General features: G+C 42.2%; 1 protein-coding gene across 1 annotated transcript; it reads left to right on the top strand.

The window, feature by feature from the left end:
• The first annotated feature begins 13,471 nt into the window (after nt 1-13,471).
• On the top strand, nt 13,472-53,338 carry EGLN1 (egl-9 family hypoxia inducible factor 1). The gene is made up of 5 exons (XM_072141158.1): nt 13,472-14,783; nt 16,154-16,273; nt 26,698-26,834; nt 38,354-38,421; nt 53,025-53,338. Exons 1-5 carry the CDS (start codon nt 13,929-13,931, stop codon nt 53,096-53,098), a joined length of 1,254 nt encoding a protein of 417 aa, XP_071997259.1. The 5' UTR covers nt 13,472-13,928; the 3' UTR covers nt 53,099-53,338.
• Nucleotides 53,339-72,016: the final 18,678 nt, after the last annotated feature.

Genomic DNA, 72,016 nt, shown 5'->3' with positions numbered 1-72,016 from the left:
TGGATATTCTAATCAATATCCCAAGCCATTGTCCGCCGGCTCTCCCTGCCATGACAACCCGTCCGCATTCCCATGTTCACTGCCCTTCTTGTGTTGAATGGTAAAGTCATATTGCTGTAGGCCTAGACTCCATCTCAGCAGCTTTCCGTTATCCCCAGATACCCGGTGAAGCCAACTGAGAGGGTTGTGGTCCGTTACCACGGTGAACTTTCGGCCATATAAGTAGGGCTGTAGTTTCTGTAGGGCCCACACAATGGCAAGGCATTCTTTTTCTATGGTGGCATAGGCCACCTCCCTGGGTAAGAGTTTCCTGCTTAGGTATAGGATGGGGTGCTCATCTCCCTCTGGGTTGACCTGGCTGAGTACCGCACCCAAGCCATAGGCGCTGGCGTCAGTCTGGACTACGAACTTGCGGCTGAAAACTGGACTCTGTAAGACTGGAGAGCTAGTCAGAGCCAATTTCAGAGCCGCCATGGACCGCTCACAATCGGCAGTCCAGCTGACTACCTGTGGTAGTTTCTTCTTTGTGAGGTCTGTGAGGGGCTTGGCCAGGGTACTGTAGTTAGGGACAAACTTACAGTAGTACCCAGCTGTTCCTAGAAATGACATCACCTGTTTCTTCGTTTTGGGGGTAGGCCAATTTGCAATGGCCTCTACTTTCCCTGGCTCGGGCTTAAGTGTCCCCCCACCTACCAGGTGTCCTAGGTATTGCACCTCAGACATGCCTATCTGACACTTCCCAGGCTTGATGGTGAGACCGGCTTCCCGGAGGCGCTTGAGCACCTGTGACAGGTGTTTCAAGTGCTCCTCCCAAGTCTGGCTAAACACTGCAATATCATCCAGGTATGCCACAGCAAACCCTTCAGACTTACTTAGCAGTTTGTTCACCAAGCGCTGGAATGTGGCAGGGGCATTCTTCATGCCAAAGGGCATGACTTTAAACTCATATAGTCCAAAGGGGGTGATGAAGGCGGACTTTTCCTGCGCCTCCACTGTCATGGGAATCTGCCAATACCCCCTACTTAAATCCATGATGGTGATATACTGGGCGCTGGCGAGTTGATCCAAAAGTGTCAAAAGCATTGGGTAAGCGTCAAAAACTGTGATGCTGTTCAGCTTCCTGTAGTCCACACAGAAGCGTGTGGTCTTGTCCTTTTTGGGGACAAGCACCACAGGTGATGCCCACGCACTTTTAGACTCTTGGATCACCCCCAGTCCCAGCATTTCCTCCACCTCCCTCTTAATGACAGCCCTTACTTCTGTAGAAACCCGATAGGCACCCTGTCTGACTGGTGGGTGTTCCCCCGTGTCTACATGATGAGAGGCTAGTGGGGTTTTTCCTGGTTTACCGGTGAAAATGTCAAGGTATGGGTTGAGTGTCTCTCTCAGCTGGGATTTCTGAGATCCAGACAGCTGGGCGCTGACAATGGCATCCTCAATGGACCCTCCCTCCTGTGCGGATGCCACTAAGTCAGGCAAGGCCTCCCTTTCTCCCTCCTCTGGTATACTGCAAACTGGAAGGACGCACTTATCCCTATCATGATGAGCCTTGATCATGTTCACATGAAAAACCTTGCGCTTCTTGCGAACATGGTCGATCGTGACTACATAGTTCACGTCATTTAGGCGTTGATGAATGGGATACGGGCCTTCCCACGCAGCTTGGAGTTTGTTTTGGGTAGTGGGGATCAGGACCCACACCTTCTGGCCCACTTCATACGCCTCTCCCTGGCGTTCCTGTCATACCACCGTTTCTGGTCGGCCTGGGCTTGAGTCAGGTTCTCCTGCACCATCCCTGTCAATGCCTGCAGTCTGTCCCTGAACTTCAGAACATAGTCAACTACAGAGACCTCTGGTGACCCTAATTCTTCCTCCCATGACTCCTTCATGAGATCTAGTGGGCCCCGTACCTTCCTGCCATAGAGAAGCTCAAAGGGAGAAAATCCAGTCGATGCCTGCGGTACCTCTCTGTAAGCGAATAGCAGGTGTGGTAGATAACGATCCCAGTCCTTCCCATGGGTATCCGCAAACGTCCGGAGCATCTGTTTGAGGGTCCCATTGGTCTGCGGGTGATAAGGACTGGCTACCAAGTGCTGCACCTGTATTTTCTTACAGAGGCACTGCATAAGGCAAGACATAAAACTGGGTCCCCTGATCTGTGAGCATCTCTCTGGGGAACCCTACACGAGAGAATATAGTGAGGAGCGCATCTGCCACCTTGTCAGCCCAGATGGATGACAATGCCACGGCCTCTGGGTAACGTGTGGCATAATCCACAACCGTCAGGATGAAGCGTTTACCTGAGCTGCTGGTGACATTCACAGGGCCTACAATGTCAACAGCAATTCTCTGGAAAGGCTCCTCAATTATGGGTAAAGGGATGAGGAGTGCTCACTGGACCTGGCCGGCCTTCCCCACCCTTTGACATACTATACAGGAACGGCAATATTCCGCCACATCATTCCCCATATTGGGCCAATAGAAATTCAGCTTCAGTCGAATTTTGGTTTTACTTATCCCCAGATGGCCTGCTAGTGGTATCTCGTGGGCAACTCTCAAAAGCTGCTCCCGGAAAGGGCGAGGTACCACCAGTTGCCTATCAAGGGATACATCCTGCTGGGGGTCAGTGTGAAGGCTCTGTCTATATAGCCTACCCTGGTCCGATGTAATACATTCCTTGTCCCCCTCCTCAGGGGTCTGACCAGCCCTCTCACGTAGCTTGTGTAGACTCTCATCTGAGTGCAGGGCGTCCAGAAACTGGTGATGCTCTGACTCTGTACTGGTTAATAGTTTAACCCCTTGACTGGTCTCAGCCACTGGTGACAGGCTGTCAGTCTGCTCCTGTTCCTCTGTAACCCGGACAGCAGGAGGTTCAGGACTCAGGCAGCGGTGAGCTTCCTGAAGACTCCGACTGCGAGTTACAGCGGACACGGACACACCACACTCCAGCTTTTGGCGCAGAGCTGTGGGTGTTAACATACTACCACTCTTAGCCACATTATTAACACAGTTAAACTCTACATCATTACTATGTTCACATTCAAGGTCTATGGCATTAAAAGCTAGGTTAGAAACAGGTAAATGGTTACTACACATTTAAACAATATCACAGGATGCATCATCGTCACAGTCTCCAGTAGGCATAGTCCCAACAATATCAGATGTTAACTCACGTGGGGCACCAGGGATGCCTGTGTCCTCATCGGCATCCTGGATTACATATCTAGAGACCAGACGCTCCAGGTCGGTCCCCAGCAACACATTGGTGGGAATTTTATCCGTTACACCCACGTCTGTCACCCCTTCCCCGCCCCCCAATCCAGGTACACCCGGGCCATGGGCAATGCAGGGGTGAGACCTCCAACTCCAGCAACTGTAAGAGTCCGTCCTGGGATGAGATCCTCCGGCTTGACAAGTGAGGGGTGCACAAGGGTCATCTCTGCACCAGTGTCCCTCAACCCCATTGTGACATTGTCACCCACAGTAACCTCCTGTAGGTTGTCACCAACCCCCCGCTTACTCCCCCCCACAAACAAAACAGATGGTGAAGACGATGTTGGTTTGGGCAAAGGGGTGGTCTTCCTCTTCTCTGGGCATGTAATGCTGATGTGCCCCGATCGGTTGCAAACAAAATACCTGCATTGGTCTCCCGCTGGCTTAAATGACGAAGAAGGGGATGCCCCAGAAGCTTTGTGGGAAACTGTAGAAGAGTTAACAGGGGGCTTACCCCCCTTCCATCCTGCAGCTGCAGGTTTCCGTGCCTCGGGCACTCTGCTGGCAGCAAACTCATCTGCCAGCTGGGCAGCCTTTTCCAAGGATTTTGGCTCCCGTTCTCGTATGAACTGTCGCACCTCCGCTGTACAGGTGTGAATAAATTGGTCCATGGCGATCAGGTCATCCATCTCCTCTAGAGTGGTCACACCCCATCCTCTGGACCATTGTTTCACCAGGTTTAGCAGTTTCCTGGCAAACTCGGCATAGCTATCCGTATCTGTCCGCCTGACAGTACGGAAACGCTCCCTGTATACCTCTGGAGTGAGGTTAAAACGCTGTATCAGAGCCCTTTTGATAGCCTCATAATCGTGCTCCACAGAGGCAGGTAAGGCTACAAACGCCTCCAGTGCTTTGCCTTTAAGTCTAGGGGTAAGGTATCGGGCCCATTCAGCAGGCGGCAGTTGAAATTGCCTGCAGACCCTCTCAAATCCTTGCAAAAAGACATCCAGGTCCCCATCATTCTCCAGGACAGGAAAACGATCCAGGCGGGGCCTAAAAGAAACACTGTCCATGGACTCACTCTGTGCTGATGGTGAAGCTCTTTGCTGTTGTTGGAGCTGTATCTGGGCCATCTGCAGCTCATGCTCCTGCTACGCTTGGCGTTGTTGTGCTGCTTCTCGGGCAGCCTGTCTCTCCAGTTGTTGCATATACAGCTGCATCCTAAGGCTAGGATCACAGTCACCGATCTGCTGGAGAATTAGAGAAAAAGAAGTGTCCATACCGCTGGCGCCGCCATGCCCAGCCGGTTGCTGCAGGACATCTCCTATCGGTTCCTCTGAGGCTGGAGGTCCCTGGTCCGGTTCTGCAGAAGGATGGGACTGCAAATCAAACGCCACCAGCGTTTGAATTATCTCCGCCTTGTTCTGGCCCTTTGTTATTAGCCCTCTCTCCGCACAGAGAGTCAGCAGATCAGCCTTGGATCTGTTTCTGTATACCTCTGCCATCTTAGCAGTGGTCTCAAGTTAGCAAACAAAAGATAGAAAAGAAAAGAGGGGGAGGGAAACTGTTTTGCACGTATGTATATTGACTGACAAGTTTTGAGTGCACTTGAGTCTCTTGCTTGTGGACTGTAGTATTAGGAATACTTCAGCCCTTAAGTGAAAGGGTTAATTGCTTAAACCAAACACTTAAAGCCTTAACAGTGTAATAAAAAATTATACACTATCCCACCGCTATGCCACCAATCTGTCACGAACCCGACTCACCGGAGTTCACACACTGGGATAACTACTCTATGGAGTCCCAGAATTTAGCCCTTAAGCTCCGCCCACTTCCACAAAATGGCGTCCTTACGCTAAATTTACTCCACAGAATCCGCACTTCCACCACCCACGAGTTACTTATGCAAAGAAGGCTGTAGGCACCTCAACCACACAGACAATGCACCCTGATGATAACTCAGCACATGCACTCACTACTTACACTATATTACAATGATAAATTCACACAGAACATGCAATCGCTTACTACATGGACTATGCTAATAATGACCTCTGGTAACGTGATTCCCTTTAGAGACTCAGATTCTTTAAGGCTACAAGCAGAGGCTTATTAAAAAGTTTTACATAAAAATGCAGTACACTCAAAGAATTAAATTGTCAGATAAAATGAAAAAAGGATTAAAACAATACACATACAATACTTACAAACAGTTATGGAAGAAGAAACAAAAAATTCTTGCTAGTGGAATAGGAAGAAATTCTTTGGCCCGAGGACAGGGCATAAGCATCGATCCAGCCTTCTATTGTCATAGAATCCTCAGTCTGAACACTACTATGTGGCTGCTTCATTAATTTAAGCCCAGGTGATTTTTTGACCCCCACCCCTGGCTTTGATGTGACTGTGAGGGGGATTTTTCTATCCCCCTCCCACCAGTGAGCTACTTTTTGGGTCTGGGTTTTTATCAGAACCCCATAACTTTTGATTGGGAGATGGCACAATTGTGCCATGGCTTCCAACCAAACCGGCATGTTATTCCCATTAACCCCATACCAAACTCGGGGTGTCTTAGCCTAATATCAGGGGTGTTCTGCTATTGGCTGCCTTCCATTGCAGCTAATGTTCTGATTTTCGGTCCAGAAGTGTGTCTAGACCCCATAACTGTCCTGTGTAACTTGGGACCTATAATTATGAATTATGTCCCAGTTATGGACAGCTATGATATTCCCCTTTGTCTGAATTTGGAGGGAAAAACATGCAGTCTGTGGCTTCTTTTCATCCCCCACTCGCTAGACTACTCTGGCCGAAAGGTGTTAATTTTACCACTTAGAAGACCATGCTTCTCTGATCAAACATAGACTCCCTGGGGTTTTATAACCACCCTGCCAGGCTCATCTTCTGGCTGGTCTTAAACAAATGGAGCCTAATGATTTATAACAGGCAGAATGAAACACAAAGAAAGAAAAAAAATATATATATATAACAAACTGTGGAGGAGTAATATTATTATCACACATACGATATAATATCTGGCTACGTTTTTGGGGGACATTCAGTCCCCTTGCATTGAAAGAGTAGCATGTAATGGGAGCCATTGAGGGGGTACAAGGTTAAGGGGGCAGACACAAAAGGGGTCATTAAGGCTAGGGATGGTTAACAAACGAATGGCAACCCGAATTGAACATATGCACTCATAATCATGAACATAAACAAAGGAGACTATCAGGCAGTTTCAAGATTCAATGCAATCAAATGCCCTCAGGATGCGGGGCCGGCCCCTGGGGGTCTCCTCTCCTTCCCCGGCGGCCTCCGGAACGTCCACGAGGGTTTCTCTGGGGACGAGGGGGTAGGACCCCTCTCCTCCCTGGTGGGAGGGCTGGAAGGGATGGCCAATCTTGGATGACGATTGGGGCAACTCTAGGTCCCTAGAGAGAACTGGTAAATCACCCGGATGACAAAGAGAGAAGGTTCTTCCCGCTCGACGGATTTGCAGGCGGAATGGAAAGCCACATGAGTACTGTAGTTGACGCTCCTGGAGAATTGCCAGGAGTGGCCGTAGGGCCCTGCGTTTTTGGAGTTGGATAGGATGTCCCTGAAAGTTCGGTGGGCCTTTTTCTCTCACCGCCCGCATGATGTTGTCTTTCAGGTGGTACCTGTGTACTCTACAGATCACATCTCTGGGTCTCTCGTCAGGTGGCTTAAGGACAAGGGACCTATGCGCCCGATCAAGTTCCAGCTTCATGTCCGGGGGGACCCCCAGAGCCTCATTAAACAATTGCTTGAGGGTAAGGTCTAGTTGTCGGGGTTCAACGGATTCAGGAAGCCCTCTTACTTTTATATTATTCCTCCTCCCCTGATTTTCGGTATCATCAATGGCATCAGTCAGGTGTTGAAGTTGCAAAGAATGAGTGGCCAGAAGCTCCCCATGGCGGTCAAAGTGGCGGATTGGGGAAAATAATCGCAAAAGCTAGCAATAAGCTAGCATTTGCGATTATTTCAGGGCCTCTGCGCACCGCAGATAAATATCCCCCATAGACTCACAGTCATATACACAAATACATGCTCACATACACTCAGTCATGGACACAAATACATGCTCACATACACTCACAGTCATATACACAAATACATGCTCATACAGACTCGCAGTCATGTACACTCGGTCATGTACAAAATACATGCTCATATACACTCACAGTCCTGTACACAAATACATGCTCATATACACTCACAGTCCTGTACACAAATACATGCTGATATACACTCAGTCATGTACACAAATACATTCTCATATACACTCACAGTCATGTACACAAATACATGCTCATGTACACTCACAGTCATGTACACAAGTACATGCTGATATACACTCACAGTCATGTACACAAATACATGCTGAAATACACTCAGTCATGTACACAAATACATGCTCATATAGACTCACAGTCAAACACAAATACATGCTCATACACACTCAGTCATGTACACAAATACATACTCATATACACTCACAGTCACGTACACAAATACATGCTCATATACACTCACAGTCATGTACACAAATACATGCTGATATACACTCAGTTATTTACACAAATACATACTTATATACACTTACAGTCATGTACACAAATACATACTCATATACACTCACAGTCATGTACACAAATACATGCTCATATAGACTCACAGTCAAACACAAATACATGCTCATACACACTCAGTCATGTACACAAATACATGCTTATATACACTCAGTCATGGACACAAATACATGCTCACATACACTCACAGTCCTGTACACAAATACATGCTGATATACACTCAGTCATGTACACAAATACATTCTCATATACACTCACAGTCATGTAGACAAATACATGTTCATATACACTCACAGTCATGTACACAAGTACATGCTGATATACACTTACAGTCATGTACACAAATACATGCTCATATACACTCACAGTCATGTACACAAATACATGCTCATATACACTCACAGTCATGTACACAAATACATGCTCATATAGACTCAGTCATGTACACAAATACATACTCATATACACTCACAGTCATGCACACAAATACATGCTCATATACACTCACAGTCATGTACACAAATACATGCTGATATACACTCAGTCATGTACACAAATACATGCTCATATAGACTCACAGTCAAACACAAATACATGCTCATACACACCCAGTCATGTACACAAATACATACTCATATACACTCACAGTCATGTACACAAATACATGCTCATATACACTCACAGTCATGTACACAAATACATGCTGATATACACTCACTGTCATGTACACAAATACATACTTATATACACTTACAGTCATGTACACAAATACATGCTCATATACACTCACTGTCATGTACACAAATACATGCTCATATAGACTCACAGTCAAACACAAATACATGCTCATACACACTCAGTCATGTACACAAATACATGCATATATACACTCAGTCATGGACACAAATACATGCTCACATACACTCACAGTCATGTACACAAGTACATGCTGATATACACTCACAGTCATGTACACAAATACATGCTGAAATACACTCAGTCATGTACACAAATACATGCTCATATAGACTCACAGTCAAACACAAATACATGCTCATACACACCCAGTCATGTACACAAATACATGCTCATATACACTCACAGTCATGTACACAAATACATGCTCATATAGACTCACAGTCAAACACAAATACATGCTCATACACACTCAGTCATGTACACAAATACATGCTTATATACACTCAGTCATGGACACAAATACATGCTCACATACACTCACAGTCATATACACAAATACATGCTCATATACACTCAGTCATGTACACAAATACATGCTCATATACACCCAGTCATGTACACAAATACATGCTCATATAGACTCACAGTCAAACACAAATACATGCTCATACACACTCAGTCATGTACACAAATACATACTCATATACACTCACAGTCATGTACACAAATACATGCTGATATACACTCACAGTCATGTACACAAATACATGTTCATATACACTCACAGTCATGTACACAAATACATGTTCATATACACTCACAGTCATGTACACAAATACATGTTCATATACACTCGGTCATGGACACAAATACATGCTCATATAGACTCACAGTCAAACCCAAATACATGCTCATACACACTCAGTCATGTACACAAATACATACTCATATACACTCACAGTCATGTACACAAATACATGCTGATATACACTCACAGTCATGTACACAAATACATGTTCATATACACTCACAGTCATGTACACAAATACATGTTCATATACACTCACAGTCATGTACACAAATACATGTTCATATACACTCGGTCATGGACACAAATACATGCTCATATACACTCACAGTCATGTACACAAATACATGCTCATACACACTCAGTCATGTACACCAATACATACTCATATACACTCACAGTCATGTACATAAGTACATGCTCATATACACTCACAGTCATGTACACAAATACATGTTCATATACACTCACAGTCATGTACACAAATACATGTTCATATATACTCGGTCATGGACACAAATACATGCTCATATACACTCACAGTCATGTTCACAAATACATGTTCATATACACTCGGTCAAATACACAAATACATGCTCATGTACACTCACAGTCATGTACACAAATATATGCTGATATACACTTAGTCATGTACACAAATACATGCTCATATACACTCAGTCATATACACAAATACATGCTCATATACACTCACAGTCATGTACACAAATACATACTCATATAGACTCGCAATCATGTACACAAGTACATGCTCATATACACTCACAGTCATATACACAAATACAATCTGCAGTAACTCTGCAGTAATTTTGTGCATTCACATGGAGGGGAAGGGCGGCTTTCAACTGAGTATGAACAGGGGCAGAATAAGTGGAAGCCGGGTCGGACTGCGTGACCAAGGGACCACCAATGAAATGGATTTTGGGGGCTCACCAACTGCTACATGGGAATATTCAATGTTCCATATAAACCTGCGTATAAACCATGTTTTTCAGCACAAATAATGTGCTGATAAAACCCTAACTCGGCTTATACACAAGTCTATAAAAACAAACCTGTGTCCTCACCTTCCCACACACCCCGGCAGGTCCTCCATCAATGCTCCACTTTCGGGGCTCCATGTCTCTGCACGGTGGCTCACTCTCGTCATGACGTCAATTGCTTTCTGACAGTTGCCCGGGTGACCTGGAGCTGAACCATCGAAGAAAAGAAGAGGGCCTGCCGGGGGCGTTACATTTTTTTTTTTCTTATGGGCTGGGCATTCCTTGGGGAGGGTCTACAGACTATATACTGTGGGCATGAGGTATAGGCCATATACTGGGGGCAGGGGATACAGGTTAAATACTGTGTACAGGGGCTATGGGTTATATACTGAGGGGCAGGGGCTGCAGACTATATACGGAGGGCAGGGATTACAGGCTATATGCTGGGGGAATAGGCTGCTGGCTATATATTGGGGGCAGGGGCTGCAGGCTATATACTGGGGGAAGGGGCTACAAACTATATACTGGGGGGCAGAGGCTATATACTGGGGGGCAGGGGCTGCTGTCTATATACTGAGGGGCAGGGGCTGCTGGCTACATACTAGGGGCAGGGGCTGCAGGCTATATACTCGGGACAGAGGCTGCAGGCTGTACACTAGAGACAGGAGCTGCGGGCTATATACTGGGGGCAGGGGGTACAGGCTATACCCTGGGGGGCAGGGGCTACAGGCTATACACTCGGGGGTAGGGGCTGCAGGCTATATACTGGGGGAAGGGGCTACAGGCTATATACTGGGGGCAGGGGCTGCTGGCTATATACTGGGGGGATAGGGGCTGCTGGCTATATAATAGGGGGATAGGGGCTGCTGGCTATATAATAGGGGCAGGGGATGCAGGCTATATACTGGGGACAGGGGCTTCAGGCTGTATACTAGAGGCAGGTACTGCAGGATTTATACTGGGGACAGGGGATACAGGCTATATACTGGGGGGCAGGTCTACAGGCTATATATTGGGGCATGGGCTGCAGACTATATACTGGGGCAGGGGTATAGGCTATATACTGGGGGGGCAGTGGATTCTGGCTATATACTAGAATCTTGGCTATATACTAGGGGCAGGAGGTACAGGCTATATACTGAGGGCAGGGGCTACAGCCTATATACTGGGGCAGGGGCTGCTGGCTGTATACTGGGGGCAGGAGCTATTGGAAATATACTGGTGGCATGAGCTGGCTATCTATATAGTGGGAACAAGGGGCTCATACTCGGAGCATGAGCTGGCAGGCTATATGCTAGGCTTATAGGTTTTTCCAGTTTTTTATGCTAAAATTAGGTTATACTCGGGTCAGCTTATACTTGAGTATATACAGCACATTTTTAGACCACACTGAAAAATTGTGTGTCCCCTCCCATCCCCCTTCTTATTGTGGTCCTTCTCTTCTCCTCCCTTGTACATACCACTCTTATTGTGGATCCCCTTTTATTCCCCCCCCCCTCATTTTGTAGGCCCTTATCTCCCACTCTCTTACTGTGACCCCCTGGTATCTCCCCCTCATTTTCTGACCTGCTCTCATTGTGGGCCTCCTCATCTTCTTTGCCGCCTGCCATCCCCTTTTCTTAAAGGAAACCTACCACTTGTAGTGGCAGGTTTCCGATGGAAATACCGGGCACCAGCTCAGGGTGAGCTGGTGCCGGAGCTTATTTTAGTTAGTGTTTTAAACCGCGGTATCGCGGTTTAAAACACTTTTTAAACGTTATAGCCGGCGCAGGCAGGTACGCGCTCGGCGCTTACCGTGCGCGCGGCTACATAGGAAGTGAATGAGAGCCGCGCGCATGGTAAGCGCCGAGCGCGTACCTGCCTGCGCCGGCTATAAAGTTTAAAAAGTGTTTTAAACCGCGATACCGCGGTTTAAAACACTAACTAAAATAAGCTCTGGCACCAGCTCACCCTGAGCTGGTGCCCGGTATTGCCATCCGAAACCTGCCACTACAAGTGGTAGGTTTCCTTTAATGTTTCCCCTTGTATCCCCCCTCACCTCCCCCTCTTTTTGTAACCCACTCTCATCTGCCCCTATCTTGTTCCCTCCCTCCATCTTCTGTTCCCCCTCTCATTTGTGGTTTTCTCATCTCGCTCTCATTTTGTAGCCCCCTTGTATCTCCTACTCTTATTATGGGCCCACAGGTATATCCCCCTCTTATTGTGGTCCTGCTGATCTTCTGAACCCCCTTTAACCCCTCTCATTTATTGCTCCTCTCTCCTCTTAATGTTTTCCCATTGTATTTGCCCCTCTTATAATGGTATCTCCCTCTCTCATCTCCCCCTCTTTTTCTGACCAACTGTCAACTCACCTCTCATTGTGGGCCCCCCATCTTGATGGCTCCCCATTGTCTGGGCCCCCTCTCATTTTCCCGCTTTTTTGTGGCCAGCAGCAGAGAGGTATAATGATGATGCGGAGAGCTCATGGCTCTCCACATCATCATTGCTTTCTACTCTATCGGGGCGAGGTCAGTGTGGTGAGGGGGCGGTGGCAACAGGTGTCAGGCACACCGGCGGGTCAGTCCGACGCTGAGTGGAATGTTTTTGTCCTCATATTTGCCCTAGATGACACCTCAAAAACCCGCTAGCAGCCTGGTCTGTACAGTATAAAGGAGGCCCTGTCTGGCTCCTGCTATCACACAGGGCTTTAACTTCGGACAGGAAAAGGTCAGATGACCTTCTACAGTCAGTACATTGGCTGATAGCTAAAATGATCCTAAGGGGGTAATACAAAACCTGTTCAGGGGAGAGTAGAGAGCAGCTGGCAAGAACTTCTGCTGGGTAATAGAGTAGGTCACAGGCCTCCTCGATCATCTAGGCTGCCATTCTGCCACCTCCATCAGGCCTCTGATATCTGACGCCTGAATCAAAAAGTCCTAAAAAAGTCTCAAAATGCATAAAAAGTGCCAGCACATACACCAGTAGGGGACTGAGGTAACTATGCAAAAGTCCCGAATCATGAATTTGACTAGCAGTAGTTTACGCCAGATTAATGAAGAGGTGGAAATATGACATACAAGCCATGTATTTCCGAAACTGTAAAAGCCCCGCCCACATCTGGAGGCAGGAAATGAGGAGGAAAAAAGAAAAGCTCTCTTTGACACTCTTCCACTGTCTTACACAACCTGGAAATGCAATGATCACGTTGTACGAGACTGGGTGTGCGTGGCCAAGTCACATGATTGTGACGTCAGTGAAGGTCCTTCTAGTGGAGAGGAAGGAAGACGAGGACTTCTATTGCGTTTCATGCTATATTTCCTGGGTTTTTTGGCTAATCGCCAAGAACTGCTGTGTATAGCTGTGCAAAGTCAGCATAAGCCCAGCGCTTCTCCTCCATACTCACTTGGTCTCGGAAATCATTGCTAGACCGGCATAGGAGCAGGTTTCGGGCATGACTAGTGGGTGCATGTTTGACAGGTAAACACACGTGTTTTTGGCTCGGCATGCTGATGGACCTTGGTCTGGCCTGACGTGTCTGCGTGCGTTCTAGATTTCCGCTTTCTGACTGGCTTGAGAGGATCCGAGCCTCAGACGCAAATCGGAAGGAGAGGAGTCGACATTATGGCCGGCGGTGGTGGCCTGGGCTGCGAGGGTAGCAGCCAGAGTGACCATCAGTATTGTGAACTGTGCGGCAAAATGGAGAATCTAATGCGTTGTGGACGTTGTCGCAGTTCATTCTACTGCAGTAAAGAGCATCAGAGACAGGACTGGAAGAAGCACAAACTGTTGTGCAAGGGAACAGCTCAAGGGACTGAGTCAAAGGCTGCTGGAGAAGGAGCTGAACCAACAAAGCCTACTCCACCAGCGCAGAACCATTCCAATGCTAGGTCCACACTACCTAAATCAGGTAACGAAACTCTAGTAAAGCAGACTGAGCCTCAGAAAGCTGAACCTTCTAAAAACAACCTTCCCAGAGAAGCTTCCATGTCCTGTCCAAATTCAAAGCAGCGAGAGGTGGTTGTCGGTGGGGCCACACTGAGGGAGATCAACGAAGAGGACTATACGCAGAAGTCGGGTGAAGCGTGTGGTAATGTCGCCAGTAGGCGAGGAGAAGGTGGACTGGAAAGGCCAAACGGGCACAACAAACCCCTCTTACAAAAGCTGGCTCTGGAATATATCATCCCGTGCATGAACAAGCACGGCATCTGTGTACTGGATGACTTTCTTGGCCAGGAGATTGGTGAAAGGATTGTTGGTGAGGTGAAAGCCTTGCATAGTACGGGGCGCTTTACTGATGGACAGCTAGTGAGCCAGAAGAGTGACTCCTCCAAGGACATCCGCGGGGATCAGATCACCTGGGTGGAGGGCAAGGAGCCAGGATGTAAGGCAATTGGGCACTTGATGAACAATATGGATGACCTTATACGTCATTGTGGTAGCAAGTTGGGCAATTTCAGAATCAATGGAAGAACTAAGGTGGGTGGCATCTACACTTCAAGGCACTTTACAACTTTATTTTAGGCTACTTTTAAATCTGTTTTAGTTTTTCTATTATGTGACGGTAACAGACAAATGTAAGTAATAGACATTTGCAATGTCTGACACGCCATTTACACCCTTTACGTCAGGTTTATGTGATGTGCAATGTTTCACTAAACAAAATCTGTTTTGTAAATTCTCTTCTCAGGCAGTATATCGTCTTAAAATATGATCCAATAAAAACTGCAAAAAAAATTAAAAATTCTTAACACTTTGAGGACCTAGCTTAAATTTGACCCGGCCTGATTTTTTTTTCAGATCTGCTATGTGTCACTATATCCGATTATAATTTTAACTTGCCAAGGTGATTTTCAGAATAAATATATATATTATTTTTTTTTTTTTTTTTTTTTTTGTGACCTGTTTCACTTAACCTAAGTGGTATATTTTGGTTGAAATTTTTGCCTTTATTTATGAAAAAATGTAAAATTTAGTGAAACTTTCTAGTGATTTTTCAGAATTTTAACTCTATGCTCTTCACACAGTTAGTCCCAAATATGTTACTAACTAACATTAACCATATGTCTGCCTTATGTTGACTTTTTTTTTTTTTTTTTTTTTACATTCTAACATTCAACAAACTTCGCAATTTTCACGAAAATTTTAGATTAAATTATTTTAGAGGCCTATTCATATTTAAATGGATTTTAAAATTTCTATTAGAAACTCACCACAAAGTACCACATTTTTACATTTCACCCCTCAAAATATCCAATACAGCCCTTGTTAAGGTTATGAACCGTTTAAGCATCGAACATGAAATAAAACAAAATGGTTTATTAAGCCCATTAAATTTACATGTTCATGCAGGGAAAAAAATGAGAAAACACTTCTCAGCTTTTTTGCAGTTTCTCTCGATTATGATAATACCCCACATATGGATGTAAACCACTTTATGGGCCAATAAACGCATATAAAGAAATGTAAACGCACAACGGCCGTCTCTCTCAACTTTTTTTGTTACTCACTGCCTCCCCCCCCACACACAATCAAGCTGTTTATCTTTGTATGTTTCAATAAACTTCATCTAAGGAATTTGCAAAAATGCACCTAAAACGTCCCAAAAAAATAAAACTCAAAAAGAAGAGAAAAAAACTGATCAGAATAATGATACATGCCCAATATCAGTTTGTGGGATTTGGCGTACCCCATGTACTCTGCACAGCACATTATAATTAGTTTAATGGGGGAAAAATCTGATGGCTGGTTCCCTATAATTTTTTATTGGTATTTTATTGTTTACGTTGGATTTCTCTTGTATTGAGCTAGTTTAACCCTAATTTTCTCAAATTTTTTTCTATTAACAGGCAATGGTCGCCTGTTACCCTGGTAAAGGAACAGGCTATGTACGGCATGTTGACAACCCAAATTCCGATGGAAGATGTGTTACTTGCATATATTATTTGAATAAGGACTGGGATGCCAAGGTATTTTAAATATATATTTAGAATGAGATTTTCTGACTAGCATTGTGAAAAAACAACAATGATGTACTGCTGCTCCACTATTCGGTGTGTAGTTGTGGCAGACGTACCTATGTGATCATTCAGTCTAAACAAAGAAAATGTTTCAGCTCTCAGTAATGGTAAATGTGTTATACAGTAACAGGAAAGATAGAAAAATGCAGACTAGCTTTAGCCTCCGTGTGTCAATAAGATTATGGTACTCATGGCTTGGTGTGTAATGCCGCCAGCCAGTCTTAAAAGAACCACCTCTTAGGTCATGTGAGTCGATCACAAAGGGTAGCAACTCTTACCTTGCCGTTAAAGGTGATACATACTCATAAGTCCAAATACACACAGAACGTGGTAATGTCAGAAATATGACATCTAATTCAGAGTTTTAGTTGTACATCCAATATGGGCTCTACAGCTGTTGCAACTAAATAAATTACTTAAGACTAATTGCAATTCATATACGGTTTTACTTTAAATTGTTTCTTGGTGGTAAAAGAAGATAAATACTTACTGGGAAGCGCATATCTGTAACATTTGCAGACATTGGGGCTCATTTACTAAGGGTCCGGTGGACCGCACTTTCGTCGGACATCCCGACAATTTCCGTTTTGCGCTGCTGGGACAGGGATTTAAAAGGGGATTTTGGTGCAATCATGCCATCTTTCATGCGACACAAATTGGGGGTTGGGCCAACGGATTCGAACAAACCACAGGATTTAACTTTAAAATTGTGTCGCAAGCCAAGCACTTACATGCATCGGGAGGAAGATGGTCAACTCCGGCAGACCTTAGCGGGGGAGCAACACATGCAGGATATCGGGCGCACGATCTTCATGAATTGCGCCAGACTGCCTGATCATCGAACACTCCGGACCTTGTTAACTCAAGCGGCCAGGTAAGTGAATGTGCCTCATTGTGTGCACATCTTGCAGGTTGTGTAGTATTCACAATCAATAGGATCCAGTGAGTGAGGTATAGCCGAAGAATTTTATTTATTTATTTTTTTAATTTATCATATACTTTAAGAAGTAATAAAATTAGTAAAGCATCACGCTTGGGCACCAAACAGAGATATATTTTCTTTTTTTTTTTTAAACAGTTTTTATTGGATTTTGAGAAAAGTTTTATCCAAACAATAAAAATAACTGACATACAATAAATGCCCTTTGGGCACCAAATGCATCACCTCATAGGACACATGACCAGACATATTGTAGTATGTAATAGCATTTACCTATAATACGACTACTTGCATATTTAATTCTAGTCATTTACAGGAGAGTAATGTAATAATATTATTATATAAAATACTGTCTCTATCTTGTGAAAATATAGGATACCCTAGGACATATGTAAGAGTTAAAGATAACCTCTAAGAAAAGAAAAACAGGGGAATAAACAGACAACAACAAGACTGATTACTGACATTTAGTCTACAGGTCGTATATTGATATGTGAGGCCAAGAGCTAATAGTCGCCCAAGATTTACTCTTCGAAATGAGTGCTGTGTATCCAGACTTCCCATTGGGTATTGAAAGTTTTGTAGTTGTTATTTTGTAAAGATATAGCCTTCTCATAGGAACATGTAGTATTTATTTGTGCTATAATCTCTTTAATAGATGGACTCTTTATGTCTTTCCAATATCTTGTTATTGCCAACTTTGTGGACATAAGAATGTGTGCTACTATATTACGGGCTTTTAGTGGAATTACTTCCATGTTCATTAATAGTAGTGCTGTAGCTGGGGAGAATGGAGTGTTGTAGATACCCAAACTATTGATTTAGGTTATATGCTTCTAGCCATAAGGGTTTGATTTTAGGACATGACCACAAAATGTGAGTTAGAGTACCCTTTTGGCCACAAAGTCTCCAACACCCTGGGGGTGAGGAACTAAATATATTGTGGAGACGTGCGGGAGTAAAATACCACCGCATATGCGTCTTAATTATTGCTTCAAGGTGGGAGACACTCTGAAATGTGGAATGGGCTAGTGCCAAGGCTTTCTTCCATAGGTTTGACTTTTAATAATAACCAAAGTCTTTCTCCCAGGCGTACATGTACGGCAGTTTGGACATTACCGTTTTATTGTTTAGGAGTAGATAGAAAAAAGAGATCCCTTTTTTATGGTTTGCTTTATTCTGTAAAAAATTAAGCACTTGCTTGTTTATTTGTAGAGTGTCTGGATTAAGGTTCAACATGAATTTGCGAATTTTCAGATAGTTAAAGATTTCTCCTGCGGGGAGATTGTATTTGATTGTTAAATTTGAGAAAGAGTCTAGTTTTTTATTGTTCCATATATCTGCCAAAGTTGTGATATTATTTGAACGCCAGAAATGGAGGTTAATATTTTGAATATTAAGTTCGAATATGGAAATAGGTATATTGTTGAGTTGTATTTGGGTTAGGTCTTGGATATTAGAGGAAATTAGTTCCTTCCAGGTTTGATCAGTAGCTATCATGGTGTCCAGTTTAGAAGTTGGGCTGTGTATGTTCCATATTGGGTTTATAAGTCTGGTTTGTAGGGGGGAATATATTTTCTTCTTCATGAGCTATACACTCACATTCTCAGGTTAATTAGTTGCATGCAACAGCTGTGGAGTCCAATATGTAGGGTGTACAACTACTACTCTGAAAGCTAGAATTACCATATATACTCGAGTAAAAGCCAAGGCACCTAATTTTAGCAACAAAAACTGAGAAAACCTATTGTCTTGTGTATAAGCCAAGGGTGGGAAATGCATTGGGCACAGCCTCCCAGTTTGCGCAGCACAGAAAAATAAATAAAGTAAGTACTCACCTTTGTGATGCCGCGGGCATCAAGAGAAGACCTGAGGGGGGTGCCAGAAAGGTGAGTTTTGACGTTATCTTTTTCTTGACTCAAGTATAAGTCAAGTTTGAGGTTTTCAGCATTTTTTTTTTGTGCTGAAAAACATGGCTTATATTTGAGTATATACAGTAGACGTCATTTTTCTGACATTACCAACAAAAATGCAGCAAACATTTCTACAGTCTCAAAACACTTCAGACTGTAGCTCGATGGCATTTTGTGCAATTGAAAAAGTATCCAAACCTAAACGAGGGGAGAATTACAAGAAAAAATGATTCAATAGGGAAACTTTTTGGATATTTACACTAATAACTCGTACCCCACATGGTTTCAACAGAAAACAAGAAGTAATTTAGTTTTTTAGAGAAATTACACTTGGCGTTGTTGTATTTTTATTCTCATGCTTAGTTTTCTCATATTTAACCATCTAACAAAGTGCAGAATAATTTGGTTAATATCAATATGTTCTGATTTGGACTTATGAATATGTATCACCTACTTAGGTAACGGAAGAGTTACTACCCTTTGTGGTTGGCTTATGTGACCGACTAGGTGGTTCTTTTAACCTGGCTGGCGGCATTACACACCAAGCCATTAGTACCGTATATTCTTAATTTGGACTTTGATATATTGCCTGAGACCCAGGTGTTCCCTTGCTCATCAATGTGCGCAATGAAGTTGGAGATTTTTCAGATGAGCGGACTCTGATCTATCCTTGTATGTGATCGGTAAGTTATGGCCATCATTTTCCTTTATCAGAGTGCCATTAAACCCTTACCAACGTTTGACGTAATAGTGTGTTCCCGCATTATGCAGTACTATTACCTCACGCTTCTGGCACCAGCTCCTGAGCGGCACCGGTACGAGTAGCTGCGGGCATCAGCTTTATGTTATGGCTGACGCCCGTCTCTAGCAGCCTCAATCTGAGTTTCCCCTGATCGCAGGCTTTAACCCCTTACATGCTGGGGTCACACATGACTGCGACATGCAAGGGGATTCTACTTTAAATCTGACTTCCGTAGCTCCAATGGTAACCCTTGGGTCTGCCAGTGCACCGGGGCTGCACAATGTATTCCGAGAGTCAAGCGATCAGATCCTCGCCTTAAAAAAAATTAATTAATTAAAGTTAAATTCCCCTAAACACACACATTCCCCCAAAATTCTATATATTTGGCAATAACTCAAAAACATTGGACCTGCTCGGTGTGTGCCGAATATTTTTATAAATATTCTTTGGAAAAAAAGGGTTCTAAAAAGTGATCATAAAAGAGAAAATGGGCGTCAAACATTGTGGAGCGTTTTGGTATTTTATCCACTGAGAATTTGTACATTTTTTGAAAAACACATTCATTCAGCCAAAAAAATTTCAACTTCAAAACTGCACACAATTTTGTTTTATCCCCTGTAAAACAGTCAGGCCTCTAAAAGTGACTTGAAATCTGAGGTCCCTCAATAGCCTGATTTTGTGTTTTTTAGAAAATGTGAAAAACCGCACCTCACATCTTACAAAAATGATGCATAAAAAAAAGAAACATGTCAACTTAACCCCTTAGGGAAGCAGGGTTTCTTTGCTCATTTCTCACTCTCCACCTTCAAAAATCCAGAACTTTTTCATTTTTACGTTTACAGAGCTGTGTGAGGGCTTATTTTGTGCGTAACAAATTTTACTTTCCCATGATGTTATTTATTATAACATGCCGTGTACTGGGAAGGAGGAAAAATAAAAAAAAATTAAAAATGCATGAGCGTCACGTTCTTCTGCGCTCAGTTTTTATGTCTTTCACTCTGTGCCTGGAATAACACCTCTACTTTATTCTTTGCTTCAGTACAATCGCGGTGATACAAAATTTATACAGGTTTTATTGCGTTTTAATACACTTTCAAAAATTAAACGAATGTGTACGAAAAAGGAAAAAAATTTCGGACATTGGGCGCCCTATTCGTCTCGGAGGTCACCGCCGGTTATAACGGTTTTATATTTTGATAGATTCGGCATTTTGGGAATCGGCGATACCTAAGGTGTTTGATTTTTACTGATTATTATGTTTCAGTTGTAGGGAACGGGGGGTGATTAGAATTTTTAATATTTAAAATTTTTTAAACTTTTTTTTTTTTTTTTTCACTTTCACTGCAATATGCAGCAAAGCCTAAACCTGTATAAAGAGAGTGTGAAGGGGTTAAAGTAGACATTTGCTTGTTAGCCGTTTAAAGTTTTTTTTTTTTGCGCTATGTTATGTGCGGAAAAAGTAGAACATTATGAATTTTAAAAGCCAAATTTTTCCAAATTTTAACCAAATATTAGTTTTTTCATAAGTAAATGCAAAACATACCGCCAAAATTTTTCAACTAACACGAAGTACAAAGTGTCACGAGAAAACAATTTCAAAATCCCCTGGATATGTTAACCCCTAAACGACGTCAGGTGCGGGTACATGGAGAGGGCTCACGGGCTGAGCCCTCTCGGTAACGTGTGCGATCAGCGCAGCGATCAGTGCTAGCAATGCGCCGCCGTGGATCGTCGTTCCCTGTGACGTCATACAGGAGATTTTCCAAAGACCTGAGGCTGTCTCGTTTTAACCTATTCATTACAATGTGCATTACAATGAGGAAGAAAATCCCCATATACTGCCATACTGTAGTATGGCAGTATATGGTAGGATCGATCAGACAAACTAGGGTTAAAGTACCCTTGGGAGTCTGAAAAATAGATCTGTGGATCAGTATGATTACAAGGATACCAAATAAATGTATAGGTTCTTATAAGGTTTTAAAATATAAAAAAAATACTGTGTTTCTTTGTTTTGCCCAACAACAGATTTTGGGGTAATTTAGGCCACAACAACCCAGAGTGCACTTACAAAATCTTAGGTTTCATTAAAACAAATTGTAACATTCTTGATGTGTGTGGTACATGGTGTTTTAGACTTTTTTTTTTTTTTACTTTTTTTGGTAATGTGCAAAGATTGTTGAACATTTTTGTTATCTGAAGAGTAAAATTAAAGTTACAGATATGATTATACCTAGTCCTTTGAAAGTACAAGCATAGAAAGCAAGCCCTTATATGATTCTGTAAATAGGAAAAATAAAGTTTTATGGCATTTCAAAACTAGGGGCAAAACAAACTCAAACGGAAAAGAGACTGCAGCATCAAGGAGTTGAACTGCAACAGATTTACTATGCAGCATGAGATGGTATAGTATAAAGCCTGTTACCACAAGCAACAAACTCCGTGCCCATATAGGATTTACTGGACCGAACCTAGAATAACTGAACGGACCTCTGAAACTGAATTGAAATCCTGCACACACAAAGTGCGTTTATCTTAACAACCTAGCCTGTGGTCAATAGGCTTTATCCTGTCTAGACTAGTAAGTCACAGAAAAAAAATTGACAAGTGTAATAATTGTCCACATGCATTGAAGTTCCATATATACTCATGTATAAGCCGACCCGCGTATAAGCAGAGGCCCCTAATTTTAACATTAAAAACTGGGAAAACCTATTGACTTGAGTACAGGCCGAGGGTGGGAAATGCACTGGTTCTAGCCTCCCGGTATACAGCCAGCCAGCTCCCATTTGGTATACAGCCAGCCAGCCAGCTCCCATTTGGTATACAGCCAGCCAGCCAGCTCCCACTTGGTATACAGCCAGCTCCCACTTGGTATACAGCCAGCTCCCACTTGGTATACAGCCAGCTCCCACTTGGTATACAGCCAGCCAGCCAGCCAGCTCCCACTTGGTATACAGCCGGCCAGCCAGCCAGCTCCCACTTGGTATACAGCCGGCCAGCCAGCCAGCTCCCACTTGGTATACAGCCGGCCAGCCAGCCAGCTCCCACTTGGTATACAGCCGGCCAGCCAGCCAGCTCCCACTTGGTATACAGCCGGCCAGCCAGCCAGCTCCCACTTGGTATACAGCCGGCCAGCCAGCCAGCTCCCACTTGGTATACAGCCGGCCAGCCGGCCAGCTCCCACTTGGTATACAGCCGGCCAGCCGGCCAGCTCCCACTTGGTATACAGCCGGCCAGCCGGCCAGCTCCCACTTGGTATACAGCCGGCCAGCCGGCCAGCTCCCACTTGGTATACAGCCGGCCAGCCAGCTCCTATTTGGTATGCAGCCAGCCAGCCCCCATTTGGTATACAGCCAACAAAGGGTCGTGTTCACGCACTATAATATACACTCACGATGTGCACCACCTGTAAGATCTAGTTACTTTATTAGGGAAAAGAAAGAGGTGAGAGAAAAGAAAAGGTTTGCGTGTGTAAACTAAAGTATAATTTTTTTTTTTTTAATTCTTATAAAATAGTTTCATATTTATTTGTTGAAATATATCCAAAAAACTAATATGGCTTCACTAGTATCACCATACTTTATGATTGCCAGAGAGGCTGTCAGGTGCCAGCTCAGGACAACTATACATGAGTGGATCCCCTAATTCTTCCTGTTACTTCTACTGTAAAAATATATAATGTCCCCCTAATATATTTTTTGTATATAAGGGGGTATGTGGGAGACAGAGTATTATCACTGTATATGCAGCAGTGAGATGCCACTGCACAATCTGCTCTCACTTGGTAGTAAATATAAGCTAGTGTTAATATTGTATATGCACAAAAACACTTTAACAAGCAGTATAATAGTTTTCTTGTGCAACAGCGTGGTTTCACTATATAGTTCAAAATCGCTGCCTCAGAGACACAGTAGGGCACTGCTGTTATGTGTATACAACAGCGCTCTTACTTCCCCTGTAACTACACACTGCCGCTGTCTGAATACGTGCTAAAAAGAGTATAGAAATGCTGTGCTCCCAGCTTCTAACGAGCAGCTGCACACGGCAGTCTCTGCAACTAATGCTGTGGCGTGGTACAGAGCAGTTCACACTATGTGGATTAATTTGCATGCACTCATTGTTCTGCGCTATATCCCAGAACTTCTGTCATTAAAGGGGTATTCCCTTTTCAACAAATTAATGTTATTGTTTGTATATTAAAAGGTTTTAACATTTTCCAATATAGTTTCTGTAACAATTCATCAGTTTTCTGGATATCTGCTTGTAGTCAATCTATTGAAAGCTTCTATGTTTACTACCAGTGGTCAGAATCTGACCGTGGTCACACAGATGCACTGCTCGTTAGTATCATACAGAGTAATCGGAGCTGTGTGATATAACGAGTTGTGCACCTGTGTGACCATGGTCAGATTTTTGTTCACTGGTACTAAACAATGAAGCATTCTATAGAATGACAGCAAGCAGAGATCCAGAAAACCTTTAGTAATTGATACAGAAAGTATATTGGAAAATTGTATAACATTTTATAATACAATCAATGACATTAATTTGTTTAAATGGGTATATCCCTTTAATTGATCAGCGTCCTGCAGCGTACTGATATACGGTCCTAAACTCTGGCTATCATAACTGTCCCAACACGTGTTTCGCCAGGTCACCCCGGCTTCTTCTAGTATGCAGCCAGCCCGCCCCCTGTCTACCCAACGCTTTAAAAAAAAAAAAAAAAAAAACTCTCCTTCGGGTGTTCCTAATGCTCGGCGTGGCTCCTCTTTTGTCTTCTCTGCGATGCTCCGCTCCTCAGCTCTGTCAACAGCGGCCGCATCATTGTGTTCGCCGACCGGTAGAGCGCATGGCCGGCTGCTATGCCAGATTTTCTGATGCTGGATGATCCATCTGGTGCAGTATCGATTCGTGCTTTGCACCTCCTATTAGTTTGTCTAGTTTTCTGCGCCACAATATTGAATTTTCTGGTGCACAGGCTACATGCCTTTTTTTGGATGAAATGAAAAACTACCTAATAAAATGGTCTAAAACCTTCAATAAATGTCGTGTAGGACATTTCGGGTGCAAATTACTCTAGTTTCTGGGGTAAACTGACATCTCCCCCTTTGAACATGGCATGGTATTGATCAGCCTGTGAGTCCAAAATGTGCTTATGTTTCAACAAAAACTCCCTTTTGCCTTCTGAATAGACATGAACTTTTGCATATTCCTAGGTAAACTTTATGCTAATGTCACACAGGGCATAACCACTGTGGGTTATTTTGCATGTATGACCTGCAGCAACAAACAAATCCCATCCGCAACAAAAATTGATATGATGCAGATGTAAATTTTTACAAACCATGCCAATTTTACTTTGGATTTCATCATTTTGCATTCCAGTTGGAGAGCATCTACAGAATCTCTACTAAAACCAGACCATTTTTTGGGGTTTTTTTTTTTTTTTTTGCATCTGTGGTGATGGAGAAAATGTTTGCTTGTGATTGGCCTTCCAGGAATAGGTTTACATTGCAGTACTTTGTAATTAAAGTCTGCATTGTGGATAGAACTTTTAATTATAGAGCCAGCCCCACTATTACAGATTTTCTGGGCATACAGTTAATAGAATGGACCATTGTATTGCACAGTTTCTTTGCTGGTGTAAAGATCAGTTTAAAAAAAATAAAGAAGGTCGTAGAGTTATTGCTGATGATTGCAAGACTAGATCTTGCGCGGAGTTGCTCACCTATCTTGGGTAGGGTTTCAGAATTTGGAATTTTATACCAGTACTTAGTTTAGTGTCAAGATTCTCAATACCAAAACTATAATTTTCCAGTAAAAATAACTGTAAACAACTTTAGTTTTAATTAGGCTGACACACCTTCTTAGATTCTTTTGACTCCATAAAGTATTTTTAATATCCTTATAATCTTACTTTAAGCTCTTTTAAAAGCTCAAATATAGGATGGTACCAGTGCACTGTACCTATGTAAGCTAGCTTTTCTAGTACTTGTATATGGGATAACCTAAATACCCACAACACTAGTAAGAAAAAAAGATCAGTTTGCACATGTATCACTTCAACCCTTACTTTCCTGTGAAGTGCTGCTGGAGCACAGCTGACGAGGCCAGGTCCACATCCTGTGTTTTAAATTGTGTTTTGAAACTATTCAAACCCTGCAGGGAGAAGTTTCTTCTGATCTCCGATGTGTTTAGGCCTATGTGCTTGCGATCAGGAACAAACTACTCATGTTTTGGTGGGAAACATGTGCTGTTTTTTCTCGACCATGAGTGTTAGGTCTAAACACACTTGTGATTATTCTAGTGTACCAGGGAGCTTTTCATAATCTGTAGTAGTAATTTTGGCTCAATAAAGGGATCACCTGCAGGAATGATGATGGTCTTGGGATCCCTGCACTAGGCTGTCTTGTGCAGGCTTCCAGCTCCCATCACTCAGATAGGAGCTGCTGTTCCTATCTCCCATCCCCAGTTGTAAGAAGCTGTGGAGTTGTAGGAGTGGACAGAGTGCAGTCACCCCCCCCATGTGGTACTCCTGTAGCCTTGCCACTTTGTCTGTATTTTGGTGCACGCCGGCTGGATACAGTATTTAACTTTGGAATCGCAACCTATGAAATCCTCGTGTGGAACCATTTTCAGGGGAATCGTGTCAAAAAAGTACCAAAGTTTGATAAATCATGCAACCCTAATCTTAAAAGCCCTTTTTATGATTGCTGGTCTTGAAAAGGTTTTAATTGGTAGGTTTTATAATTACCTATCCTTTATACTTTTACAGACAAATGGCGGTGTACTTAGAATATTTCCTGAAGGTAAATCTCAGTTTGCAGACATTGAACCCAAATTCGATCGACTGCTGTTTTTTTGGTCGGATCGACGGAATCCTCATGAAGTTCAACCTGCATTTGCTACAAGGTAATTTTATTTTGTGCATGCTTCATATAAAAATGTGAACTTTAAAAACAAATGTGTAAATTTGCTGCAACGTAGTTTTCTTAACAAGTATGCAGCATGTGTAGGGTATAGTGGAACTGCGTCTTTGTTAAAGAGGACGTGTCACCCTAAAAAAACATTCCCCTCTCCTCTGCTTCTTACTCCGACCGCCCCTCCCACGCCACAGGCCGGCGGTGACTGCTGGCAGTAAGCTCAAAGTAAAGGGGAGATTCTGTTCAATTTGACACCAGAAATGTGTTTCTAGATGCCAGTGTTCAGGAGATATAGCCGTTTGAATTTGGCTACTGTCATTACTTTTATAAACATCCTTTCTGCAGTCTGTCACAGTAAAAGCTGACATGTATTTACGTAGAGCAGTCGTGAAGAGGTTAAGAATCTTGTCTTCGTGGGAATACTAATGACCTAGGACGTAAACATACGTCCAAGTCCGTGGGTAATTCCTGCACATGCATTTTCATCCAGCACTGCTTTCATGAAAACTGTCATGGCCTCCCATGCAACAGCTGTGTTCACAATAGCCCCATATGTCAAGATAGGGTGCAGTGTGTACATTAATGAGAAAAAAAATCTTTTTTGATCTTGCCAATTAGCAGAATGAGACAGAGTGAGAAATGTAAATGGGTTTTAATAGTTACCGTACGCACTGAATATGTGTACATTAGTGTTACTGTATATTGAGATGGGCGAGGACAGTGGTGACGGTGCCTGGACAATCCCCCTGAGTGCTCTCTTGTTCCAAGTCTGGTGCACTTCATGCTGAGGTCACACTGCACACAGCAGTAATCATGTCTGAGATACAGCAAAAAGATCTGATCACGGCCCCTTGTATATAAACTTTTGTGGGCAGAGTATCTATTGCTCTTTTAATAGCCCTTGGTTGAATTGGTGAAGATGCTTATCATCTATCTCCTGTCTATTTATTCATTATCTGTCTAGATATTGATCTCCTATAATTTGTCTATTTCCTATCTATCCATCTAACCATTTATCTATTTTTATCTATTTACTGTATGTGTCTTCTATTTCTATTTGTTTCCTATCTATCCATCAAGTCAATCAATCTTTCTTCTACTTTCTCTAATATCTATCTACTATCTATCTAGCTATCGCTATATGATATACTTTATACAGTACAAATCCAAAGTTTGGACACACCTTCTCATTCAAAGAGTTTTCTGTATTTTCCTGACTATAAAAAATGGGGATTCGCACTGTAGGCATCAAAACTATGAATTAACACAAAGTGTGAAACAACTGAAAATATGTTTTATATTCTAGGAGTAGGTTAATCAAAGTAGCCACCTTTTTGCTTTGATTACTGCTTTGCACACTCTTGGCATTCTCTTGATGAGCTTCAAGCGGTAGTAATCTGAAATGGTCTTCCAACAGTCATGAGGGAGTTCCCAGAGATGCTTAGCACTTGTTGGTCCTTTTGCCTTCAATCTGCTGTTCAGCTCACCCCAAACCATCTTGATTGGGTTCAGGTTTGATGACTGTGGAGGCCAGTTCATTTGGCATAGCACCCCATCACTCTTCTTCTTGGTCAAATAGACCTTACACAGTCTGGAGGTGTGTTTTGGGGTCATTGTCCTGTTGAAAAATAAATGATGGTCCAACTAAATACAAACCGGATGGAATAGCATGCCGCTGCAAGATGCTGTGGTAACCATGCTGGTTCAGTATACCATAAATTTTGAATAAATCCCCAACAGTCACCAGCAAAGCACCACCACACCATCACACCACCTCCTCCATTTGTTCAACTTTTCTGTGTTGCACAAAAACACCATGGTTGGAACCAAAGATCTCAAATTTGGACTCCTCAGACCAAAGTGCAGATTTCCACTGGTCTAATGTCCATTCCTTGTGTTCTCTTCTGCTCTTTGCCTGTCCTTAGCAGTGGTTTCCTAGCAGCTATTTTACCAAGAAGGCTTGTTGTACACACTCCTTCTGCACGCAGTTGTTGTAGAGATGTCTGCTGTTGGAAATCTGTATGGTATTGACCTGGTCTCTAATCTGAGCTGCTGTTAACCTGTAATTTCTGAAGCTGGGGACATGGATCAACTTATCCTCTGCAGCATAGGTGATTGTTGGTCTTCCTTTCCTGGGGAAGTCCTCATGTGAGCCAGTTTCTTTGTAGCGCTTACTGGTTTTTGCAACTACACTTGGACGCTTTTTCAAAGATTCCCCAATTTTTTTTGAACTGACTGACATTCATTTCTTAAAGCAATGATGGCCACTCATTTTTCTTGGCTGCTTTTTTCTAGCCATTATACAAATTCTAACAGTCTATTCAGTAGGACTATCCGCTGTGTATCCACCTGACTTCTGCACAACACAACTGATGGTCCCAACCCCATTTATTAGGCAAGAAATCCCACTTATTAAACCTGATAGGGCACACCTGTGATGTGAAAACCTTTTCTGGTGACTACCTCTTGAAGCTCATCAAAAACATGCCAGTGTGTGTACAAAGCAGTAATTGAAGCAAAAGTTGGCTACTTTGAAGAACCTAGAATATAAGACATATACAGTATTTTTTGGACTATAAGGCGCACCATCAATAAATGCCTGCTAAAACGTCTAGGTTCATATATAGGGCGCACCAGAGTATAAGGCGCACCTGATTATAAGGATGAATGACCAGCAGGTGGCAGACCTGTGCACAGTTCAAGGCAGCTGTTGTGTGTAAGTACGGTTCATATATAAGGCGCACTGGACTATAAGGCACACCTTTGATTTCTGAGAAAATCAAAGGATTTTTAGTGCGCCTTATAGTCCGGAAAATACAGTATATTTTCAGTTGTTTCACACTTTTTTGTTAAGTATTTAATTCCACATGTGTTACCTCATAGTTTTAATGCCTTCAGTGTGACTCTACACTTTTTATTGTCAGAAAAATACAGAAGCTGTGTCCAAACTTTTCATCTGTACTGTATGTATGCATCTATGAGAATATCTATAATCTAAAACCTCTTTTATATTTATCTTCTATCATCAATCTGTGTATCATCTGTCTATCTACTATAAAATTCTCCTAAGTCCCATATTACAGATTTCATTACCATACTATTGTGTGTTTAACTACGAAGTGTTATCTTTGTGCAGGGCTAAATGGAGCCTCTTACTGACTGTTCATAAAATAGTTTTGATTTTGGGGCCCTACTTTTGGTTTTACCCATGGCCCCACCTTGTCTAAAAACGGCCTTGGTGGACTGTTATACGTTTGTGTGAGCGCTGTGCATGGGCAGGGCTGCCACTAGAAATTTGTGGGTAGGTGTTAAATAGTTTCTCATCTCATACTTCTACCCCATCTCCTACATAGGCTTTTCATGGGCCCTGGGCTGTCAAGAGGTTGTGGCAATGCAACAGTCTAGAGTTTGTAGATCTGATGTTTGGTGCTTAAATTACGATTATTGATAAAGAATGGAAGTTTCCTGACATAATAAATCCTATATCCCTGGGACTGTGAAAAGAAAGTATCCCTTTATCCCCATTCCACAGTCTCTATTTCCTGGGGGTGTTTCATCCATGGCCAGGGTGTCCTGTAGGTCCTCCTTGCACTTTGAGGACATGGGCTCCCTCTGAGTCACCATAGATAAAAAGGCAGAGGGATTTCTTTTTAAAAATCATGGGTTTCTTTCTTGTTTGCTTTTAAACTTAACATAGCTGTAGCATAGCTATAGCCCATTCTATGATGTTTTGGTTTAATCAACTGTAGGGAGAAATTCATTAGGACTCCAAGAGAGACCTTGGCGTCAACTGTAACTACTATCTAGAAAGGTGCTGCTTTTCTGGCTGATGCCTCCATTGGTGCTCTGATTGTCCACCTGGGCTGCTGCCTTGTCCAATACTGCCAGGAGGGCTCCTTGGCTTAAGAACTGGCCTGGTGATATTGGATCAAGAAATAGACTCTGTGGTATTCCTTGTGTTGGAAATTTACTGTTTCGTCCAGTGCTGGATGACCTGTTAGAAAAGGCAGGGGATAACGAGATCTTTCAAAAGGGTAAGGGTTTCCTTTTCAACCAGTCTAGTGATCGGATTCAAACATCAGGATCCCAGCCCATGGGCAGGAAGATTGCACACTTCTTCCAGGCTTGGCCTCAGATTTCAGGAAGCAAGTCGGTTCTAAAAACATTCAGAAAGGCGTTTCACTGGATTTTGTCTCCCCTCCTCCGACATGATTCAAGATCACCAGTCCAGCGTCTGGGACAACCTGAGGGTGATGACAAAAGTCACAATCCTCATCAGTACTGTGTCAGGTTTTATTGGCAGAACTGGATCAAGGGTTTTATTCAGCTCTCTTCTGGGTTCAGGGCTCTTCCTTACGTTACCTATTGCACCAAGTTAGTCTCAGAAATGGCAGCCCATATAAAAGAAGGGCAGGGTCTGTTTATTCCCTATTTTAGACGATTTTCTACTGGCAGGTTCTTCAGAAGAGGAGGTGTTAAATTGCATTAGATCCTACAGAATTTAGGGTGGTCAGTAAACCCAGAAAAGTCTTCCCTAATCCCCTCAAGAAGAAAGCTGTTTCTCGGCATGTGGTTGGATTCCCAAAAACAGGCTTCCGTCCTTCCTTCAGAGAAAATGCAAAAGATGGGGGCTGTGAATGAGAATGTATTGGGTGGCTTGCAATTTAACTTGTGCAATAACACAATATCTGTGTCCAGCAGATTGCTTTCACATAAACTATTGTCATTCAAGTACATTCTGACTATCATTTGGTAAAATCAGCATTGAACACGGTGTCTAAATAGCAGCCAATGGCATAATTATACCCCAATAATACTATATTATCTACTGTTATGCAATATTTTAAGCAGAGCTTTGCAAAGTAAAATAAAAACCCAGGAGGGTGATGAGAAAGTAACCCACACTTTCCTAAACATTTTGACAAGTGTCTGCTTCAGCAAGGCTGAATTGTTTGAAAATTACTGCCCTCAATATGTTTCTTAAAGGGAACCTGTCACCAGGAGACCCATTTTTAGCATTCCCCCAGTCCCCACAGAGCATAGTACATACGCTGCCAAAGTGTTTTTGTATTAAAAATTGGTTTTACAGAAAAAAAGATATGTTATATTGTACCTTTCATTAGCATCTGCTGTGTGACTAGGCAGTTGCCTTTTGGGAGGAGCTGCAAAGGAGCAGTTCCCACCCACCCTTGGGAAACATGTGACCTTTTCAAATATATGAATAACTCCCCACACTCGGGATTGGCTGTAGAGGAGCAGGGAGTGTCGCTAAGCCAAGTGATGGGTGTTTTCATATATTTGAAAAGGTCACATGGAGAAGCTGTTCCCCAAGGGTGGGGGGGGGGGGACTGCTCCTTTCCAGACCCTCCCTTTTGGCAACTGCCTAGTCACACAGCAGATGCTAATGAAAGGTACAATATAACAAATCTTTTTTTCTGTAAAACCAATTTTTAATACAAAAACACTTTGGCAGTGTATGTACTATGCTCTGGGGGAGTGCTAAAAATGGGTCTCCTGGTGACAGGTTCCCTTTAAAATGAACACTTAGAAAAACCCTCTTGTGAGTAGTATTTTTTACATCAAATCTTGTGCTCACAGGGGCAATATATATAAGTTTGTATTGTAAAACTCTCTTGACATAATAATTATTTATATAGCGCATACAGATTACACAGCGCTGCACAAAGCATGTCAAATTGGTCCCTGTCCCCATGGGGCTCACAATCTAAACAACCTAACAGTATGTTTTTGGAGTGTGTAAGGAAACCGGAGTACCCGAAGGAAACCCATGCAAATACGAAGAGAACATACAAACTCTTTGCAGATGTTGACCTGGGTGGGATTCGAACCCAGGACCCCAGCGCTACAAGGCAGAAGTGCTACTCACTCAGCCACCGTGCCGCCCAGACATGATCCATCTGTTTTATGTTTTAAAAATGGAATCTTGGCCTTTAAATTGTTCAATGTTAGAACACCGGCTGAAGTTTTTGCAGATGAATTGTAGCCCCATTTAAAAATGAGCTTGTCCATATGTTATTTCAGAGCAGTCATCCAAGATAAAAGATCCCATGGATATAACATGTACCTGTATGACAAAGCAGTTGTTAGCAGCCTTACAGGCTACATTTTAGTCTTTTTCCCTGCTCCTTTCCAGCCCCTCCCATTAGGCAACTGCCTAGTCACACAGCAGATGCTAATGAGAGGTACTATATAACATATCTTTTTTTTCTGTAAAACCAATTTTTTTATACAAAACACTTTGGCAGTGTATGTACTATGCTCTGTGGGGACTGGGGGAGTGCTAAAAATGGGTCTCCTGGTGACAGGTTCCCTTTAAGGAAGCAGGGTTTTTTCACTTATTCTTGCTCTCCACCTTCAAAAATTTTTCAGTTTTTTTTTTTTTTTAATTTTTCCATGTTCAGAGCTGTGTGAGGGCTTATTTTGTGCATAACAAATTTTACTAATGCATGACGTTATTTATTATTCCATGCCGTATACTGGGAAGCTGGAAAAAATTCCAAATTTGGGGGAAAAAAACGGGTTTTATTGCGTTTTAATACATTTTCAAAAGTTAAACAAATGTGTACAAAAAAGAATTGCCAATCTTTTTCATACTTTGGTGTACAGAGCTGTGTGAGGTGTAATTTTTTGAGAAATGAGCGGATTGTTTTCATTGCTACCATTTTGAGGACTGTGCAACATTTTGATCACTTTTTTTATTACACCATTTTACAACACTTAAGAAATGTAAAAGTTGTGTTTCAGACATTTGGGCGCTATTTTCCCTTATGGGGGGGGGGGGGAGGGGGTCACTGCCAGCAATAAGTTTTTTTTTATATTTTGATTGAGAATTTTGAGACTCAATGATTTTTACTGTTTATTATGCTTTATATCAGTTATAGGGAAAGAGGGGTGATTTCAACTTTTAGTTGTTTGGTGTTTTTTTTTTTTTTTTTTTTTTTTAAAGTTTGAGGAAATTTTTTTTACTTTTGACCCCCTGAAGTATATTAACCCTAGAGAGTCTGATCGTTCCTACTATGAACTGCAATACTACTGTATTGCAGTAGAAAAAAAATGATGTCCGCGCTTCAGGGGATGTGCAGGTAAAAGCAGCATTCCTTTATTACGAATCCACATAAAATCCAAACATGGCAAAAAGTACAAACGTGTGATGGCCCAGGTATGTGACCTACGCGCTTTGCTCGCTTAGAGCTTAATCATGGTCTCTGCTGTGCGACAAACCGAACAGCTATTTAAAGATCCCGCTCTGGTATCGGCGTGTGACGACTCCCACGTGATTGTGGTGCGACGACCCCCCTCCCCCCCACCGGAAAAGCGATATGTATTTCTATAATAAAAGCTTTAGCTGGAATTAAAAGGTTGGGGGCGGGGGGGGGGGGGGGGGGCGTGTCGCACCACAGTCACGTGGGAGTTGTCACGTGACTGTGACGTCACACGCCGATACCAGAGCGGGATCTTTAAATAGCTGTTCTGTTTGTCGCACAGCGGAGACCATGATTAAGCTCTAAGCGAGCGAAACGCGGAGGTCACATACCTGGGCCACCACACGTTTGTACTTTTTGCCATGTTTGGATTTTATGTGGATTCGTAATGAAGGAATACTGCTTTTACCTGCACATCCCCTGAAGCGCTGACATAGTTTTTTTCTGTTGTATTTTGTGACTGAGGTCCGTGGGGCTTGTTGGATGCTTCCTGCGCAGGGGGAGAGTCTTGCTGGAAGGTGAGCTGGAACTTTGAACCTTCTTTTTGTCTACTGTATTGCAATATAGAAAATGTAATCCAAGCCCACAAATATGCAGTTTAAGGATTCTAATAGGACAGTGGTGGCAAACCTATGGCACTGGTGCCAAAGGTGGCACTCAGAGCCATTTCTGTGGGCACTCAGACAATCATCCCAGGACAGAGTTCACTAAATAGGACCAAATCTTCCTGCATTCCCAGGCAACTTAAGCCACACTTCATTGGCTGTTTGGAACTACGGGAAAAGTGAGGTGTTTACAGAACTGCATTATCTTTGAAGCATATCCTGCTGGACCCACCATTCTTTCTCTACAGAGAGACCCTGGAGAGAAGCTACAACGAGAGACTGAATTTTCCCTCCTTCTCTTAACTGTATTGGTGGTCTCAGGCAGACGATACGATTGAAAGAAGTGGAAGAACAGGCAGCAATAAGTTACTGCTTAATGCCATGTTCACGGTAAATAAGTCGATTTTGGTTGTAGTTTGGGCACTTGGTCTCCAAAAGGTTCGCCATCCCTGTAATAGGATATACGGCCAAAAAATTCATGCAAATGTTTTAGGCTGGCGTAGCAACCTTTATCAAACACACAGGCCAACAAGGTAGAGGGAATGCAATGTAGTGGCGCCTAGGTAAGGTACAGCTGTGATTGTATGCATAGAAATGCATTCAATCACATTCAGACTGAATTGGAAGTTGGCCACCTGCACCCATTAGCTGTTGCTGGGTGGCTTTCTCCCATAGAGAAAAGTGGAGAACCACACTGCTGGGACATTCTCAATGTTCACAAAACACTAAAAAAAAAGACAATTTTTAGGGCCTGTGCTCCAACATGGGTAGCTCTGACACATCCTGTCCTTACCATACTCCTGTTTACAGTCCATTCCAAATGAACCAGGTTCTTTATACCTCAGTCAGTGGGAAGAGTATCTAGATATTTAAAAGCCACAATCTTTTGAGCTCTGTCACGGTGCAACTATTAGCTCCTGATATCAAGAGGCAGGATACAAACTGCTAGAAAGATGGTATAGTGTGCCCACCAGATTACACACCATCTTTCATAAATTACCAGCCACATGCTGGAGATGAGGGATGCTTTCTATATGTGTTTTGGTATTTTGCAATCCTTTCCCCCTTCTGGCAGGAATTGGAACACTTCATTGCATTACTGTGCACTGAATAGAAACCTCCTCTTCTACTGTGACATGTCCACTAAGAGATCTTAGCGCTTTTTTTATGCTTCCTCATTATCACTGCATTGTCCTGTGTCCCACTTTAGGGGAAAAAAAACTTCACCACAGACGGTGGAAATGTGTGTGACAAAAGTAAATAACCTCATGTACATGGAAGACCTCACATCATCCATACACCCGAATACAGAAAATTGTAGTGAGATCTCTACACTGTACTATTTCTCATGCACTCTAAATACATTCGTCCCCTCCATTTTTCCCTTTCTTTCATTTTTTCATATATATCGTTCAACCTTCACCCGGAGTTACTTATTCTACTTTTTTTCTGGCTTTTTATACTATAGTTTCCTTTTTTCTTTTAACATGTTAGTATTGCCATCTATATGTAAGGGACTGCATTCCTGTTTTTGCAACAGGATGAATCTTGCCACAGAGAATGAACCGTAACATGCAGCTAAAAATATTCAAGAATGGCTAAGAGGTAAACATTGAACTATTCTGAAGTGGCCTTCAATGAGCCCTGACCAAAATCCAACGGAGTATCTTTGGAAGTTGCTAAAACATGCCTTTGTTCTTCAAACCCCGGACAACTGGAGCAGTTTGCTTACGAGAAGGGGGCGAAAATACCTGCTGAGTGGTGCAGAAGTCTCAGTGACGGTTAAAGAAATCGTTTAATTGCAATCAGTTTAGTGATGGTAGCGGTGTTTCTAGTAAGAAGTTCCTGAAGAACCTTGTTTGTTCCTCAGGACTTCTTTTATTGTAACTTCTGTGATCACCTGAGTGCTTCAGTGAGCCTATTATTTTAATGTATGCACACAGTAGCACTAGTGCTACAGGGGGTGTGCACACATTTTAAAATACTATGCTTCCTGAAGCCTTATCTGGGTTGATGTAGCCTTTTAAACTTTCTAACACTCTTTAACATAAAGAGTTTGTTTTAATATTCCTTGAATGTTCACCAATTTATTCTTCATCCCTAATGTTTACTTTGGTGCTGTGAGGAGACTCTGTTCACTTTGTAGGATGTTTGTTTACATGTCTGAACACTGATAAATAGGAGGAATCTGCAACAGGATATTATAACTCATCCTGCTCCCCCCTCCTACAGATGGAGCAAAAAAAAAACAAAAAAAAAAAAACACTGAAGGCTTCCATTAGGACAGACTGGAGGAGTGAGAAACAGGAAGTTGTGTAGAGATGTAAAGTGCAGTATGGTGAGAGCAGGGAGACTGCTACATGCACATGCAGAGACATGTCTAATGGAAGAGATTTATTGAAAAGTGTACGGCCCCTTTTAAGGTTTTTTTTTTTTTTTTTTTTTTTTTTTCTTTCCAAAAATAGAACTTCTGGCTGGGTCCATTATCTTATGAGGGCCTAAATAATGTGAGCCAATTGTAAGGACATATTCCTTTTCTGTCTCTGCAAGGAACCCCTTCAGTGCAGTGACCACGTCAGAGGCACCAACTTCTTCGCATAAGTGGCAGGCTGACCTACATTAGTCCTCACTCTGAGTTGTATTGCCCATTACAGAGCCATGATGCTAACTACAGGAAAACTATTACAGACAGTTATACTGCTCTGATGCATAGGTTCCAATCTGCAGGCAGAAGCCTATAGATCCAAGACTTCAAAGCAATGTTGTGATTTAAGTGTTACAGCTAGAGCTTCATTGTACTAGTAAAGTCACTTAGAATTTATGATTAGAATACTGGATATAATTGTGTTTTATAATAGTTTTTTTTTAACTTTCATTCATAGCCCTGTAAAAGAACTGTTGAGCCTGCAGTGATCTCAGTTCACTAACTTTTGGTGTTTGTTAAAGGGGTATTCCCGCGAAGACAAGTTTCATAACTGTACTAAGGATAACAAAATAAGACATTCTCTAATTCAATGCTATTAACAACAAAAATACAGCATTTCACAGATATAATTCCAACCTGTCTCTTTTTGTCTTGGTATACACAATTTTGGTTGCCCCTGACCCTGGTTCTTCTGGAGTTTAGGGTTGACAGATGTCTTGTTTTTCTGTCTGATGCTGCATGAAGTTCCTCTCTGCCTCTTGCCCCCACCCTTGCATTATAGGGCCATCTCACACAGACACTGACTTCCTGCCAGCTACAGACGGATAACATCTTTATCCAGGGGAGGGAGGTATATAACAGAACTGTTTGTGTTATAGCTGAGAGTGTCATTGTGGGTTATGTCAATCTCATGAATCTCATCTATGATCTGTCTCCTCTCTTTCTATTTGTCAGATACTAGTGTTCTGAACTAATGTTCAGAAGCTAAATAAAAGTGTATATAAACCTGTACCCTGATAATCTAACCACATTGTCACCACACCGAACTAAAGGAATCATGAGGTTTCTGGTTGAAGAGTCCCTGCCCACACTCAAACAGCAATAAAATGGAGTAAAATTGTAAAGTTATGGGGTTAAAAATTATCTTTATTGTGTAACATCACTAGTGGATTGAAATTTGAGAATTTTCTTCAATGGGCAAACGCCTTTAAGCATTTCAGAATTAAATCTGTTTTCTGCATTGTTTTTCATGTAGGTACGCAATAACTGTGTGGTATTTTGACGGCGATGAAAGGGCAAAAGCTAAAGAAAAGTATCAAACAGGTAATTTTTTTTCTTTAACTTTTCTGTACGGGTTGGATATATGCAACACACGTTATTCTTTTACATCAAATTATGTTGTTCCTTATAACCTCAAGGAAGAAATCAGAAATGTTTGTTTTCCTCTTCCCACCATCTTTTGTAAGCCAATTAAGATTTTATCCATAGTTTAACCCCTTAATGACCGCCCTATCGGGATTCTACGTCGGTCATTAAGGGTACTTCTTGCGACGCCTTTCTACGGCGCCGCGTCAGAAGAAGATTTCGGGACATCGGGTCAGTATAGTGCCGATCCCGGGTGTTTAACCCCTTACACGCCGCGGTCAAGCATGACCGCGGCGTGCAAGTGTTTCCCCCATGGATCGGACCCCCCCGGCAGAGGTCGCACTAACATTTTTCTGGAAGGGTAATAATACTCCTTTTACCATTTTTGAGGAGTATTTTTAGCCGATGAGGAGTATGAAATTTTTAGGAATACAAATATATAACTCCTAGTTGTGTATATATTTATCTATTAATGTCTACTAACGATCTAATAAACGTCTATTAATACAAGAAAATCATTAAAGCCTGAAACACGGCACACAGCACCTGGCACACTTGCCACACACAGCCCCTGGCACACACACTACACACGGCACACAGCACCTGGCACACTCGCCACACACACTACACATGGCACCTGGCACACTCGCCACACACACTACACATGGCACCTGGCACACTCGCCACACACACTACACATGGCACCTGGCACACTCGCCACACACGGTTCCTGGCACACACACACTACACATGGCACCTGGCACACACACGCTACACACGGCCCCTGGCACACACACGCCACACACGGCCCCTGGCACACACACGCCACACACTGGCCCCTGGCACACACACGCCACACACGGCCCCTGGCACACACACGCCACACACGGCCCCTGGCACACACACGCCACACACGGCCCCTGGCACACACACGCCACACACGGCCCCTGGCACACACACGCCACACACGGCCCCTGGCACACACACGCCACACACGGCCCCTGGCACACACACGCCACACACGGCCCCTGGCACACACACGCCACACACGGCCCCTGGCACACACACGCCACACACGGCCCCTGGCACACACACGCCACACACGGCCCCTGGCACACACACGCCACACACGGCCCCTGGCACACACACGCCACACACGGCCCCTGGCACACACACGCCACACACGGCCCCTGGCACACACACGCCACACACGGCCCCTGGCACACACACACGCCACACACGGCCCCTGGCACACACACTCGGCCCCTGGCACACACACTCGGCCCCTGGCACACACACTCGGCCCCTGGCCCACACTCGGCCCCTGGCCCACACTCGGCCCCTGGCCCACACTCGGCCCCTGGCCCACACTCGGCCCCTGGCCCACACTCGGCCCCTGGCCCACACTCGGCCCCTGGCCCACACTCGGCCCCTGGCCCACACTCGGCCCCTGGCCCACACTCGGCCCCTGGCCCACACTCGGCCCCTGGCCCACACTCGGCCCCTGGCCCACACTCGGCCCCTGGCCCACACTCGGCCCCTGGCCCACACTCGGCCCCTGGCCCACACTCGGCCCCTGGCCCACACTCGGCCCCTGGCCCACACTCGGCCCCTGGGCCACACTCGGCCCCTGGGCCACACTCGGCCCCTGGGCCACACTCGGCCCCTGGGCCACACTCGGCCCCTGGGCCACACTCGGCCCCTGGGCCACACTCGGCCCCTGGGCCACACTCGGCCACACTCGGCCACACTCGGCCACACTCGGCCACACTCGGCCACACTCGGCCACACTCGGCCACACTCGGCCACACTCGGCCACACTCGGCCACACTCGGCCACACTCGGCCACACTCGGCCACACTCGGCCACACTCGGCCACACTCGGCCACACTCGGCCACACTCGGCCACACTCGGCCACACTCGGCCACACTCGGCCCCTGGGCCACACTCGGCCCCTGGGCCACACTCGGCCCCTGGGCCACACTCGGCCCCTGGGCCACACTCGGCCCCTGGGCCACACTCGGCCCCTGGCCCACACTCGGCCCCTGGCCCACACTCGGCCCCTGGGCCACACTCGGCCCCTGGCCCACACTCGGCCCCTGGCCCACACTCGGCCACACTCGGCCCCTGGCCCACACTCGGCCACACTCGGCCCCTGGCCCACACTCGGCCACACTCGGCCCCTGGCCCACACTCGGCCACACTCGGCCCCTGGCCCACACTCGGCCACACTCGGCCCCTGGCCCACACTCGGCCACACTCGGCCCCTGGCCCACACTCGGCCACACTCGGCCCCTGGCCCACACTCGGCCACACTCGGCCCCTGGCCCACACTCGGCCACACTCGGCCCCTGGCCCACACTCGGCCACACTCGGCCCCTGGCCCACACTCGGCCACACTCGGCCCCTGGCCCACACTCGGCCACACTCGGCCCCTGGCCCACACTCGGCCACACTCGGCCCCTGGCCCACACTCGGCCACACTCGGCCCCTGGCCCACACTCGGCCACACTCGGCCCCTGGCCCACACTCGGCCACACTCGGCCCCTGGCCCACACTCGGCCCCTGGCCCACACTCGGCCACACTCGGCCCCTGGCCCACACTCGGCCACACTCGGCCCCTGGCCCACACTCGGCCACACTCGGCCCCTGGCCCACACTCGGCCACACTCGGCCCCTGGCCCACACTCGGCCACACTCGGCCCCTGGCCCACACTCGGCCACACTCGGCCCCTGGCCCACACTCGGCCACACTCGGCCCCTGGCCCACACTCGGCCACACTCGGCCCCTGGCCCACACTCGGCCACACTCGGCCCCTGGCCCACACTCGGCCACACTCGGCCCCTGGCCCACACTCGGCCACACTCGGCCCCTGGCCCACACTCGGCCACACTCGGCCCCTGGCCCACACTCGGCCACACTCGGCCCCTGGCCCACACTCGGCCACACTCGGCCCCTGGCCCACACTCGGCCACACTCGGCCCCTGGCCCACACTCGGCCACACTCGGCCCCTGGCCCACACTCGGCCACACTCGGCCCCTGGCCCACACTCGGCCACACTCGGCCCCTGGCCCACACTCGGCCACACTCGGCCCCTGGCCCACACTCGGCCACACTCGGCCCCTGGCCCACACTCGGCCACACTCGGCCCCTGGCCCACACTCGGCCACACTCGGCCCCTGGCCCACACTCGGCCACACTCGGCCCCTGGCCCACACTCGGCCACACTCGGCCCCTGGCCCACACTCGGCCACACTCGGCCCACACTTTGACGCATGGCAATTATTTTGGGGGGTAATAGCGCCTCATCACGCGTCTATGACGCTTGGTGAGGCGTTAATGCGACCTCTGCCCCCCGGTGTGCTTACCGGGGGATCCGATCCCTCCTGCCGCTGCCCCGGGTCCCGACGAGTGACCCGAGGCTGTCGGCTCCTCTTCTCGCCGGGTCCTGCCTTCCTGGCAGGACCCGGCTGTAGGTAACTGAGCATGCGCAGCATGCTCAGTTACTTGCACTATACACTGCAATACAAGTGTATTGCAGTGTAAAGGCTTGAATAAGTGATCGGATGATCGCTGTTTCAAGCCAAGAAGTAGAAAATGTAAAAAAGTTAAAAAAAAAAAAAAATTTAATCTTTTTATAATATAATTAAATAAATAAAATAAAAGTCCCATAATCTCCCCAGTAACACATAAAATGCAAATAAAGTAAATAAAACACAAAAACATACATATTTTGTCTCGCCGCGTCCGTATTAATCTGTACAATAAATCTAAATCAATATTGAACCCGCTCGGTGAACGATGAAAAAAAAAACTACGAAAAACTTCCCGTAATATACAATTTTTCATCAAACACCATCACAAAAAATGTTCTAAAAAGTGATAAAAAAAAGCTACGTTCCCTAATATGATACGACTGAAAAGAACAACTCTTTTCGCAAAAAATAAGCCCTCAACCAGGTCTGACAACATAAAAGTACAGAAGTTACGGCCCTGAAAAGTTGTCAATAGTTAAAACAATGCGATATTCTCCAATATTGGTTTTGCTCAGGAAAATTGAGCAAAGATAAGAAAAACTATATAAATGAGGTATCACCGCAATCGTAGTGAACCAGAGAGTAAAGATAAAATATTATTTTTACGTTACGGTGAGCGGGGGGGGGGGGGGGGGATGCTAAAAATCCAAAAAAAAATTGATGATTTTGTTTGTATCCCCCTTGAAATAGTTAATAAAATCTCATGAATAAGCTATAGACCCCCCTAAATGAATTATCTATACATTGTATCTCATTCCGTAAAAAATAAGCCCTCATATGTTTGCATTACCAAAAAAAATGTATAGGTCGTACAATGTGACAATACAAATCTGCTGTGAATGGCGCCTCCATTCATTCTATACTTGGCCGTGCGCCCGTACAGAAGTTTACCACCACATATGTGGTTTCAGTACACTCGGGAGGAATTGGGCATCAAACGTTGCAGTGCGTTTCATCATTTATTTTATTCTGAAAATGTCAGTTTTGGCCTAAATGAATGTATTTTCCAAAAAAATTCCATAGTTTCTAAATCGCAGGTCCATATTGTTTTAACCCATGTGAAACACTTAAAGGGTTAATGGACTTAATAGAAGTTGTTTTACATACGTTGAGGGGTGGGGTAATTTATGGGGTTTTACTATTATTTAGGCCTTACAAAGTCACTTGGAAGCTGAGTTTTCCCTCAAAATGTGAGTTTTGGCAATTTTCATGAAAATGAGAAAAATCGCACCTAAAGTTCTGCACCTCATAACATCCTAGAAAAGTGAGAGGATGTATAAAATATCATCCCAACATAAAGCAGACATTCCGTAAATGTAATTTATCAAGCTTTTTGGGTATTTTTACTTCCTATCTGGAAAGCAGAACATTTCAAACTTGGAAAATGAAGAATTTTTACAAACTTTTGCCGAATTTTCACTTTTTTTCAGAACGAATCGCAAAACGTATCACTTAAATTTTATAACTAACATGAAGTACAATGTATCACGAGAAAACATTCTCAAAATCACCGGGATATGTTAAAGCGTTCCGAAGTTATAACCAATTATCGTGAGACATGTCAGATTTGAAAAATCGAGTCTGGTCATTGAGCTGAAAACTAGTGTCGGTGATAAGGGGTTAACCCCTTCATGACTGATGGTCATTTGTGCCGGAATGTCCAGGTCAATTTTTGACATTGTTCTATGCACTTCTTTAAATGACAATATCTCTGGAGAAACATTAAAAATATATAACCAATTTTACTTTGTTTATTTTCAAGACATGTGAGACTTTACCTTGATATATTTTTAAAGAAAACCTACCATTTGATTCAATGCATTACAACGTAAACATACCTTGAGACTGCTGTAGCTACACTGATGCAGGATCATATCTTGGTTAATCCCTGTGCCAAGTGGTTTTGCTGATAAAACGGAGATAACATTATGATAATGAAGCTTTCTCTTCTGTGGCTCCTTCACTGCTTGTCTAGCATGTGACTTCAGGAGAGAATGATGTAAGTGGCTTGTACCTGGAAGAAGAATAATCAATTGCTGCACCATCCACCAGCTGCTGTGTATGAGTGATCCAGCTCAGGGTGCGGTCACACGTCGCGTTTACTGCATGCGTTTAAAAACGCATTGCTACAGCTGAAGGGATATTTCCCTAATTAAACAGCTGTTAACGCTTGCGTTTACAAAACGCATGAGTTAACAATGTGTTAACAACCGCATGCGTTAACCGCGATGTTAACGCGTGCGTTTTGTAAACGCAAGCGTTAACAGCTGTTTAATTAGGGAATTATCCCTTCAGCTGTAGCAATGCGTTTTAAACGCATGCACTAAACGTGACGTGTGACAGCACCCTCAGGTTGATTAGTGCTTGACTAGTCATGCTTGATTAACCTCCATTTTTAATTTCAAGCCTGTCCCAGCTTTCCCAAGGTCCTGAATGGTATAATTGTGTTTTCAGCAAAACTACTCAGCACGGGATTAACCAAGATATGATCCTGCATCAGTGTAGAAAATAGAAAGAAGGGGCAGCAATCCAAAGTAATTCCTCTTGGGGGTTGGTGCTCGCAGCTGGAAGTTCAGGCGTTCAAAACTTCATTTATGGCATATTGAAAGGAGAAAGCCACAGCACCAAGGATTAAAAATGCGAAGATGTCTTTATAATGGTGCTGTGGCTTTCTCCTTCAAATATGCCTGCATCAGGGTAGCTACAGCATTCTCAAGGTATGTTTGCTTCATAATGCATCAAATCAAATGGTAGGTTTCCTTTAATAATTACATATTTATAATTTGACAATAAATGACTACAAATGTCAGCATTTTTGTCATTATTTTTCAATATAAAACTTTTTCCCCTCACCCTTTCAGCCATTGCGGCTGGCTCATGACCTCAATTAAGGTCATTTGCGCAATGAAATATAAAGCAGGTCATATTCTTTCCTGTATCTGTTAAATGTCCATCCAACCACAACAGCAAACTTTCCTGCTTGCATCCGGTTTGCATACATAGTTGTATGCATGAGGCCTTAGTACGTTAGAAGTTTCATTTAAAGATTGTATTCCACCATACCATATAATGGAATATTCATATGTTATATCATCACTTTGTGAACCACGGGCATTTAGTTGCCATGATTCCAGAGGAGCATGTAAATACAAGCATGAATAGAAATAACTAAGGAGTTTCCTCCATAGGGAAGCTAGGAACCGGAACGAGTATTTCCTTTCATTCCCCTCAGGTTCATATGCATTCAGTCCTTCGTCCTGGTGGTAGATGCCCTGAAGTGGTTAATAACATCCAAATGAAGAAATGTATGTGAAATGTTTATGAATAAAGTTGCATATACCCAGATAAGAATACCCCTTTTAAGATATTCATGGTTTTATACCTAACAAAGGACATTTAACCCATTTTTGACATTGGATGTAATAGAACTGCATGTTGGGAGGTGCCTTCCTGCATCATGCAGTGCTGTTACATCCTGCATTGTAATGATCACTGTGAGACTACCCCCCTTCTTCCCCATGCCCACGATCGCTGCAATTCAGACCAGCTGTTTGCAGCAATGAATTGGATAAAAGAAGTTATAGCAGCTTTTGTGCAGCAGAGCAGTAGGCAAATCATCTTGCCCTAATAGTCCCAAGGGTCCTGCCTCCCTCCCTTCCCTGCAATCGCTGCAGCAATATTTATGTATTCAGCTAAGGTCCCCAAATGAGGCAGTGGTGGGTGCTGTGCTATATGGCACCAGATGAGCCAAATTAGTATGGAGGTGGCATCCTGCCTCCTCCCAAATGGATCCGATCGGTCGGTAAGCTGATCAGTGTAAAAATATTGTTATGGGGCAAGATGGCTAACAACCATCTTCCCTCCTTTTCCAGGGGGTCCCCCTCCTCTTCCTCCTCTCGCCCCTTCCTCTTCCTCCTCTCGGGCCTTCCTCCTCTCGGGGGCCCCCCTCCTCTTCCTCCTCTCGGGGGCCCCCCTCCTCTTCCTCCTCTTGGGGGCCCCCCTCCTCTCGGCTTCAATTGAATGTTATTTAAGAAAAATTTTTTCTGTTTGAAGATAATTTCTCATAAATGTAGTCTATGAGTCCTGCCTATTGAGTCCTGCCTGACTTCCTGGCTTCAGCGTTCATTACCACAGAACTGCTGTGGGACCTGTAGTAACTCCCGGACATTACATATACAAAAACTTTTTGTTTCTTTGTGCAATCACTCCAGCAGAGGTGCCCGTATCCAAGGACACAGACTTGTTTCTAAGGGACCATATCACTACATTTATGAGAAATTATCTTCACACAGGTAAAAAAATTTTTATTAACATCTAATTGAAGAAATGTTTATATATGGCAGATCAATGAATCTGGATGTGAATGCCCAGATGAGAATACCCCTTTATAAATATGTTTTTTTAAGCAAGCAACATAAATGAGTAAAAACAATGATGAATAATAAAATAGTCAACACTGACCCGCCTGATCTACTTCTCAGGGTGTATCAGACGTCATCTGATACACCCCAAGAACTAGATCAGATGGGTCAGTATTGACCATTTTAAGTGGCATTTTCAACTTACTTGCCTCTGTCTGCAGTGCTTATCACCTGCGCGCCGCTGCCAGTGAAGCAGCATAACACCCGGTTACATTGCACATACTGTGGGGTTGTCCTGGCTTCACTGGCAGACTTATGGGAGGTGATGAGAGCTTCAGACACAGGCAAGTATATATGTGGTCACAGACAGCTGTCATACGGGTTATTTGGGACACTAAACCACATGTTTCTATAGTTGGTTTAGTGTCTAAAAGCCACCTGACAGGACCTCTGTAAGTATGCACTGCTCTGTGTGAGCAGCTCCTGACCTCTTATCATCTTCTCTGCTGCTGTAGTCTCCATTCTGTGAGCCGCCTCACTCCTTGTTCTGTTTCCACTATTTCCTGGGCTGAAGAGGAGGAGGAGCGGCCACTAATCTGCTGCTATTGTCTCACTAAGGCATAACTAGTGAGAGCAGAGCCGATCAGCTTCATTCTGCAATGGGACAGGACCATTGGAGCTCTTGGCGTGCAACACTATTTCCTGCCTGGCCGTAGCTCCAATGATGAACTTTGATAACTCAGGGAGACGGTACGCATGCTTGCAGAGAGGGCTCTGCATGCCCACTCTGGCATCCGTGCCATAGGTTTGCCACCACTGCATTAGAAAATGCTGTTGGTCAAGTATTAGGACAAGAAGAATGTCCTTATTTTGACCACAATTCATAAAGACTCCAGCATCTTTCAAATCAGGTGGTGAGTCTCAAAAGATGCAGAGTCTGTTACAAAATGGGAAAAAGGAAGGACACGACTTGTCAATGTAACACCTGTCCTCTGCATGAAAGAGTGCTTCAGAATCTATAATTCGCCTGCGTTTGTTAAAAATTGTTTACCCTGGTTACCACCTACTTGTACCCATCTGCTATGGTACATGCCACCACTTCTTCCTTTCCAAGCCCTGCTGTTTTTCCTTACAGAAGTCTATATCCACATGTGGGGCATTTCCGTGTTCAGGAGAAATTGTTGAATAATTTCTGTCCCATGTGCACACCAAAGAAATGGAAAAAAATATAAATATTCATTTTTTTCCGACCAAATTTTTGAACACCTGTGGGGTCTAAATACCAATTATGCACTTTGATAAAATCTGTGAAGGGTGTAGTTTCCAAAATGGGGTCCTTTTGGGGGGATTCTCACTGTTCAGCTATCTCCGGGGCTCTTCAAATGTATCATGCTCCTTTCTTTGAATGCTTGGTGTGCTAGTACAGCAGTTTACCACCATATATGGGAGAATTTGGGTATCAAATGTTGTGGAGTAATTTATCCACTAAGAATGTGTAAATGTTTTGAAAAATGCATTCCTTTAGCCCCAAAAAAATGTAATTTAAAAATTGTACTTAATTTTTTTTTAAGCCCTTTGAAACAAAGGCTTGACAAATTTAAAAAAAAGTTGTTTTTTTCAGTTTCTAAAATGGTGTAATTAAAGAAGTTTTTCTTCTCTTATAGGCCTCTCAAAGTCGCATCAAACTTGTCTAGTCTCTCAAAACATAGATTTTGGCAATTTTCACAAAAATCTGAAATATTACTTGTATATTTAAGCCTCCTATTTTCTTTAAAAAAGTAGAAAATATGCTTTAAAATAGTGCTAGAATAAAGACCATTGGTAAATGTTAGTTATTTGAGGGGTATGACAAACTGCCTGAAAAGCAGAAATTTTCAAAGTTTGAAAATAGCGGTTTTCAAAATTTTCACCAAACAATAACCCTCATGAAACGCTCATAACAAACTTCCCAAAAGTTGTTTTGAATATTTTGAGCAGTGAAGTTTCTAAAATGGTGTTATTTTGGGGGGTTTATTATCATATAGACCCTATAATGCCACTTCTAACTAAATCATGTCAGATTTCAAAAAAGGCCTGTGTGGGGAAGGTGCAAAATGGGCAATGTATATTCCCACGAAGACAACTTTCTTTTACATTTACAAAAATTAAAACCTCCTGTACAATTTTTTTTTTTTTTAATTTTGCCGTATTCTGGCGCTAATAACTTTTTTATACTTTGTTGTATGGAGCTGTGGGTGGCAGAGGTTGCACTAACATTTTTCAAGAAGGGTAAAAATACTCCTCTCACCATTTTTGAGGAGTATTTTTACCCGAGGAGGAGTATGAAAATTTCGGTAATACACCGCACACATAGCACACTCACACAGAACACAGCGCACAGCACACGCTCACCACTCACAGGACACTGCACACACACTCACCCGGTCCCGTCGATCACATAAACGCAGGGAGAGTTGGAGCAGGACGGGGAGCAGCATCTTCGCGGCCCACATGTCTCCCCCGTGGCCGGTGCTCTCTCTCTGGGTCTCTCCGACGCGCGTCCCTGACACTGATCACTGTGTCACGTGTCCCACTGAGTGGCCCGGCGCTGCAATCGCACTACTGACATTTCCCTCCTTTGCAGCGTGCGCTGAACCGCTCAGCCTGCGCGCTACAGGGAATAATTGCCAAGCGTAACTTTAGGCATGGCAATTATTTTGGGGGGGTAATGGCGCCTCATCGCGCGTCTATGACACGTGGTGAGGCGTTAATGCGACCTCTGGGTGGTGTCATTTTTTGCGACATTTGATAACATTTTCAATTATATCATTTTTAGCACTGTACGACCTTTTGATCACTTTTTATAGATTTTTTAAAAATATTTTTCAAAATGGCAAAAAAGTGCCATTTTCGACTTTGGGCGCTAATTTCCGTTACGGGGTTAAACGCATTGAAAAACCGTTAATATATTTTGATAGGGCATTTTCGGACACGTCGATACCTAATGTGTTTATGATTTTTACTGTTAATTTATATCAGTTCTAGGGAAAGGGGGGTGATTTGAATTTTTAGGTTTTTTTTATTATTTTTTTAAACTTTTGTTTTATTTTTTGCTATTTTTCTGACTCCCTAGGGTACTTTAACCCTAGGTTGTATGGCAGTATATGGGTTTCTTCCTCCTCATTCATTACAATGTGCTAAAATGAAATGGCCTCGGGTCTTCCAAAGCATTAAGAAGGAGGAAACCCAGCGTTTGGGGATGTCCATGGGTTCCAGACTTAAGGCAGTGATTGCCTCCAAAGGATTCGCAACAAAATATTAAAAATAAAAATATTTTGTTTGGGTTATGTTTATTTGTCCAATTACTTTTGAGCTCCTAAAATGTGGAGTGTTTGTAAAGAAATGTGTACAATTCCTACATTTTCTATCAGATATTTTTGTTCAACCCTTCAAATTAAACGTTACAATCTGCGCTTGAATTCTGTTGTAGAGGTTTCATTTCAAATCCAATATGGTGGCATGCAGAGCCCAACTCGTGAAAAATGTGTCACTGTCCAAATATTTCTGGCCCTAACTGTATCTTTTTCTTTCTAATTTTTTTTTTTTGTAAAACCTATATATTTTTTTTTTATAAAAAAAAATCTTTGGCAGTGTATGTACTATGCTCTTTGGGGCTGGGGGAGTGCAAAAAATGGGTCTCCTGGTGACAGGTTCCCTTTAACCCCTTAAGGACGGAGGGTTTTCCGGCTCATTTCTCGCTCTCCAACTTCAAAAATCCATAACTTTTTCATTTTTCCGTGTACAGACCTGTGTGAGGGCTTATTTTGTGCGTAACAAATTTTACTTTCCCGTAATGTTATTTATTTTAACATGCCGTGTACTGCGAAGCTGAAAAAAAATTCCAAATGTGGAAAAATTGAAAAAAAACTGCACGTGCGTCACGTTCTTGTGGGCTCAGTTTTTACGACTTTCACTCTTCGCTCCAAATAACACGCCTACTTTATTCTTTGGTTCGGTGCGATCGCGGTGATACCAAATTTATATAGGTTTTATTGTGTTTTAATACATTTTCAAAAATTAAACGAATGTGTACAAAAAAGAAAAAAATTTTTTTGCCATCTTCTGACGCTAATAACTTTTTCATACTTTGGCGCACGGAAATGTGTGAGGGGTCATTTTTTGCGAAATGAGGCGACGTTTTCATTGCTACCATTTTGAGGTCTGTGCGACATTTTGATCATTTTTTATTTCATTTTTTATGTTATGTAAAAAGGTGTAAAAGTCGCATTTCGGACATTTGGGCGCCATTTCCCGCCTCGGAGGTCACCGCCGGCCGTAACCGTTTTTATATTTTGATAGATCGGGCATTTTGGGACGCGGCGATACCTAATATGTCTGTGATTTTTACTGTTTGTTATGTTTTATATCCGTTCTAGGGAAAGGGGGGTGATTTGAACTTTTAATATTTTATTAATTTTTTTTATTTTTTAAACTTTTTTTTTTCTTTTTTTTTTCACTATTTTTTAGACCATCTAGGGTACAATAACCCTAGATGATCAGATCGCTCCTACCATATACTGCAATACTACAGTATTGCAATATATGGCGTTTTTGCAGGTCTTACATTACAATGAGCCACTGGCTCATTGTAACGAACCTGCATAAACCATGTAGCCTCGTGTCAAGAGAAGACCCGAGGCTACCATGGTAACCGATCGCCGCCCCCCGATGACGTTCGGGGGCGTGGCGATCGAAAAAAAGATGGCGGCGCCCACGCGCCGCCGTCTTTTAAACGCCGCCCGCGACTTTGCGGGCGGCGTTTAGAGGGTTAATAGCCGCGATCGGTGCAAGCACCGACCGCGGTTATTAGCGGTGGGGGTTTTGTGCAAAATGCAAAAACCCCCACCTCTGTATGAAGAGGACTCAGCCCGTGAGCCCTCTTCATACATCCCTTATACCTCTGCGCCGTAGAGCTACGGCGCAGAGCGTTAAGGGGTTAATAGGTAGATCTGTGGTGGTCGGTTTCCTTTAAGCAAAAAAGATTGAATGTTCATAATTTTGCTAAATTTACGTTAAAAAAAACAAAAAAAACATTGCTTAATATATGAGAATGAGATTGCAGGTGTGGTTTCAGATTGTTCTGGGTTGGAAGGAGTTATTTACAAGAATATTATTTGGCGTTATCCCTTATAAAAATTTTGCAACATAAAGGGTGGATGTAATAATGCACTTGTGCCACAATTCTGGTGGTTTTGCGCCAAAAACAGTTTAAAATGCCTTGCACCACAGTTATCAAGGCTTTTAGAGCATTTTTGGCAGCTTTCCGACTTGTCCGAATAAGGGGCGTGGCTTATGGAAATTTTTCTATACGCCCAAAATTCTGGTGCACCGTTTAGACCAACTAAAAGAAGGTCTAAAGTAAGAACCGACAGTCTTATCCTGCACCAGAATTCATCATTACCGTGATAAATCTGGCGCAGCAGAAGACTAGTGTTTTCCAGCTAGAGACTGGCGGAACCTGAGACACATTGTTAAATTCCCCCTCATAAAGTCAAGGGTTTGATTTTAAAAGTGTCAAATGGAATTTCAGAAAGATAAATTTTAACTTTGGCTCAAACTAAAGGTTCGAAATAGGAACCGGATCCAACCTGTACTACAATAAGTTCTTTATAGCCAGGCTTCTTTTTTTGCTTTTCCTTGTGCACTAAGCAGTGCTCAGGGACGTAACTAGAAGATGGCCCCTTAAATATGGATATTTGTGAGTTACAATAACACACATTTATATACATACACAATATAGTTCTTTACTTATTTATACAATCTTTATACAGTCATGGAAACATTTTATGCACAGATTAAGTATATATACTTATACATACAGTATATACACATCACATATGCACACACATTTACAGCATATCCACATCACATATATACACTTGCTTACAATACCATATACAGGCTTACAGCAAATACATACACACAGTATATACACACCACATACCAAGCATATATACACATCACATATGCAGAAACATATAGAACCATAAACGGACATACAGTATATGTATGTGTGTGTGTATATGTATGTATATATATACGTGTACGTGGCAGATGGCAGGAAGTACAGATTCCAGTCCTGTCCTGCTATCCCCCTTCTGCATCTTTTCTTATCTGGGCTGCTGACAATATGTATACAATGTTGCACATTGTGCATTCTTTAGGGTGTCAGGCTGACACTGAGGGCAGCTGCTCCCCAATCCCCACTGCATGCTGCAACTTCCTGTGCCTGCTGAGCAGTGTGGATTGTGGGGTATGTTCCTGGTTTATCGTGCTCGATTCTTATATTTGCTTTCCTTTGATGGTTCTTAAGTGGGGCTCAAATAAAAAACTTCAATTTATTCAAGCATTTGCAAAATAAAATTTCGCCCCCAAAATTTATTAGGTTAATTGGGTGAAATTAGACACTGCTACTAATTAATCTAATCTTTGATACATTCCTTGTAAAAGTCAAAAATTAAGGTTACTTCTCAAAATCTATAGGAAAAAAATAAAGCTATCCCTGATGATTATCCCTATACATATGTGTTCTAACTCTCCTTTTTGCCAGTTGTTTTCCATAAAATGAGAAATTTTTTCTTTGCCTTAAACTGTTTTATTGTGTTTTGTTTTTTTTTTTAAGGTGAAAAATCTGTCAGGATTGAGCTGAGCAAGTCATCAGATGGGGTTGTGAAAGAAGTCTTTAAAGATATATGAACTAGGAACACTTTCCTTGTGTATACAACATAAAGTAACCTAAAAGCAGTGTATTATGTTGTGAATGTAAATAATGATAAAACTTATGTACAATAACTATATGATGCATCAGTAAACCTAAAGTAATTGAGTGGTCTGCGCCAGTATTGCCAATGCCTTTATGAAAAATATGCATTAACTACATATTAATTCATATGTTTCTGATCTTGCATTAAATTCTATGTTTTTTGTTTTTACTAATTTGCTGTCAAGAATTTGTCCTTTTTAAAGTAACGACATGCCGTATTATCAAATTGCTGTGCAACGTTTGCACAAACACTTTTCTGTAGAGATGTCACAATTTTTAGGCACATTTTTTATTGCTGTATTTGTGCAAATAATTCAATTTTGATTGTTTCTGCAATAACGCACCCGATCGAGCAATCTTACAATGCCCAGATGTGCACAAGTCTGCTGACCACTTTTTACAAGACCATAAACGGCAATTTGACCGAAACGTTGCATCAGATTGCGTTGCAGACAGAGAGGGCTCTGGGGCACTACAGTATTAATTTCACAGCTTTATGTGAAATTGGTAGAGTAGTGTTTTGGTTGTTCACCAATTGGTTGTCTGCAATGCAACATCTTGAATTCACAAAGCTACTGTTGGTCATGGAATATTGGGCAGCACACAGTGTTTTTCGCTGTTAAGCTGTCCTAAAGATATTAATAATAAATGTTTGTTTTATAGAATGGCCTCAGTGCTTTAGCACCTAGTGTTCATTTGGGATTTTCCTTGCTTAATGTCTGTTAAGGCATAAAAGTACCTTTTTGGATGGACATTTTAAGCAGGCCACTACAAATAATACTAAATACATGTCAAATGCTGTAAATTGTTACTGAATACTCACAAGCTGACTTAGACCTCATATGGTTTTAGATTAAGAAAACTATGAAATGGCTGTAGAATTGAATTTTCAGTTACTGTACCTCACTTAAACTGTATATAAATATTGTTTTGTAGATGCATTAAAGGGAAATTGTTACTCATATTTTTAACCAGTAAACTAAAAGTACCCTCTGGAAGGGTGTAAAATATATTTTTAGCATTCCCTCTTTTATGTTAAATTACCAATTTACCTACAAAAAATATTCATGTGTCAAGTTTTGCAAATGAGCTGAAAAAAACCCAAAGATTTTTTAGTTTAGATGAGCCACACTCAAAGGGTGGCAGGAAGGATCTCCAATGCCCTACTTATATTCTTAAATCCGGGGCTTAATCTCCCCCTAAGTCTTTAACTGCCGTATCTTGGGTTCTACAACACAGAGAATGAAATTTCTACTGTGGTTTTAAAATGACTATATAGCTATAGAGCGCAAGACCACCTCAGATTGAATTGAACAAAATGTGACTTTTCAACTAATTTGCATATGACGTTAGAGGTGTTTATTTCTTTGGAATAGGCAAGTTTTAACTTAAAGGGATGTTCTCATTTGGGTATTGACGTTTAATCTGCCATATACAACCCCACACCCTGGTAGCGGTGGCCAGATGCACTAATGATGCCTGCTTGATCACCTGGATTCAGCAGTCATTACCATACGACAGCTTTTGCACATGCATCAACTCCTGGCATTCCATACGCAAAAACTGTTTCCTGGTACAATCACTCCAGCAGCAGTGGCCGTATCCAACTACAAGAATCTCTAAGGGACAACATGACTACATTTATGGGAAATGATCTTCAAACGGATAAAAAAAAAGTTTAATAACATCCAATTGAATAAATGTAGCTATATGGCAGATGAATTAAATGTGAATGAGCATATGAGAATACCTATTTAAATGAGGGAATGATTAAAATGGTATTTTTATTATCTGTGAGTGGATGCTGTATACTGGTGACAGGTTCCCTTTAACTTGCTGCTGAAAGCGTTTTTAAACTACAGCTCTTCATGTGTGAATGTATACAAAAATAGTTTTTGCTAAACAGAAATTCTAGGGAATACATTTTGAGCCACTGATTTATGAAGCATTATGAAATTTTCTCAAACTTGAAGTGCCTATTCTGAGCTACATTTATTTAGAATTGTATTAGAATATTAATTTAAAATTATTCATATTTACTTAGTTATGTGCTGTTAATTTTTTTTGTCTATACGTTCTGTGCTGTAGACACAGAACGTATACATTAAACTACATTTGTAGCATGTTTGATTTATATTAATATAAAGATGTTCATTAATGAAACTTTAGCTGCCGTCACACATATTATGTATGCAAGAAGAATGGTTTGATAACAAATAATAATCTGATCAGTTATTAAATGGTGAGGACCTACTCTCAATTCATGGATTGAAAGCTTTTATTCGGTTACATTTTTTTTTTTTTTTTGTAAAACTCTGCAAAAGCTATTATGGCGCTTTGATGAATATTTACATTAAATCTTTATCTAAAACTCAAATTGCTAGCCTTCAGGCATTTTTGATAACAAGGCATCTAGGCGATTATCCAAATTGTAAGGTTTGGAGCTGGCGAAAATCCATATTCGTATAACTCAGAGGTCGCACTTGCGTTTTACCAATTTTGGGGAGTATATTTTGCTGAGAAGTATGAAAATTTAATTGCTACAAATAAATCCAAACCATACCATACCATATATACTCTAGTATAAGCCTAGTTTTTCAGCACAAAAAAATGTGTTGAAACCCCAAACTCTGCTTATACTTGAGTAAAAAGAAAAAAGTTTTACCAGGGTAAAATTAGGGGCCTCGGCTTATACTTGGGTCCGCTTATACTCGAGTATATACGGTGTGTGTGTGTGTATATATATATCTCTTCACAAAAATGAATGGGGGCAAAATGAAGTACCACACGTCAGAGAAGCATATCGTATATCAAGACGTCTTTATATATATAATCTCATTACCATAATCTTGCATTTTTATACACAGGGCAAACACTGTGTAAATAATGTAAGGCAAACCCCTGTGGGTGATAGAAATAGAAATGCATATGCAATCGGGCCGAATACCGCCCACAGGGCTTTGCGTTACTGTGTGCTACACCCATCTGCGACCATTACTGATGGCGTCCCTCTGCCAGACCAGACTATGACTGACTTCACTTTCCTCACAGCACCGGACAATTAAAAAAGAAAAAAAAAAATATGAGGGGGATAACTCTTTTTAATTTTTGGAATTTAAATTTTATATACAGTCATGGCCATACATTTTAAGAATGACACAAATATTGTATTTTCACATGATCTGCTTCCCTCTGGTTTTTATGTGTGTTTGTCAGATGTTTTTATCACATACAGAAATACAAGTGCAATCATATTATGAGTAACAAAAGCTTTTATTGACAGTTAGAATGAGTTAATGCAGCAAGTCAATATTTGAAGTGTTGACCCTTCTTCTTCAGGACCTCTGCAATTCTCCCTGGCAGCTCTCAATCAACTGGACCAAATCCTGACTGATAGCAGTCCATTCTTGCACAATCAATGCTTGCATTTTGTCACAATTTTGTAGGTTTTTGTTTGTCCACCCGTCTCTTGAGGATTGACCACAAGTTCTCAATGGGATTAAGATCTGGGGAGTTTCCAGGCCATGGACCCAAAATCTCTATGTTTTGTTCCCTCAGCGATTTAGTTATGACCTTTGCTTTGCATTGGACGGTTGGGAGAAGTTGCTTTTGTAGGACATTCCAGTACCATTCTTTATTCATGGTTGTGGCATGAGGCAAGACTGGTGCTATCACTCACCTTTTCTTCTCCAGATGTTCCAATCGGAAAGGGGATTCATCAGAGAAAATGACTCAGCAGTCCACTCCCTGTACCTTTTGCAGAATATCAGTCTGTCACTGATGTTTTTTCTGGAGAGAAGTGGCTTCTTTGCTGCCCTCCTTGACACCAGGCCTTGCTCCAAGAGTCTCGACCTCACAGTGCGTGCAGATGCACTCACACCTGCCTGCTGCCATTCCTGAGCAAGCTCTGCACTGCTGGTAGCCCGATCCCGAAACGTAACTCTTTTAAGAGACAGTCCTGGCGCTTGCTGGTCCTTCTTGGGCCCCCTGGAGCCATTTTGGCAACAATGGAACCTTTCTCCTTGAATTCCTTTATGATGCGATAGATTGTTGACTGAGGTGCAATCAACCCTGTTAAGCCAGTTTTGATGATAGCTGCCTGCAATGAAGTTGAATTGTGTTTTGGGGGACAAAGTTCATTTTCTAGGCAAATATTGACGTTGCAATTAATTGCTGTTAAGCTGATCACTCTTTTTATAACATTCTGGAGTATATGCAAATTGGCACTATAAAACCTGATGCGGTACACTTAGTGTATAGTCATGGCCAAAATTTTTGAGAATGATACAAATATTAAATTTTACTAAGGGGGAGATTTATCATTAGGCAGGATTTTGAGCAGATGTCTGTGACTGTCCGCTGTGTGTGCGCTCTATGCGAATAGACTGCACCAGTCGCATCTATGTTTAACCCCTTCCCGACATGTGACGTAATAGTACGTCACATGTCGGGTCCCGGTGGGCCGAGCCCTCTCCATAGCCGGTAAGTCTTTGCTGCATATTGCGGTCCGATCGCGGGTGTTTTCCTGCTGATCGCTGCTGGCAGAGGTGCCGGCGGCTTCAAAAAGATGGCGGCACGTGGTCGCCGCCATCTTTCTCAGGATCGTCTCTCCCCGTGACGTCATCGGGGAACGGCGATCCGTCGCCATGGTAGCTTCCGGTCTCACGAAAGACCCGAAGCTACTTCGGGTTAACCCATTCATTACAATGTGCTTTTAGTATGAGTAGTAAAATCCCCATATACTGCCATACTGTAGTATGGCAGTATATTATAGGATAATACAGACACTCTAGGGTTAAAGTACCCTAGGGAGTCTGAAAAATAGTAAAAATAAAAAAAAAAATTATAACAAATACTAAAAATTCAAATCACCCCCCTTTCCCTAGAACTGATATAAATATAAATAAACAGTAAAAATAATAAACACATTAGGTATCGCCGAGTCCGAAAATGCCTGATGTATCAAAACATAACGGTTTTTCACTGCGTAACGGAAAATTGCGCCCAAATTCGAAAATGGCACTTTTTTGCCATTTAAAAAAAAAAAAATTCTATAAAAAGTGATCAAAAGGTCGTACGTACATTCCTAAAAATGATAACATTGTAAACGTTATCAAAATCCGCAAAAAAGGGCACCACCCACAGCTCCATACACCAAAGTATAAAAAAGTTATTAGCGCCAGAAGATGGCAAATTCCCCCCCAAAATTTTTGTACAGGAGGTTTTAATTTTTTTAAATGTATGAAAACATTATAAAACCTATACAAATTTGTTATCCCCGTAATCGTACCGACCCAAAGAATAAAGTAGACATGTCATTTGGGGCCCATAGTGAAATCCGTAAAATCCAAGCCCATAAGAACACGGCACAAATACGTTTTTTTTTTATTTACCAATTTCACTGCATTTGGAATTTTTTTCCCGCCTCCCAGTACACGGCATGGAATATTAAATTTTGAAGTGTAATTTGTTACGCAGAAAATAAGCCATCACACAGCGGTGTACATGGAAAAATAAAAAAGTTACAAATTTTTGAATGTGGGGAGTGAAAAATGAAAACTCAAAAACGAAAAAGGGCTGTGGCGGGAAGGGGTTAAGATCTGCTCGATTTCTGCGTTTTTGCAATGTTTTTGCACAGGAAATTCGCAGATACTTCAAACATAAAATTGAGCAAAAACTTCTACCGGTACTAGCAATGGACCCACATACACCACCTCCTATGTGGTGTAGTTTTGCAATAAAATTTGCGTTCAATTCTCCGCTGCTAAATGTGGTGTTGCACACTCTGTGGTGTAGTTTTTTTGCCATTGCGTGACTTTAGAGTTTTTCTTGCCAAAAAAAAAATGCAAAAACGATGTTTGCACAAAAATGTGTGACAATTATAGCCAAGAAGCTACATAGGACTAATGATAAATCTCCCCCTATATTTTAATTGGAGTAACAGCTAGCTATTCTGTTATCACAGATAACAGTGATCCGATGTGTGGAATCTTCCCTTCATGTATGAACTGATCAGTCAGTTTTGAAATAGGGATGTCTAGGTACACTTATTTTGGATTTTTTACGGTTGTGTGCAAGAAGTTTATTTCACTGTATGAGAAGTTTAATGTTAGGTTTATTGTAGGATGGAACTTGTTGAAATTTTCATGAAATGTAATTAACTGTTGTCCTGAACCTGTCCAGATGATCAAAATATCATCAATAAACCGGTCGGTAGGCCATGTGTTTGACTTGGCAGGATTCCAGAATGTATATATTTTTTTTTTTTTTAGTTTTGCCATTAACCCCTTAAGGACGCAGGGTTTTTCGGCTCATTTCTCGCTCTCCAACGTCAAAAATCCATAACTTTTTCATTTTTACGTGTACAGACCTGGGTGAGGGCTTATTTTGTGCGTAACAAATTTTACTTTCTCGTAATGTTATTTATTTTAACATGCCGTGTACTGCGAAGCTGAAAAAAAATTCCAAATCTGGAAAAATTGAAATAAAAACGCACGTTCTTGTGGGCTCAGTTTTTACGACTTTCACTCTTCGCTCCAAATAACACGCCTACTTTATTCTTTGGTTCGGTGCGATCGCGGTGATACCAAATTTATATAGGTTTTATTGTGTTTTAATACATTTTCAAAAATTAAACGAATGTGTACAAAAAAGAAAAAAAATTTTTTGCCATCTTCTGACGCTAATAACTTTTTCATACTTTGGCGCACGGAGATGTGTGAGGGGTAATTTTTTGCGAAATGGGGCGACGTTTTCATTGCTACCATTTTAAGGTCTGTGCGACATGATCATTTTTTATGTTATGTAAAAAGGTGTAAAAGTCGCATTTGGGCGCCATTTCCCGCCTCGGAGGTCACCGCCGCCCGTAACCGGTTTTATATTTTGATAGATCTGGCATTTTGGGACGCGGCGATACCTAATATGTTTGTGATTTTTACTGTTAATTATGTTTTATATCAGTTCTAGGGAAAGGGGGGTGATTTGAACTTTTAATATTTTATTAATTTTTTTTATTTTTTAAACTCTTTTTTTTTTCTTTTTTTTTTCACTATTTTTTAGACCATCTAGGGTGCATTAACCCTAGATGGTCAGATCGCTCCTACCATATACTGCAATACTAAAGTATTGCAATATATGGCATTTTTGCAGCTCATTCATTACAATGAGCCACTGGCTCATTGTAACGAACCTGCATAAGCCATGTAGCCTCGTGTCAAAAGAAGACCCAAGGCTACCATGGTAACCGATCGCCGCCCCCGATGACGTTCGCCGGCTTCGTTGAGAGGGTTAATAGCCGCGGTCGGTGCTATTAACCGACCGCGGTTATTAGCGGTGGGGGTTTTCTGCAAAATGCAAAAACCCCCACCTTTGTATGAAGAGGACTCAGCCCGTGAGCCCTCTTCATACATCCCTTATACCTCTGCGCCGTAGCTCTACAGCGTTAAGGGGTTAAGAGGTTAGCTATCTTTGTTCCCATGGAAGTTCTAGTGTTCTGTAGGTAGATTTGATCCCTGAAGCAGAAGCAATTGTGCTTCAGGATATATTTGGTCAGCTGTAATACTGGGTCTGAGGCAATTCCATGAGCCATTTAGATGAAATTGTCAGGCATTTACTCCATGTTTGTGTGGGATATTAGAATATAGGGATTCCACATCCAGGGAAGCCATGATACTGTCCTTGGGGAGAGGACCTGTTGAAGATATTTTTTTGCAGTAGGTCTGTGGTGTCCTGGATGGGACAGCTTTCACCCTGAACATATAAAAAAAAAATCAATCATCTACACTCAGGCTATCCGATATAATTGTATCTTCTCCTGTCCAACAGGGAGAGACACTCCTAAAGAATTATGGAAAGGCATTCCTAAATCAGGGATACCATCCTATTTTGATTGACAATCAAATCAGTAGAGTTACCAGGATACCCAGGAGCCATCTTCTCCAATACAAAGAAAAGGTGAACAACAATCGTGGACCACCGGTTTGTGATTTATAATCCACATTTGGAAATGCGAAGAACAAACTCCAGAAAACCCCACCACTGGCTAAAGGCAATGTTCTTGCATTCTCATTTGCTGTGTTATAGGCAACCCCCAAATCTGAGGAATATTGTGATCAGGATCTTCCTACCAACAAACATACAAAAAGGGAATTTCCCCTGTAATGGCAGGAGCTGCTAAGCCTGTCCTCTGATTCTGACCACAGGCAGGATACACATCCCAACACACAGCAGGAATAAGACATCCCAGCCACATTCTTATGTTCCACTTCTTATGTGGTCCTCCCTCTTTTTGGTTGCACATAATTTCCTGCTGTTCGGGACCTTTATGTTGGAGAGACAGGGCAAAAACTTAAAGGCGGAATGAGGTCTCATTGCCACACAAAATATAAGCAGAAGCATCTACCTGTGGCCAAACACTCCTGGCTATAATACCATGGATATGAAGGTTCAGGTATTAAAGGGCGATTTCCAGTCACAAAATGAGAGACTAAGAATACAAATTTATTACCCTCGTTGACACCCTTCACACAGGACTCGATATATCAAAGGGATTCATGACCCACTACAACATCTAACAAATAGATGGTGTCATCAGAGTCATTAACTTGGAGGCAATTAACTCCCTAATTAAATAACCCCTTAGCGATCTGAGCACAGTGACTTAACGCTCAGCGTCCGATATATCTGAAGCAGAGCTGTTGCCGGTTCAGCTCGAGATCTGAGTCGAAACAGCATTGGGATACACGGGGTGTCGGCTGTAAGTAACGTATGTATAAAGAGACATATAACACAAAAAAAAGTCTAAATCATAACACAAACCCCACATAGTATCACCGTGTCCGTAACAATCCATAGAATAAAATCCAATAATTGAATGCAGTAAAAAAGTGATAAAAACACATATGTACCCCACAATGATACTGTTGCAAAGTACAACGTCCCGCAAAAAAAAAGCCATCAACCAACTCCATAGCCAAAAAAGTAAAAATGTTGTGCCACTTGAAAGACGGCAATGCAAAAGTGCTATTTTTCCCCACATTGGGGTTTTATTTGTCAAATGTAGTAAAATGTGAGAAAAAATATTCAATATTCAAGTCTTGTATCCCTGTAATCGTATTGACCCCTAGACTAAAGATAATATGATTATTAGGCTATACCGTGAACACCAAAAAAAAGGAAAAAATCCAGAACAGAATTGATGCTTTTCTACTCCTGCCCTCAAAAAAAGTTCCTTCCGGATTGTTGCTTAACCCCTAGGCGCACCAGGACGTTATAGTACGTCCCCGGGGCTAGATGCTTAGCGCACGGGGACGGTCTATAACGTCCTGCTTCTGGCACCGGCTCACGAACGGAGCCGGTACCAGAAGCAGCGGCTGTCAGCTGTCTAGTACAGCTGACAGCCTGCGCTAACACCCGCGATCGGAGCCGGCTCCGATCGCGGGTGTTAACCCCTTACACGCCGCGGTCAAACATGACCGCGGCGTGTAAGGGTGTTTGCGCTGTGGATCGGATCCCCCGTGCCGCTTACCGGGGGATCCGATCCACTTCTGGGCAGCTCCGAGGACTGGCATGTGCCCCGGAGCTGCCCGGTCTCCATGGCAGCCAGACCCCTTCCGGGTCTGGCTGTAAACTGTCTGAGCATGCGCAAGCTTGCTTAGACAGTTTACACTGCTCTACAATAAAATAGTATTGTAGAGCAGTGTATTGAACTTAAACCAGTGATCAGAGCATCACTGGTTTAAGTTCAAGTATGTATAAGTAAAAATATGCTTAACACTTAACACTACACATTATAATAAATAAAAAATAAATACATAAAAATATAAGCCCCTAAAATGTCACTTTCCCATAAAAACACATAAAAAGTATCAAAAACACAAAAAACCCCGCATATTTGGTATTGCCGCGTCCGTAACAATCTGTATAATAAAACAGAATCGTTACTGGACCCGCACGGTACACGCCGTAGAAAAAAAACCGCAAAAACGTTCCGAAAAAAGATAATTTTTAATTATACCCTATCAAAAAATGCTCTAAAAAGTAATTTAAAAAATGTTATGCACTCCAAAATAAGCCCACTAAAAAGAACAACTCTTCTCGCAAAAAATAAGCCCCTAACCAGATTTGTCAGCCGAAAAATAAAAAAGTTATGCATATGAAAAGATGGTGATGCTAAAATGAACAAGATTTTCTCCAAATTGGTTTTTATTCAGTACAATTGAATAAAATACACAAAACCCCACATATTTGGCATCCCTGCGTCCGTAACAATCTGCATAATAAAACAGAATAGTTATTAGATCCGCAAAGTGAACCCCGTAAAAAACAAAACAAAAAAAAGCTCCAGAAAAAAGATCATTTTCAATTAATACCCTATAAAAATGCTCTAAAAAGGGATTTAAAAAATGTTATGCACTCTAAAATAAGACCACTAAAAAGAACAATCCTTCTCGCAAAAAATAAGCCCTTAAACAGATTTGTGAGGCAAAAAATAAAAAAGTTATGCATATGAAAGACGGTGATGCTAAAATTAACAACATTTTTGCCAAATTACTTTTTATGCAGTAAAAATGGGAAAAAAATAAAAAATCTATATAAATGAGGTCTTTTTGTAATCGTGGCGACCCATAGAATAAAAATAATATACTATTTTTATGGTATGGTAAACGGGCAAAAAAAAACCCCATAAAAATCTTCCTGAAAAGTGATGATTTTCATTTCCTCCACCAACAAAGAGTTAATAAAATCTCACCAATTAGCCTATAGATTCCCCCAAATTACGTACCAGAAAAGTGCATCTCATGTGGCAAAAGAAATAAGCCCCTATAGGTCCACATTAAAAAAAAAGAAAAAAATTATAGCCTGTACAATGTGACATAGCAAATCTGATCTGCATGGCGCCTCCTTCCCTTCTATGCCCGGCCATGCGCCCATACAGCAGGTTACCACCACATATAGAGTATCCGTGTACTCGGGAGAAATTGGGTAACAAACTTTGTGGAGCCTTTATTAATTTAATCCATTGTAAATGTTTAATTTTCCACCCAAAATGGGTGTATTGTGAAAAAATATTACAATTTGCAGACTGCACCTCCATTTTGTTTTAACCCCTATAAAACACGTAAAGCATTAACAAACTTCTTAAAAGTGGTTTTTCATACGTTGAGGTGTGTAGTTTCCACAATGGGGTAATTTACGAGTCTCACTATTATTTAGGCCTCTCAGTGTCAATTAGAAGTTGAGCAGGTCCATCTAAATGCGGGTTTTGGTGATTTTACAAAAAATGTGAAAAATGATACCTAAATTCTGAGCCTCATAACATTCTAGTAAAATATGTGGAATCTTAAAAAACCATGGCAACATAAAGCAGACATTTGGGAAATGTAAGTTATGAATTTATTTGGGAGCTATAACTATCTGCATCAAAAGTAGAGAATTTAGAACGTTGAAAATAAAGAATTTTTCCAAATTTTTTCCAAATTTTGTTTTTTTTCATAACTAAACACAAAAGATATCATCCAAATTTTTAAACTAATTTGAAGTACAATGTGTCACGAGAAATCAATCTAAAAATCCCCTGGATATCTCATAGCGTTCCAAAGCTATAAGCACTTATAGTGACACAGGTCAGATTTGAAGAATGGGGCCGCGTCCTTAAGGCCAAAATAGGCTGTGTCCCCTAGGGGTTAAAGCTAACGTTCTACTGTTTGTAATGTTGTGTAAAAAGCATCTCATCCCACAAAAATATGCCATCACATGGCCCCAATAACGGAAAAGCTAAAATTTTATAAGGGAGGAAACTAAAATCCTGGCAGCTGCAGCTCCCTCCTTCCTTTCTGCGTCTTGCTCTGCGCCCATAAAACAAGTAATGGCCACATGTGGGGGTCTCTGTACTGGGTAGAAATTACAGAACAAATTGTAAGATGGGTTTTCTCTTTTGGAAATGTGTAAATTTTAGGGCTAAATGAACATATAACCGATAAAATTTGACCATTCTAAATTTCATCTCCTTTTTGATTTAACTATGAAGATCTCAAGGGGTTAACAATCTTCCTAAAAGCTGTTTCTGATAGTTTGAGGGGTGCAGATTTGAAAATGGGTTGATTGTATGGGGATTTTTGATGTTAAAGATGTAAAATTTCATTCAAAACAGTAATTATCCCCAAAACAGTCAATTCTGAAAATATGGAAAATTGCTATTCGATTTGTAAGCCCTGTGACTTTAAAATAAATTATCCAGAGATTTAAAAAAATTATGGATAATTATATGGGAAATTTTATTCAGCAGCTTATTTACCTGAAAACGCATTGATTTCGAAAATGGCAAATTTTTCAAAAAAATCATCATTTTTTTTCTTTGTTAATAAACGAAAAACTTATCAGCCAAAATTTATCACTAAAATGAAGTACAACATGTGAGGAAAAAACAGTCTCAGAATCGTTTTGATAAGTAGCAGTGTACAAAAATTATAACCATGTAAAGCGACACATGTCAGACAAAAAATGGGGCTGAGCCTTAAGCTACAAAATGGCTGCGTCCTTTATGGGTTAACCCCTGTGTTTCCAAGCCATTTTAGACTTTAAAGGGGTATTCTCATCTGGGCACTCACATCCAGATTCATTGATCTGCCATATATAAACATTTCTTCAATTAGATGTTATTAAAAAAAATTTACCTGTGTGAAGATAATTTCTCATCGCTGAATCCAGGAGGTCACGCAGGACTCCATAGCGCATGTCTGGCCACCACTGCTGCCAGAGTGCGAGGTGGTCGTAACCGAGGAAGCCATCTCATTTCTAAGGGACAACATGACCACATTTATGAGAAATTATCTTCACACAGGAACATTTTTTTCAATAACATCCAATTGAAGAAATGTTTATATATGGCAGATTAATGAAACTGAATGTGAATGCCCAGACGAGAATACCCCTTTAAGGACCCGGTCTGATTTTTAAAATTTGCCCTGTGTCATTATAGGAGGTTATAACTTTGTGACGCTTTAACATATCCAGGGGATTTTGAAATTGTTTTCCCGTCACACGTTGTACTTCAAAGTAATAGAAACATTTTGATGATATCTTTTGTGTTTAGTCATGAAAAAAGATTCAGAATTTTGGGTGGAATTTTTCTCATTTTTATGAAAATCACCAAAACCCTTATTTAGAGGCACATGCTCAGGTCTAAGTGACTTTGAGAGGCCTAAATAACAGTAAAACCCCATAAATCATGCCATTTTAGAAGCTACACCCCTCAATGTGTAAAAAATCAACTTTAAGAAGTGCGTTAACCCTTTAGATGCTTCACAGGGGTTAAAACAAAATGAAAGTGTAATTTACAAGCTGTAATTTTTTTTAGACAATATAGTAATTTTGGCCAAAAATTAAACTGTTACAAAGTATTAAATGACGAAAAACTCCACAAAGTTTGATACCCAATTTCTCCTGAGTATGAGGATGCCCCATATTTGGTGGTGACTGCTGTACGGCCGCACGGCGCGGGCATAGAATGGAAGGAGTTCCATTCAGAGCAGATCTGCAATGTCATATTTTACAGGCTATAAAATGTTTATTTTTTTGTAATTTGGACATATGGGAGATTATTTTTTTGTGGATGAGATCCACTTATCAGTTGCATCATTTATGGGGGGGTTCAATAGCTAATAATCAGATTTTATTAACTCTTTTTTGGTGGTGGTTAAAAAAATCATTAATTCTTCTTTATGGTTTTTAGCATCTTTCACTGTTCACCGTACCATAAAAATAATGTGTTATCTTTATTCTCTTGGTCATCACGATTACGGCGATACCCCATTTATGTGGCTTTTTATGGTTAACTTGTTTTGCAGACTATAGGACTCATTTTGTGAGAAATTTGCTTGTTTTTGCATAGCCAAGTAACAATGGGCAGAACATTTATATTTTTTTGTTTACAGTGCTGGTTTAGAGCTTATTTTTTTGCGGGACAAGCTGTACTTTTTCTTGGTATCATTTTGGGGTAAATTTTACTTTTTTTTATCACTTTTTATGCGGTCAAAATGTGAAAATTTCATAATTCTTATGAGTTGTTTGTGTTTTTTTTTTACAGCGTTCACTGTACGGGTTTGTGACAATTTTATTTTATTGTACAGGTTGTTACGGACGTTTTGATGCCCAATATGTTGTGTTTTTTGGTAATTTTCACTTTTTTTATGTTTTATTTGATTACTGCATGGGGCAGGACTTCAGGGGACGTTTATTCTTTTTTTTTTATAATTTTTTTATTTTTAAACTTTTTTTTTACTGTTTTATTTCGTCCCAGGGTGGGACATGAACAAGTGATCATTTGATCACTTGTTCATTGTAATATACTGCAATACTGCATTTTGCATAGGCTGACAGCTGCACTGTTATATCGTGCACAGTGCACGATCCTAGCAGGCAGCTGCTATGGGCAGCCCCGGGGTCCTTATCGGAGGGTGCCGTTCGTCGTGCCTATGCACCTTAGACCCCGCCGTCACTGTGACCGCAGCGTCTATGGGGTTAAACAGCCGGGATCGCGACTATCGCGATCCCGGCTGTTACTGCGGGATCCCGGCTACCGCGCACCCCCAGGATCCCGCGGTGACCTCACGGGCTCAGCTTCTGAGCCCGGGCGATCGCCATGACGTTATGCTACGTCAAGGTGCGGGAACGACCTATGTCATAGTATCACGTGAAAGTGCAGAAAGGGGTTAAGGACCTCTTGTCTCAACTTCTTTGTTCTTGTGTATAAAATCTCTGTCACTTCAGAAAGCCTGTTATACCATGCCTGATGAAGGGGCCTATGCTGCCCCAGAAGCTTGCTTGTAACATCTTATATTTCAGTTAGCCATTAAAAGGTATCACAATCTCAAGAACGTTACTTTATTTGACCTATCATACGCAAAAGGCATTTTCATTAAAACACATGCGAGTGTTATGGTTGCTGCTAGAGGTCCTGGTCCGCTGGGATCCCTGGTGCCTGTACGCCCTCCTTCCCTATTGTCTCTAGGTGAGCTATGAGTGGGGTTATTACTAGTATGTCGGCGTAGGCATTTCTCTCCCTGCCCTCCACTATTACCCAAGGATCATGGCTATTACTAAGGATATTATAAACTACCTCAATTACCTTGTTTGCTGCTGGTCCCCCCCACTCGGCAGAAACAAATTATCCATGAAGAGGGCCTAGTTATTAATGATGCATGGTGGGCCCTTAGTGCATCGAGAACAATTGGACAACTTTGGTGCAGCCGTTGGCTAACTATTTTGTGTGTATAATGGTATAATTATGTAACAAACTGTAATGGTATGCTGGTATTTTTTTTTTGTGGGGAGAGCCACCACTCTTTTGGGGGTTTGTGGGCTGGAATGAGGAACTGGTTGCCTAGGAAGTGGTTTAAACCTGCTATTCCATCAATAATTATGGGAATGTAAGGACAATTGTTAATAAGAGTTAGAAACTCTTGTTAGAAACTCTAGTTAGATTTTGCAATTCTTTCAGAGAAAGTAGTCTACTATGTTTCTCAGAAACAAGGTCGAGGGAAGATCATACTGATCATTCCCTTCTAGAATTTCAGATTGTCAGGGCAAATAGGAATAGCGGGTAAAAAATGGGGGGGCGGTGGATTATTTTAATACATCATTATAAAATGGTTACATCCGGGTCATGTGGCAGTTAAAGAGATTTTTTGGATCGCATGTTGAATTTTTGGTGATAGCTCTTCGTCCTTTTTTACCTCCCACCTCTGGTATATGTGATTTCTGTATATGTTCCTCCATCTGCTTATGGGGCTGCTGCAGGGGAATTGATTGGAGCTAGGGTAAGTGCCTTACAAACTATTAATCCATTCTTTTATCCCGGTGGTTGGTGACCTAAATCATTTGGATTTGTCAACTGTGTGCTCGGACTTAATGCATTTTGTGACTTCTTGTACTAGAAGGAATACAATTTTAGATTATGATAATGGGGAACGGGATATTAGTCTTGTGCCCTCCCACCCGTGGGGAAATCTGATAATATTTTGGTGCACTTAAGGTGTAATTATTGTCCTCTGGTAAAAACGAAGCCAGTGTTGAACACGTTCATACATCGCAGGTCGGCTCAGAGATAGGCTTACTTTAAAGCCTGTTTTGATATTACTGATTGGTCAGTGTTTGTACCTGTTGAGTGGTAAGAACTGGATGTGTTGAGTCTGTTACTGGTTATATGAACTTTTGTGTTGACATGTTTCTTTTGGAGGAGGAGGTGAAAGTTTACCCTTATAACATACCTTCGATTACGTTCAATTTAAAATGTCTTCTGAATGAGAAGAAAGCACTTAAAAACAATGAGTAGGAGATTAGGATGGCACAAAACATGCTAAAGGCAGGGATAAGGAAGGCCAAAAAATCGCATAAGGATATATTGGGGAGGAAACTGTTGCTATATCGTAGCAAGAAAATCTGGCAGGGCGTTAGGAAGATATGTGGCTTAAAGGGGTTGGTGGGGTGGTGGGGCACATTGAATTTGTTAATTCTTTAAACAGGCATTTTAACAGGTTCTGATCTGAAGGAAAGGTGTCACCCATAAATCACCGAGAGACTACTTTGATAATGTGGGCAGTTCTTAGTGGTTAATAGTTTGGAGGTGGAGGAGCAATTACGGAAAATTAATTACCGTAAAGAGAGTGGACCGGATGTGATTGTTTTGACAAATGCGCAATGGCCTTGAGTCATGTGTTCGCTCACATATTCAATCGCAGTCTTCGTGAATCTCACGTCACATTGAACCTGTCCCAAAGAAATGTCTGGTGGTTAAGTTGGACGATTATCGATTTCTTGACGTCTGTTATAAAGACTCTGGAGCAATTAATTTTGAATCATCTGCAAGTTGAGACAAAGTCTTTCTCTGATCGGCTGCAATTTGCTTATCAAAAAAATGTGGGGGTTAAACATGCAGTTATTTTTTGCATACTCTTATCTTGAAGTACCGTATTTTTCGGACTATAAGGCGCACTAAAAATCCTTTGATTTTCTCAGAAATCAAAGGTGCGCTTTATAGTCCAGTGCGCCTTATATATGAACCATACTTATACACAACAGCTGCCTTGAACTGTACACAGGTCTGCCACCTGCTGGTGCGCCTTATAGTCCGAAAAATACTGTATGTGGACCAGTGGTCCGGATTGTTTTTCAACTTCTCAAATGCCTTTAACTCTGTTCAGCCCATTACCTGGGTGAGTACCTGGAAAGCTCTTTAAATGCTGCAGTCACCATAACGAGGGTGCCTAGACATCCAGGATTATGAATACCACAACAAAGTATTCAGTATATAGAACCGGGGCCCCATGGTGATTGCACAGGCTCAGCTTCTGAAGATCACCAAGATGTAACTATATGTCAAGGTATGGTGACTACCCATACCATTAGATGTAATGTCAACTCTGTGTGCGAGAATGGATTAATAAGCTTGGTTGCTCTGCCCTGCTCCCATTTCAGTTTATCTATGTCCTTCTAATACATTGGTGCCCAAATATGTACACATTATTCCATCTGTGGTCTGACTAGTGATGTCACTAGAAAATCAGTTAAGAACTGACTTTTTATAAACGCCCTACATGTGACCCTAATCTCTGGCCTGGAAATATTACAGTCCAAGTGCATTTGAGATCTACTTTGTTACCTTCCACAGTATTGGCTGACAATTGTTGATGCTCTGAGTTGCAATAAATTTAAACATTTTTAAAATTTAAGTTTAAACATTTTTTTTATTTGGGGTTAAAAGTGGAAAAAAAGGTTTCCTTGTAATTTATAGTACTTTTTAAAAAAATTTCAAATTATCTCAAAATGAATATTATTACTGAATTCCCTATTTTGTTTCGGTCGTTTTGATATATGATATCTATAGTCTTTGGCAAACAGGGCGACTATGGGGATGCTTTTTGTAGTGTAGTGTATGCTTTTATTAGATGTGGAAATGTCTTTGATTTTTATGAATATTTATTATTTTTTTTGTGTGTTTTTTACTTTATATCTCCTCTATGAGGTCATAAGAGATCCCTGGGGGACATTTTCCATTTTTATTTTTAATTTTAAGAGCCTCAGTTACAGGGGAAATGACCACCTGTCACTGGGGATTCTAATAAGAGCTGGACTGGGTCTAATCACGTGACCGCCTAGTCTATGGAGCTGTCTACTACTAGTCTACTACTCTATGTATCAATCTCCTTTAGTGTGATGCTGTGAGGTGCAGAGAAGCAGAAGCGACCTGGGACCTGTGCCCACTGACGTCTAAAGTCAGCGGGCGATCCCAGAGGAGTTAAAAAAATTAGAGGCCTGTAATTGCCTTCATAGATAGACATCAACTATGAGAGAAAAAATGTGAAAACAAATCCAGAAAATCACATTGTCTGATAATTTATTTGCAAATTATGGTGGAAAATAAATAGTTGGTTAATAACAAACGTTCATCTCAATACTTTATTATATTTCCTTTGTTGCTAATGACCAAGGTCAAATGTTTTCTGTAAGCCTTCACAAGGTTGGCACACACTGTTGCTGGTATGTTGGCCCATTCCTCCGTGCATCTCCTTTAGAGCAGTGATATTTTGGAGCTGTCGGTTTTCTCTGAGATGGTACATCGCTTTACAAATAGGTTGCTAAACAGACAGATTATATTTTCGGGGTGTGGTCATGAGGACACGTTTTTTTCATGTTTGGTGGACTTGTCCTATAGTAGTATCCCTTTGGTCAGAAGTGTGGACCATGATCCATAATTTGACATGTGTGGTACTAGAAAGGAACCTTTAAATAGCACTTTTGAACGACACAATCCAGAGGTTCCTAAGGCTAAATAGAAGCTAATACAATACATT

The sequence above is a fragment of the Engystomops pustulosus genome, chromosome 3, assembly GCF_040894005.1.
Source record: "Engystomops pustulosus chromosome 3, aEngPut4.maternal, whole genome shotgun sequence".
NCBI lineage: Eukaryota > Metazoa > Chordata > Amphibia > Anura > Leptodactylidae > Engystomops > Engystomops pustulosus.
The sequence above is the reverse complement of the archived record's forward strand: the minus strand, read 5'-3'. Positions and strand labels throughout refer to the sequence as shown.

Bases quoted from the DNA above. Each gene is read 5' to 3' on its own strand.
- EGLN1 (XM_072141158.1), top strand. From the start codon at position 13,929: ATGGCCGGCGGTGGTGGCCTGGGCTGCGAGGGTAGCAGCCAGAGTGAC. The intron at 14,784-16,153 runs GTGGGTGGCATC...TTCTATTAACAG, and splicing joins GAATCAATGGAAGAACTAAG to GCAATGGTCGCCTGTTACCC. The intron at 26,835-38,353 runs GTAATTTTATTT...TTTTTCATGTAG, and splicing joins CAACCTGCATTTGCTACAAG to GTACGCAATAACTGTGTGGT.